This window comes from Oculina patagonica, chromosome 9, assembly GCF_052425735.1.
Source record: "Oculina patagonica isolate OP01 chromosome 9, crgOcupat, whole genome shotgun sequence".
In the NCBI taxonomy this organism is placed as follows: Eukaryota; Metazoa; Cnidaria; class Anthozoa; order Scleractinia; family Oculinidae; genus Oculina; species Oculina patagonica.
Window position 1 is genome coordinate 16,553,723 of NC_135766.1, and position 72,089 is coordinate 16,625,811.

At 38.9% G+C, this 72,089-nt stretch overlaps 2 protein-coding genes across 2 annotated transcripts; both read right to left on the reverse strand.

Moving 5' to 3' along the window:
* Window positions 1-14,392: 14,392 nt before the first annotated feature.
* On the reverse strand, window positions 14,393-32,517 carry LOC144664979 (uncharacterized). Its single transcript, XM_078526171.1, has 8 exons — window positions 32,507-32,517; window positions 31,587-31,655; window positions 24,738-24,937; window positions 23,736-23,861; window positions 20,787-21,362; window positions 19,808-20,548; window positions 18,555-18,929; window positions 14,393-14,459 (listed from the first exon to the last, which is right to left on the reverse strand). The coding sequence occupies exons 1-7, from the start codon at window positions 32,515-32,517 to the stop codon at window positions 18,559-18,561; spliced, it is 2,094 nt and encodes a 697-aa protein (XP_078382297.1). The 3' UTR covers window positions 14,393-14,459; window positions 18,555-18,558.
* An 8,822-nt stretch (window positions 32,518-41,339) lies between these two features.
* LOC144665139 (uncharacterized) lies at window positions 41,340-42,266 on the reverse strand. Its single transcript, XM_078526310.1, has one exon. The coding sequence runs from the start codon at window positions 42,193-42,195 to the stop codon at window positions 41,341-41,343; it is 855 nt and encodes a 284-aa protein (XP_078382436.1). The 5' UTR covers window positions 42,196-42,266; the 3' UTR covers window position 41,340.
* Window positions 42,267-72,089: the final 29,823 nt, after the last annotated feature.

Below are 72,089 nucleotides of genomic sequence, written 5' to 3' on the forward strand. Positions count from 1 at the left end.
AAATGTGAAAAATGGGTCCTTGTCAGGAAAAGCATTGTTGCCTTAGACGACATTTATTAACATGTTAAGATACAACTTTTTGAAAAGTTAAAAAATATATACGAAAGGGTTTCAGAGCCACCTTAAATGTTCAAAATTTTAAGGTGGCTCTGAAACCGCTTCGTAGAATTTTTTTAACATTGCAAAAAGTTGTATCTTATCATGCTGATCAATGTTCAATAATAAAAATGGGGGTCACCGAGCTCGTTTTTGAGTTAAAAAGGACTTAAAGCCAAAATAAAGGTTGTTTTTAACAGGTTATACTGTTGCTATAGTAACCAGTGACGTCATGAAAATAACCGCAACATATTCACCAATCATTGGGCATTTACTTCAAACCATTATTGTAGCATCTACCGATAAAGATTTGTAGTACTGTCACGTCAAAATATAAGAGCTGGAAAGTGCTGGAAACCGTTACAAGAAACCTTAAAGTGCATGTTATTTTGTTTTGAACTGACACAAAAATTCATTTTTAGCTAAAGTATAGATAACTTCTAAATTATTTATCTCTTGCAAGGTCAGCTTGATGGCCAGAGTGTGGATTAGTTTTTCTTTACTGTGTTCAAACCGTTACCATGTTTTGATCTCTTTTTGGTAACTTTTCGTTTTGCCCTGTAGCCCGAATGTTCAGCGGAAACCGCCTTAATAAACATTTCTAACATGACTACCTGTTGCTAAAACTTGAAATTAATGGAATTACATTCAATTTAAGCACCTGCCTCGTTAAAAGGGCCTACCCATTCCATTATGAAATCTTTACATGCTTTACTAAAAAAGAAAAAGAAAATGCAATGACAACTGCGAAAATACGAGATAACGAGAGCTGCTACAATACTGAAATATTTAAAACTACCGTGACTCTTTATGGCAGGTCTCAGCCAACGGCAGCCGACACCGCCACTTGAAATGAAGATTGCAATAACACGTATCCATGGAAACAGAGCTTGGGATTGAGACCGAAAGGCAAAAAACACAATGGTGTTCCTTATATGGTATCTTTAGTATAAAAATAGTCTGAGTTATTTTAAGTCAGTATATCTTAGCAATGCACTCAATTTCATCATTAGTCATTTGTATGACAAGAAGGGTAGTGTGGAAATATTCAATTCACTTCAATCCGTGTGAGCCATAGCTAGTTTTAGATATGAATATTTATTGAGGATAAGTAGGGAATTTTGAAAAGCAAAATACAGAAACGTTTGCTTTAATTTTTTTGCAAAAGGTTAGACAAGAAACACGATAAGCTAGTGTAGCTAGATTTATCATATCTATGTTTCCTTAAAATACAATATCACTCTGAAGTGCTGTACCCGATGTCTGGAGGCATTTGCCAAATTGTACTATTGCATCTATACATATTTTTATTGATTTTTTTTTCGATAACCTTCTCGGTTCATAATGTCAATAAACATCATATATCTTCACAAGGCCACAAAATTCTGTATCCAGGCCCCTCCGTACCCGGATAACCTTATTGCTTGGCTGCAGTAATGCCAGTCTGCCTGTGCCTTATCCAGTACAATTTTGAATTGGTGCTCTTTCCTTTGCAGACGTTTTATCGGGCGTTCGTTGTACAAACACGCTAGGTGAGTGCAGGCGCAAGGAAAAGAGATCCATTGGCCTGCACTTCACCCATTCATTCACTTCGCGGATCTTCTCCGCACTGAAAACCCCTTTGAACTCGAAGAGGCATTGGTAATTATACTGGTATGCCAAGCAGCATTAATTAACATCTTCCTAGTTTCTCTACAATCTCACTTCTTTAAACTACTTTACTCAAGTAAGAGCTATTATTATGACCACACGCAGACCTCCCTCATCGTAGAGCAACACGTTTAAGAGCTTTCCTTGGAAAAAAAATTGTTTAATTTTCTTTGTAGATCCCTCAGCAGGGATCCCGTCATCCCGTCATTGTAGCTTCGCTTAGAAGGCCTGTCTTCTAAAATGTTTCGAGCATGCTCAGAATAGAATGTTCGAGCACCAACGTGTGTTCTATAAGCCAACCTGCCCCTACTGCCGTGGGAAATTATTGCTGTCGAAGTATGATGAAGACAGACCTCATGAGCGAGAGTATTTATTAAAATAATGTTGCCTTTCAATATATAAGGTATGAGCCGCAACCACATTATGAGGCCCTCATTGATAGGCTCGAGCAACCGCCTCCACCAGAACGTCCGTTATTATGGACCGTTCTCGCAGAGTTTAGGAGCACGGACTCGATAATGCGTAATGTAAATACAGTACCATTTTACATTTTTTCATATTTTGTTAAGTAGTCCACCACCGAGCGGTATCTTAAGGGAATTAGAGGTGTCCTTCCTTTACTTGTAAAAGGCAGCACACACCTTTTGCTGGTAAAATACAAAAGCGGTTATTTATGTTTTTGGTGGGAACACGTCCACAGCTACGCAAGCTGATAAACAGTTATGATTGTTTGATGATATGCTCCTCCATCTTCAATTTACTTTAATTTCTGCTGTTACTCAAGTACGCAACAAGAGTTGCTTATTATAAATAAAAATATTGAAGTAGGTTAAGCTTGAATTAATTAGCAACACGCCCCTTCTTCTTCAAGTTAAGTTGTAGGGTTGTTGTTTGAGAAATATGAACGGTAGTCTTTATTCTCAGTCTTTGCTGTTTATTCTTGTTATATATGCTTGATTTTACAATGATTATATATTGCTTACGCTGTTTTGTTTTGACCAGACTTCGAATGAGAAAAAAACATTTCAAATGTTCCAAGGATTTTTGCTAATGTTTTGAACGCGCAGTCGTACTTCAGCTTAACGAAACTGCGCAAGTCTTTACGTAAGCATAAATTTCTCACATTTGACAGTTTGACTTTTGATTGACAGTTTTTAAACCGTCAATCAAAAGTTAAAAAATCTATTTGTGCGTGGACATTATCTCAAGCAGAGTTCAGAATTGTTGAGGCAGTTTGAGTTTGTAAAGTTAACAACAGCGAGAAATCCAGTAATTAAAGAAGTCGTTACAAGAACAGAGGCTATTTCATTGAGTATTAATGCTGATAAAAAGTGGGAAAAGAGCTATCCCCCTCCAAGGTTCCCCTTTTTACAAACGTTCATGTGCTGTCTGTAGTTTAGTCCGCGGTACCTCCCATCAACATTGTAAAGTGTTTCACCCTATTTGTTTGTGGTTCCATCATTATCCCTATTAGTGTCTCCAAGTTAACTTTGTCACTTTATCATACACGTCTGTTCATTGAGACAGACTGATTTTTTGAGACTTTCTTACTGTGAATAAACACTTTTAGAACAGTAATTTTACCTCACTTCTGTACATGCCTATTACCATATCGCGGTGGAGGAAGTTATGGGAAGAGTCCGCGACTACTGTAACAGCAATGGCTTACAGAGGGTAGAAGATGGGGCGACAAAAGCTTCCTCCACGAGAACGCCGGCAAAATGACAATTATCGAGGCAAAAAACGGGAATTTAAGCGAAGAGTGCGCAAAGCATGATGCCCGCCCCGAGGCATGAAAACATGATAAAGTTTGAGGTATTAAAATTAAATTTTGCGGTGCGCTAAGTGAGAAAAAAGATACGTAAAATAGAGATACATTGTTAGCGATTTATGGAGGTTTTTTGCTAATTTGTTCAAACTGGCGTTTTGTTTGAATTCGAATAAAGTTTGAATCCTAGCCGTTTTCGCGTGCTCCATCAAGCAGTGTCATGGGGGTGAAGTTAATATTTTGCTGCTGGCTTGATTCAAACTCAATTAATGTTCATGAAAGTCGGTGTGGTAATGTAAAATGAGATAATAATATGAAGACTAAGCCAATCCTAAATACGGAGCTCCACATTTACATTTTTTGCTGGTTCCTAATATTTTGTGAAAAAAGTACTATCGTTGCCGCCATTGAAGTGATTAAAGGCAACTACTCAAGAACGACCCATTGCAGAAATTGTGCTTCATTACCCTAGACAGAAAAGAATTTGAACTGGAGCCCGCGATACATTACGCGCTGTCAATTTCACAGTAAACCTTATTCAAGCATGATTTAATGACATATCTCACGGTTACTGTGACAAAACCTTACACTTTCTACGCATAAAGCATTCCCCAAATCTATTTCTGATAAAATATAACCCTTCATTTGGGAATTTTCCCCCCAAAACGCGTTTTTTAACCGTTAGAGTGAATTTTTGGTGCTATGATGTTGAATTTACCTAAACTTTGCTAGAAAAGCACTTTTTCACACTGCAGCAACATTTTGATAAATATTCCATGTAAAAATGTACAATATTTCACTTTGGTGCATGCGCATAAGCCAAAATTTGGACTCTTTTTTGCTGAACCGTTCCAATTTTTTTTCTTGCTCCTTTTCCATCGTTTTTTCCTCGGGTTTCTTATTCTCGTTACTTTCTCCTCTTCATATCCTTTCTTCTGGTCTAAAATCCTGAAAAGGGGACCTTGATCAATTACAGGTGTATTGGCCTGTTAAAGCATCGATTTTGCACCAAAAACGAATCGTGTTTTCTTTGATTAGCTCTGTCAGAATGCAACCGATGTTCAAAATGAACAGTCTTGTAGAAAGGTCATTTCTAGTCCTATCAGCTGCTTATCTCAAAAATCTGCTGGCGTGATGTCTTGGATTTCAAATTTTTTCCAAAACGCCAGACAACCACCCAAAATTACTGCAAAGTACTCCAAATCGATAAAATTGTGCTTGAAAACCGTAAAAGGGTAAAAATAATTGCATTTAAGTTAATTTTTAATACTAGAAACACGAAAATTACAAATTTGGGAACACATGCCTATCAAAATGCCGTTGCCATGGTGATGTCAAGTTCCTGACACAACATCCTATGCTATCAAATTATTTCCAGGTAAATTTTAGATAAACTCACAAAGTTTAGCAGGGTTTGGTTAAGTCTTGAAAAAGTTATTAGCGTTCAAAGTCAGCGCGGGCCTCAAAAGCCCACCCCCCTGGTCTGAATAGGGTTAAACCCTCGTATAACAAAGGGAATAGATCAAAGAGGTCTATGACCTACTCGTGAATGCGTTAGATATATTTGAATCGTTCCTTTGAACAGTATAGTATCGATGAAAAATATTAATTATAGTGATAAATAATATTAATCAACTTTATTTAAAGAGGGTGAACATATACCGGGTCGCTTAGGTATAAGAATGACTTTTTTCATCACTTTTATTGCTTAGTACACCGATGGCTCAGTGGTACTGCTCTGCGTTCTAAAGCGTGTTATCCGGGATCGACTCTCATACCCTTTGGCTAAAATTCTTTTTTTCTTCTTATTTTTTTTCACGGATTTTATATACATATCTGTCTTGTATAGCGTTTCGTTACTCTTTTACTGATTATCCTTTAATAAATCGTGCCGTGATATAACCTTCCCAGTCTTTTAATAACACATACGTAAAGTCACTGGTCATCGTTTCCGAATGTTCGCGATTATTATATAAGAAATATATGTTATTTGCCGGCTGGGAGGTCCGTATAGTGAAAAACTGTGACCGAGGTCTTGAAAATGCTGCCCGAGGCCGCAGGCCGAGGGCAGCATTTTCAAGGCCGAGGTCACAGTTTTTCACTATACGGACCGACCCTAAGCCGGTAAATAACTTATTTATTTTTTTCCTACTTTAATGTGTTTGATTAAAAAACACCTAAAAAACCTACAAAGACTTTCTTGCCAAATGTGTTTGTATATATACGCGCGAATCCAATGTTGAGTCGATCGCCATAAATGAGCTACGGCAAGAGTAAATAATGATCTGTTTGCTATAAGAGCTTACTGCCAAACAAAATAAATTCACTAAAATGAACAGTACTCAAGGAAAATTTCATCTGGAAAAAAAAGAAAAAAAGCATCTGAATTAATAGAAAAGCACAATGTAGAACAGAGCAATCAGCGAGTTGCGAAACACTTTTAACTCCATTTCGGCTTGTGAGTTCTTTAGTTAATTAAACTTACTTTTCGGACTGGAAAGCACTTAGCTATTTACATTTGTATTTAACGAGTCAAAAACCTCTGTGTTGATTCCCACAGTATTCTGTTTTGACAAAAAGTTTGCGAAAATGAAACTGAATGAAGCTGAAATGTGTAGTTTGGTCGCCTGCACAGTGACGGCACAATATTGCGAGAATTAATTTGACTGTTTTTTAATAAAGCATCTCACTTTCTTGAATGGCGATAAGCAGTATTCGGTCTTGGAGAAAAGTAGCAGAGAAGCAAGGTGTTTGAAAGGATAAATCGAGTCTGTAAACCGGCGACTTGCAGTTAACCGCAATGGCGTGAAAATCAGTGCGAATGCACAAACAACGATCGGCAAACCACGGCCATAAAACTATAACTTCATTTTGTCACTAAAGAGAATAAATACTCGCCTTTTGGAGAACTTCAAGGCCTTTAATTCCACTGCTAATTTTCCCTTTCAAATTTACAACGGTTGGTGAGCAACTACATCGATTTAAATCATTTTGGAGAGCAAAACTGTCATGGATTCGTTCGTCTCGCCGCGAAATGAAACTCACGAAAGCGTTACCGTGGCCCGTGGGCAGAGATAGGAGAATCTTGCCCGCGCTTATAACCAATCAGATTGCAGGATTCGTTACCGTGCCCTCTTGGAAAAAAAGGCAATATTTCATCGTTTGGGAAACGATTGTTTCTCATTTACAGGGGTGAAGTATTTTCTACACTTATTTCTTTGAAATGATACCTTTGTAAAGCTGTATTTTTATCCACAGCCGAGAGAAACGAAATTTAGAAAGCGCCCCCGTGAGCATGGCTAATTTGCATAATGTTAACAACGATGGAAGGAAGGACGCAGGACGGATGGCTCAACTTCCCCACTATATTCGTTCATTATGCATTCACGAGTAAAAACGGTCCATTTCATTTTTTTTTTATCTTTTGCTGAAATTCAGCCAATCAAATCATGTGTCCCAATAGCCATTTGTTTCTCGTGCACAGGCCCCAATGTTTACGAGGGACAAGAGGCTCTGGGCCGAGACGATCTTGCTAAATCCTGCAAACTATTTTTCTGTTTGTGTGCACATTTGCGTTTTGAATGGGATTTATAGATCGGTTCGTGCAATTGCACTCAAACCTGGCTCAAGTTGGCGAATTTAAGCACTTTAAAGGAATTTGTTTGCGTTGTTAACTTTTCACCCCTTTACTACAGTACAAGTCTAGAACTAAACGAGGTTAGTTCTAGAGTTTAGTCTAGAACTGAACGAGGTAGCATTTCCACCGACACCACCATCAACCCTACCCACTCCTCATTTAAAATTCTTTTTCCCTACACATAGGTTACATAATAGCCCTCATATCCTGGAAACCGTATTATCGTGTAAATTCAGATTCAACAAAAGGCAAAATAGTCAATGTTAACCTGGGAGCTCCGGTTTTAGGCTTGGTTGTTAAAATCTAATTAATAGCTCGATGGCTTTACCGATCCTTCTAACACCTCCACCCAAGTTCAAAGCAATACTTTACATCGTATCGCAAGTTTGCTTTCAGAAGTGTTGAAAAGCTGCATTTAATAGTCTTGTTCATGTCCGTGAACTTGTATTATAAACACGTTGTAAACGCCATGACACTACAAAGGTCTTCTTGGCCGCCTAACGAAAAATAAATTTCTTCACTTAAAAGGTTTTAGCACTATGTACTTCATGATCCTCAATTTTAGAACGAGTTTTAAATTGATTGTTATTTCTCCGTATCCATCTCCTCGAACTCGTTCAGATCTCGTTCCTCTTGCAAATTCACGTGACGTCATCTCAGGCGTGGATATAGCGGTTACCTTGGATACCTCGGATTATAAAGAATGAAAAATCGACTGTGCATTCTTGTGATCTTACTCCCGAATTTTTTTGATTTTTCCTGTTATTGTAGAGAAGAGGCTGCTGCCTCTCTAAGGCTCGCCAGCAGTAACCAGTGAATGAATTGTTAGTAATCGGGTCCCTGTGTTATGCGCAAAGGATTCTAAGACCACCAGGGTGCAAACATTGCAAATCGCAAAACGAAAATGTATAGGGAAAAGTTGTTTCGACGTCCAAAAAAAAGATTTTTGAGGGACATCAACGCTTTGTCGCCATTATCTTTCATCAGAAATAGATTTGGGTAATGTTGACGTGTGGAAAGTGTAAGTTTCTATTTTAGGTGGCCCGAAAATATTTATTTACGTGATGTTCGCATTTTTGAATCGCGCTTTTTCGCAGGAAAAATTTCACCGATTTCTTCGAATTTTTGCGTCCTGAATGAAAACATGTTTGAATTAATTTTACGGAAAATGGCATTCGATTTTAAGTCGGAATAAAAACATTTGAGATTTGAACATATTTTTAAAATCTAGTTTTACCCAAAAATGTACATAAATTTAAAACACGATGACAGATTTCTTCTAAACTTTAGCAAATAAGCCTGAGAGGTCTCAAGTTTTGTATTAGGAAGTTTCATGTCAATCCTGACCATGCAATTCGCAGCACAAAATACTGGTAAAATTTTATTTAAAAATGCTTCGCTAATGCGATTCAAAAAGGCAACCATCACGTAAATAAATAGGTTCGGGTCACCTTAAATAAACGTGGAAAATGTGATAAATTCTACTTATAAACTCCATTGCTTGAGTAAAGTTTGTTGTGAAATTGACATCGCGTAATTGATTGCGGGCTAAAGTTCTATTTCTTTATGCCTATGGTAATGACAGGATTTTGGCAGTGGAATTCCTGCGATTGGAGTTGAAGTGTTTTTTTTTTTGGTTATTGATCTTTCGTTAGCAGTTGTTAACTTTAATGGCGGTATCAATAGTATTTTCACAAACTATTTTGAACCAGCAAAAATGTAAATGTGGAGCTCCGCTTTTAGGTTTGGATTTATCTATACATTATTTTCCCAGTTTACATTACCATACCGACTTTCATAAACATTGATATCGAATCGAGCCTGAAGCAAAACATAAACGACACCTCTCTGGTCACACAACTTGATGAAGCACGCAAAGGCGGCTAACATTCAAACTTTGTTTGAAAAAATGCCAGTCTCAACAAATTAGCAAAAAGTTGCATGAATCGTTAACAACATTTCTCTATTTAAGATATCTTTATCCTCACTTAGCGCGTCGGAAAAAAATCATTTAAAATCGTCAAACTCCACCACACGTTGATGCCTCGGGGCTGGCATGATGCTTTCGCTCTTTCCGCTTAAATTCCCAGTTTTTGCCTCGATATTTTTTTTTTCGTGGAAGAAGTTTTTATGGAATGAATATATGAAACTGATATATTTGTACTGCGGATATACATTTTAAGCAAATGAAAGATCATGAAGCAAATGAAGAAGTTTTTGTCGCCCCATCCTCCATCCGCTGCAAACCATTGCTGCTACTGTATCGCAGACTCCTCCCATAACTTAGTTCTCCGCGATGTGGTAATAGGCATGCACAGCAGTGAGATAAAATTACTATTCTGAAGCGTTTATTTGCAGTAACAAAGATTGAAAATCAGTCTTTATCAATGAACAGACGTGTGTGATAAAGTGACAAAGTTAACTTGGAGACACTAATAAGGATAATGATGGAACCGCAAACAAATAGGGTGAAACACTTTACAATGTTTATGGGAGGTGCCGTGGACTAAACTACAGAAATCACTACACGTTTGTAAAAAAGGGAACTTGGGAGTGGGACGCTTTGTTGCCACTGTTTATCAGCATTAATACTCAATGAAATAGTCACTGTTCTTGTACCGACTTCTTTAATCACTGAATTTCTCGCTATTGTTAACTTTACAAACTCACACTGTTTCAACAATTCTAAACTCTGCTTGAGATCATGTTCACGCTCTTTACGTAGTGACTAAACTTTAACCGTCAATAAACTGTTAAACTCTCAAATCTGAGAAATTTATGCTTACGTTAAGACTTGCGCAGTTTTCGTTAAGCTGAAGTACGACTGCGCGTTCAATACCTTCGCACAAAAGCCTTCGAGTTGTTTAAACCGTCGAAATTGTTTTTCTCTATAAGGCCCCGCCCACACTAATCGGGATATAATTGAAAACGTATCTTTTTCCCTCCGGATAGGCCAACCGTCCACACGGAAGCGGCGTTTTCGGTCACCGAAAACGGAGCTTTACGAAAATGGTGACGTCAAATAGTTATGTGATCTCTGAAAAAAAAAACAATAGCCTAAGGGCCTGTTTACAAGCAGGTAGGGTAACCCTAGGTGCTAGGGTTACCCTAGCAAGAGGGTTAGAAGATAGCCCGGGTTTACAAGCAAAATTCGCAGGTAGGGTAACCCTACTTACCCGGGTCAACTTACGCCGGTTACGCTTCAGTTAACCTTGTAAATTTTTGTGGTAAGAAGCTGTTATTCGAAAATAATTCCGTTCCAGTGCAAAAATACGACAAATTGTGAATGAACACGATGTTTCTTGGTCACAATTCGCTGTTTTTGTCGGTATTGTTAAACATATTTAGCTTCTTGGAGCCAAAATAAAGTTGTCCCGGGTAGGCGAGTTATCCCTAGCAGAGCGTTTACAAGGCGCTACGGTTACCCTAGCACCTAGGGTAACCCTAGCACCTAGGGTAACCCTAGCTGAGTGCTAGGGTTACCCTAGTTTTTTTTTAATTGCAACACAACGACATTCTTACAAAAGAAACTTACATTACTTACAAACACTAACGGCACATGCTACATTACAACTGCTTCTGCTAAACAACAATAAATATCATATATAGCTGCTCTATTTACATTCTTGCTCTAAGGGTGCTAGGGTAACCCTAGCGCCTTGTAAACACGTCGATGAAAAAAAAAGAAGAAATGTGGGAGCGCTAGGGTAACCCTCCTGCTAGGGTAACCCTAGGTGCTAGGGTTATCCGCCTGCTTGTAAACAGGCCCTTAGTGAGCTTTGCAATAGCTCTGCTCGTGCGTTGCAACGTTGCGTTTGATGTAGTCTATCGTTTTCAAAATTTATCCGGATTATTATGGACGGAAAACATTTTATCCGTTTTCGAGACGAAAACTCCATTTTCAAATTTATCCGGATCAATGTGGACAGGGCCTAAAATTCCACTATCGCCAGCACGATATCTGGTCAAAGCAAACCAGCGTGAACAATATAACAATTGCAAACGTCATCTTGCCATTTTAAAATCAAGCATACATAACAAGAATGTACAGCAAAGACTGAAAATAAAGATCACCGTTTACATTGCTCAAACAACAACTCTTCAACTTAACTTGAAGAAGAAGTGGCGTGTTGCTTATATAATTAATTCTAGCTCAACCTTCTTTCATATTTTAATACTTAAGTTGTTTTCCAGATTTGAACATATTGTCAACAGTTACTGTACAAAACGAATAACACCGAGCACTTGAGTATTTAATCCTTTTACTATAAAATGTACAATAAGCTTAAAAGTCCTTGTCACGTATAGATCGTGGGAACATGAAGGTCAAGGCTTCGAGGAAAATTGCTGATCACTGATATCAACTGGTATTGCTTGAAAAGGACAGCCAAATTCAAGTAACTTAAAGAACTTAAAGGTAGACAGTAAGTAATTCCAGGAAGGAAACCTAGTTTGACCAATTTTAGGTAAGGAAGGTTAAGACCCAATTAACCTTTAGTACACAAACAAGTTTTGCCGAAACAATTATTGATTATACCCGATGATAAGTTGCCTAGAAACAATTCCGCTGGTGGCAAATATTGTGAAATGTCTTTGTTGTACAGCAAAGTTGTACCAGTAGATATTCAGTTGCAGTTGACAGAAAACCTTGACTCGCAGATAAACGACCGTACATTAGCAACAAAAGAGAACACACAAAAAGCATAAATTGTACAAGAATTAATTATTTAACAATCAACTAAGGGTGCGTTTCTTTAGGGAAATGCAAATCCGGATTCTTGTATCGAAAAACGGATTTTGCGTTCCTTTACCTATATCCGAAAATGGATTAATCTCGTATCAATGATCTGAAGAATCCACACTCCGAGTGGATACATCAGATCATATCTAAATCCGTTTTTATAGTATTCATGATCCATGCGTTTCTTTGGGAAAGGATTCGAAAAAAGTACATTGGCCCAGCGGTCTTTGCTGTGAACATACAGGTTTGCTCTTTGTAGACACTGTCATACGGTAAGTTTTCAGTCGCTGTTAATTTATCAAAATACAAAAGTTATTCGCGATAAAAGGAAACGGTAGCTTGATCAGTATGAAGTGTCATTTTAAACTGGATGCAGATTTTCTAGAACAGAAGCATACAAGATTTTGTATGCTGAAATGATTTTAGCTAGGATACATTCGACGGAAAATAATTTATACTAATACTTTATGTTCTGTTCGAAATGTGTTTACGGGGTTGTCATGGCAATAAATCCATTTTCAGATTCTTCGTTTCTTTGGGAGCAAAGTATCCGTGTGATCTGAGATCAATGGTCCAATTTTGGATTTTCCCAAAGAAACGCACCCTAAGTGTTTGATTATAAAAACAACTCCATGAAATAAGATTTGTTATGCAAGATTGAAGATTATAGTTTGGAAATATCGAATTCATTGTTTAACCTTCATACACGGTTAGAGTAAGAAACTTCCGTTGCGTACTTGAGTAACAACAAAAATTATAATGAAAAATGAAGATGGAGGAGCATATCATCAAACAATCATAAATGTTTCTCAGCTTGCGTAGCTGTGGACGTGTTCCCACCAAGAACATAATTAACCGCTTTTGTACTTTACCAGCAAAAGGTGTGTGCTGCCTTGTACAAGACAAGGAAGGACACATCTTATTCCGTTAAGATACCGCTCGGTGGTGGACTACTTAAGGAAACATAAAAAATGTGAAAGTCTACTGTATTTACATTACGCATTATCGTGTCCGTGCTCCTAAACTCTACGAGCAACGGTCCATATTGAAAAAAAAAATGAAAACAAATCTGCAGTCTAAAACCTACAATTATACGTACTTTTAACCCTATTCAGACCGGGCTTTTTTCGACCTTCTCAGACCGGGGGGGCTTCGGAAGCCCCCCCTATGTAACTTCCAGAATATTGAAGCAATCACCATGAAACTTATAGGATGTATTGTACGTCCGAAACTCTTTCTTTTGGTATACGTCACGTGGGATGGTGACGTCACATCACGTGACAATTACATCATGATGTCAAAACAGCCGCCATCTTGGATCCGCCATCTTGGATTTCAAAATTCTTCCAAAATGCCAGAAAACCACCCAAAATCACTGCAAAGTACTCAAAATGAATAAAAATATGCTTTAAAACCGTAAATATGAAAAAATAATTCCATTTAAGTTGATTTTTGTTAACAGAAACACGCAAAATTACAAATTTGAGAAAACATGCCTGTCAAAATGTCGTTGCCATGGTGATGTCAAGTTCCTGACACATCATCCAACCCTTCCAAATTGTTGCCAGATAAATTTTAGGAAAACTCAGAAAGTTTGGCAGCGTTTGGTTAAATCTTAAAAAAGTTATAAAAGTTCAAAGTCAGCGCGGGCCTCAAAAGCCCCCCCCCCCCCCCCGGTCTGAATAGGGTTAAGCCAAAAATGAAGAAAAAATAAACTTTTAAATGGGCAACGAGCGCTGGTTGACTTACAAATATAATCACCTGTGCATTTCTTCTCCGCAAATGCTCAAACGCGAGCTCAAAAGAGGTTTTTAGTGCGGGGAGAATCCGCTGAATAGGGAGTGGGTGTAGTGCAGGCCAATGGATCTCTATTCGTTGCGCCTGCACTCACCAATCGGGTTTCCACAACGAACGCCCGATAGAGCCTCTGCGGAGGAAAGACTGTGCAGGATTGTACTGGATAAGGCACAGGCAGACTGGGGTTACTGCAGCCAAGCAATAAGGGTATCAAGGGACGGAGTGGCCTGGATATAGAATGTTGCGGCCTTGTGAAGATATATGATAGTGATTGAGATTATGATCCGGGAAGATTATCATATCACAAAAGCGATATGATATTTTAAGGAAAGATAAATATGAATAAATCTGGCTACACTAGCTTATCGTGTTCCTTTTCTAGCCTTTTACCAAAAAAATGAAGGGGAAGTTTCTGAATTTTGCTTTTCAGAATTCTCTACCTATCTTCTTTTAATACTCATCTAAAACTAGATTTACTAGATTTAGCTCAAAAGGAATTGAAGTGAATAACTTTTTACCCTCTACCCTTCGTGCCATACATAATGGCTACAATCGACTAATGATGAGACTAGTTGTTAATATAAACTGACTAAAAAAACTTGTTCTACTTTTATACTAAAGAAACCATATTACAAAAAGCCATTGTACATGTGTTTTTTTGTCTTCTGGTCTTTCTACGATGAAATTAATCCCATGCTCTGTTACCATGGATATGTGTTATTGCAATCTTCATTTTGAAGAGGCGGTGTCGGGCTGCCGTTGGCTGAGACCTGCCATAAAGAGTAACGGTAGTTTTTAAATATTTCAGTATTGTAGCAGCTCTCGTTAGCTCTTATTTTGATGAGGCATGTAAATATTTCATAATGGAATGGAGAGCCCTTTCTAACGAAGCAGGTGCTTAAATTGCACGTTTAATTTCAAGTTTAAGCCACAGATAGTCATATTAAAAATGTTTATTAAGACGGTTTCCGCTTAATATTCGGGCAAATAGAGATCATCAAATGGTAACGGTTTGAATACAGTAAGGAAAAACTAATCAAAACTTTCGCCCTCAAGCTGACCTTGCAAGAGAAAAATGAATTTGAAGTTATTTATACTTTAGCTAAAATGGGATTTTGGTGTCAGTTCAAAACAAAATAACATGCGATTTAAGAGGAGATTTGTAGAAGAATCCGACAACGTCCGGTAATGCTATGAAAAATTCTTCGCTTATCCTTTGCATGAAGGTAGTCCTTATTAAAACTAAAAACGTTATGTTGTTTTTTTCTTCAAATAGTTTTATTTTTCTGAGAAAAACGAAATTTTTTGATTTGACATCTAGACTCGTCTAGACTCGATTGAGAGGGTACAAATTGGGTTGAAAATTGACCATTTTCAATCGATTCGTATGTCAAAACCATCACGCGCAGAAAGAAATAAATACAACCGGTCTATTGCATGACTCTTCCTTGTCCAAATAAGCATAGTTTCAAGAGTTTTGGTTTAATCTAATTATTTTACGGTCAACAAAACCAGACTATTCTCACGCGAAATGAAAGTCGGTCGGTCAAAAGAATCGTCATTTTCACTATGTGCCTTATCTCAGAATTCCTTGAGATAAATATATTTCAACTGTAGAAGGATGATACTTTTAAAATATTTAAAGTTTTGTCTGGGTAAATGATTAAGCACTTGTCAAAAAATTATTCAAAATCGTACAAAAACGACACAAATCACGCAAGCTTTCGAATGCGTGACCAAAAGTATTACCACCGTATTTGTTCTTTAAATCAATTTAGTCGCAACACTAGCAATACCAAGGCATAAATCATAATAAATATGTTCACCTTTGCTTGATTATGATATCCTGTCCCATGCAATACGTTTTTTCCTGTCATTTCTTCAATGGCTGCCCGTTCAGTTCGCATGCCGCTTGTCGAATCCGTCTGCGACTGGTGAATTTGAAGCAACCACCGATACGAGTTTAACCAAATAGGTATCGTCATGATTAACAAGCCCTTTTTGTGTTACTTGATTAAGCCATATTTCAGGTTATAGCCGGCAAAGCGTTTTCGATAAGCCACTTTGCAGTGCCTGTTTGCCCCGTTATTATTCCAAGTGAAGTATAAATTTGCATACTTTCGAGACAAGCGTGACAGTTTTTTATACTTAGGGGGTGGGGTGAGGAAGGGTCTTAAATTTTTAGATGAATCAAATGTTTGAAAACGTTTGGGGATGAATTGTCACAAACTAATACCGTATTTTACATGGGGATGTAAAAGAATTTCACAACGTCAAACCTGACCCCACGGGAACAAGGATACCAGTTTTCTGGAATATGACATTTGATATTTCTCTTCCTACATCTCTATCTCCTTTAGAAGTCTTCCCTTTACTGTGATAAGCAATCTCGTGAGGAACTTTGCTTGTACTGGAACTTTTTCGCCATCCAATTCCAAGCTCGGATCGATGAAAGGGACAGATAGTAAAATCGCGTCGATTATACGAGCAAGGACTGCCAACTATCGTTTTAAAAGAACAAGAAACTTCTATGAGCCCGTATGAGACATCAAGTGCAGCGAGAACATGTGGAGTTTCCAACAGTTCACCAGACAACTGAAGGAAAAAGCACTTTACGGGGACTGTGTTGTGCCGGTTGCTCCACAAATGGTTCGTGAGAAAAAAGAAATCATTCAAACATCTATAATCGAGTTTAGTAAATTAAATTAGTCTCGTCTCCTAAAAGTAAACAACGTGAATTCTCGCACACACAAGGTCAATTATTTTACTTTGTTGTTTTGGAGAATAACGAAGTACATAACTGAATTATATGGTTTTTATGGAAGGAGCAACCAGCAATTAGTAGATTATAGACTACCACCAAACCGGAAACGTGAAGCAAACGACTTTTAGAAAGACTTTTTCCTGACAGCGGCTTTTTGTCAATACTTTTACGGTTTTTCTCTCTTTGATTTTGAGCGTAAGCAGAACTTATAAGTAAAGTAAATCACGTAGCAAATACGAGTTTGTGACAATTCATCCCCAAACGTTTTCAAACCATTGATTCATCTAAAAATTTAAGACCCTTCCTCACCCCACCCCGGCCCCTAAGTATAAAAAACTGTCACGCTTGTCTCGAAAGTATGCAAATTTATACTTCACTTGGAATAATAACGGAGCCAACAGGCACTGCAAAGTGGCTTATCGAAAACACTTTGCCGGCTATAACCTGAAATATGGTTTAATCAAGTAACACAAAAAGGGCTTGTTAATCATGACGATACATATTTGGTTAAACTCGTATCGGTGGTTGCTTCAAATTCACCAGTCGCAGACGGATTCGACAAGCGGCATGCGAACTGAACGGGCAGCCATTGAAGAAATGACAGGAAAAAACGTATTGCATGGGACAGGATATCATAATCAAGCAAAGGTGAACATATTTATTATGATTTATGCCTTGGTATTGCTAGTGTTGCGACTAAATTGATTTAAAGAACAAATACGGTGGTAATACTTTTGGTCACGCATTCGAAAGCTTGCGTGATTTGTGTCGTTTTTGTACGATTTTGAATAATTTTTTGACAAGTGCTTAATCATTTACCCAGACAAAACTTTAAATATTTTAAAAGTATCATCCTTCTACAGTTGAAATATATTTATCTCAAGGAATTCTGAGATAAGGCACATAGTGAAAATGACGATTCTTTTGACCGACCGACTTTCATTTCGCGTGAGAATAGTCTGGTTTTGTTTACCGTAAAATAATTAGATTTAACCAAAACTCTTGAAACTATGCTTATTTGGACAAGGAAGAGTCATGCAATAGACCGGTTGTATTTATTTCTTTCTGCGCGTGATGGTTTTGACATACGAATCGATTGAAAATGGTCAATTTTCAACCCAATTTGTACCCTCTCAATCGAGTCTAGACGAGTCTAGATGTCAAATCGAAAATTTCGTTTTTCTCAGAAAAATAAAACTATTTGAAGAAAAAAACAACATAACGTTTTTAGTTTTAATAAGGACTACCTTCATGCAGAAGATGAGCGAAATCCCTGTATTTTAAGAATTGCCGCAAAAAACAATTTTTGTTCGATTCTTCTACAAACTTGCTCTTAAGCTATTTTAAGAGGCTAGGTTTGACATAAGCTTCATCGAGAATGCATTACAATTTAATCGTGGGGTCACTTAGAGGAGGAATTACAGTAAAAAGTTTCAAACAGAATACAAAATGATACCTTGCTATGCAGTAGAATTTTAGAAATTAGTTTTTGAAATTAATGTTCGAGGTTTTAGCCGAGTTCGTCCTAATTAATTAATGTTCCATACTTCGGGAAGGCTTTCACAATTTTGGGCCGTGCTGGCATTTTAATCTCGTTTCCTATGTTAAAAACAAAACATAGAGCTTAGATGGTTTGAGTTCCATACCACTGCGAAATTGTAAAGCTTAGAGGTATTTGGTTTCTTTATTTTCTTGAAGAAAAGTTGAAGAATTTGTGCCCAGCATGTATGAAATTCACATTTGTCCTCGAATCACGTTTTAGTCTACTGCTTTTTACACACTGTATACGCTTTCGCTAGATTTGTTTTAATTTTCGGAAAATGGCAATTCAATAATTGCACTTTAATAGTTGCTAAATATTGCTAAGAAAAACATTGCTAAAAGTAATAGCCGTTAATAATAATCCTTTCATACAGTACAAACGAATTTTGCTCAGAGAACTGTATAAACATCTATATGAACTTACATTATAGTTTTAAAACATTTATTAGATAATTAATATTGTTAATTCTACGTTTTCTAGTGGTTGGCATCATCATCATCATCATCATCATCATTTCAAATCAGTGGGAATTAGTTCATCTGTATACCAGCTACTTACAACCTTAACGCTTATTGACGTCAGAGACTGTCAAAAGCGAAAAAACCTCTGTTTGCGATCCTTGATTGCACTTGTTGCTGTTCTTGGCGACTTGACGAACATCATCCTTCACTTCCATTGTGCCATCATCGCCTTGTTCGCCTTCTTCAAGGGTGACATCAATAGCCCCGCTGTCTTGCACAGCGGCTTGAAGTGTGACCATCTCGAACTCTCCGCTTTGTAACTGCGTTTTAAGGACGTTCGTTTCTGTCAAACCACGAACATCTCCCTGCAAACTATTTATAGGGAGAAACAAAGCCAGACAGCAAGTAAAAGACCAGTGCGGATTTTTGCGCCACTCCTGGAGGTAACCCTTTAAGTGCAAAACATACTGGACTGAAAGAAAACAAAACATACATAAACAAAGCCAGACAGAATAAAATAGAATAAAATGAAAAAAAACCCGGGAGGTTGTGCATTGTGCTTGTGTTGAACGAAACTGCTACCATTTCCCTTCTTAACCTTTCTTTTGGGCTACTCTAAGATCGGTTTTAACCTGTTGCTTTAATGCACTGTAAATCGCTTTTAATGTTATCATTTCTTCTTAAATTTCCACTCACAATTCATGCAAAACGTTGGTATCTCGAAGAGATCTTTGATAAAAGGATAGGTGCACTTGCCCACGAAGTCATCAAGGATTTACATATTTTTCTTGGTGTTTTTTATTTACGTGTAAATTTATTCGCAAACCATGTACCAAACTATGGCAAATATGTATGCATTCAAGCGAGCACTAGTAGGGTAAATTGTTCACGTGCTTTCTATCGTTAATTTGAAGTTCTTGTATTTTTAACCTCTGAGAATTATGCAAATCAGTTATTCGCCTCAGGCTCAGTGAATATTGGCGAACACTTCCATCGACTTCGTCTTCGGCAATATCCGCATAGATTCAATCCGCCTTCGGCGAATAATAATTGTTAAATATATTCCAAGCTGGCCAATCAAACCGTTTTTGTCATAGTCCATTCGTGTATATCTTATGCATTTATGGCAATGACTTCCGCAGAAAAGTACGTTTTGCAATTATTCCAAGGTTTTCGAATTGGAAAAGATAGAGCGCAAAACTATATAGCGATAACTTGTAACGTATAGTCACTTTTCCAGGAACCCTTATGAGGCATGGCAATGAATACGGCCTGCCCGCTTTCCCACCAATTATAGTTCATTAGCACAATTTCACCAAACTCGTATGAACCATAACTGTAGAATCTTACCTACAAGTAGGCCTATCACCAAAGAATTTGCTGCGAACACCAACATTTTGAATACAAGGGCGTCTGTATCTGTCTCATTCCAGGATGTAATATTCTCTGCGGGAATCCTACTGACCACACCAATAACCAGGTTGACAACGGTAACGGCAAGGGATGTCGTCATCAATCTATTCTCGGTCTCATCTTGCAAAGGTTTGACCCAAGCGAAAACTATCCCATACATCCCGGCGATGACCAATGCTAAGCCAATGTAGGACCTGCTCTCTTGTCCTACAAGAGTAAGACCAGATGTCAGGATTACTTTACGAGTCATTTCAACCAGTTCCCAATACCACGAACGGGTTTTGTAGTTTTCGAAGAGAAAACGCAATCCAGAGGTCATTCCTTTGTTAGACGCGAGATTCTGGGATTTCTGTGCTTCTTTCCTGGTTAGCCGTGTTTTCCAAAGGGCAATGAATGAGGCAGCAGGAAGGGCAAAAACATAAGCGGTAGAAATGTATGCCACGACGAGGAAGTGATGATACTTTTGTCCTTGACATGGTACGCTGTAATCTGCTTTCAAGTACTTGGAACAAAGTTCTTCCTCATCGTCTCGGCAAAGTTTCCTGCAAGCAGGTGGCAGGACAATGGCTGTCTTGGAACACGTGCTGAGGTACGTTACGTACAAGACGAAAAACAAGTTCTTTGACACAATATCCTTGAATCTCAAGATTCTTTCTGTCTTTTTTTTCTTCCTCAAGGCTGCAATTTCTTAAAATGATCATTCTGGTCACTCCATAAGCGATGCAGGAAAAGAAAATGGCAGCAGCATTCATTGTCATCGTTACAAACAAGCTTCCAAAGGCATCCAAGTGTAATCCAGGAAAAAGGCACTGGACAGGAGTTATCTGCATTAAATTCAACTGGAGAAATCCAGAATACTTGGCGATAGTTTGAAGGGAGCCTGGCCACTTAATGTAGGAAAACACCTCCAGCAAACCATACGTGACTTGATAAAAGCCAATCACGATCTTAATCTTTGAAAAAAACGTATCCATCAGAAAGCTTTCTTCGTTTTTCTTAGCTCTCCTTCGGCTTGTCCACACCGAAACAGCAATAATAATCAACACAATGGCCAGAATAATCGACAGCTGAGTCACAATCCACCTCTTTAAAGGGCATCTTGTGCAAATATTGAACTGCTTATAATATCCTGAGCTGCAAATACTGCAGAGTGGACCCTGGTAGCCAGTCTCACACGGGGAATCTAGACCACCCTTACACGACTCTTCTTCTGGGCACTTATAAGGCTTTGGTATCGGATAAGGATATTCTACATGAAAAACATCAAAAGCTGGTGAAGATGCTAAAAGATTATTAATGAAGACGTTGTAGCGATCTTTGTGTGTGTTATTTCGCCATTCCCACCAATAACCAGACTTCAATGTAGCATAATCATTTTGGCATTTCAGTCCACCTTGGCCGCATTTGAAACATCCTTTGAACATGTGTGTTCGATATTGTCCCTTCAAACACTTACATGCACGAGTTCCCGCAAAGAAGTCAGTTTCAGTCCCTGTTGAAGATTAAAAAAAACATTAAATACGATTTTTGGAGGACACCGCGTCTGAAGTTGTAAATAATGATTAATTCTACATGAAGTTATAAAGACATAACAACTGAAAGAAAGTTGGGTTCGATTCAAAATATTTCTGTGGCATGTTTGAGCCAAAAAAATATTGCATCATCAAGGTCACGAAAAGCAAAATACAGGTATATTTGATGTGGTGTAAAACAATTGATTCACATGATCTAGAGGCGAATTTTTACAACAGCTAGCTTATACACATTTGTATTTTTTAACAAGTAGCAGGCGTTCCTCAGCTCATTTTTTAGAAGTTAAAAGCATGTTATGACCACTATATTTCGGTAATTTCTTGACATTCTCTGTCTTTGTTATTCTTTGAACGCACGATTTTGGAGTTAAAATATTAAAAATATCTTTGTTTACTGCTTTAAATTTCGCTGAAATCTCAGCCTCGTCAGGCATGTTCCGCCATCTTGGATTCTAAACGTTTTATGACCACTATATTACAATATGGAATAAAGGCTGGAAATGACCTTGATGTGGAGATAACGTTTCAAACGTGGGACCTACATAGACAGTTGATAGCTATAGGCTATAAAGTGAGAAAGTGTTACTCTTTACAGGCCAAAACATGCAAACCCCCTACGCATTTTCCATTTTTAAAAAGTTATGACCGTTTGTATCATTTAAGGTGGCCCGCGGGTATTTATGAGGCTGACAGTTCCCTTTTTTAAGCGCGTTTTAAAACGGGAAAACGTGAAGCGATTGCTTAGATTTTTGAGAATCTGAAAAAATAATGCTTAAATTATATAAAATGATAAATTTTATGGCGATCAAACGCGATTTGTTAAAGTTATGAGCGATTTTTTGGAAGCCTTCGTTTTTAATAAAATGCGATTATTTTGAAAATGCCACGGTGAATTTTTCTGTAATTACCCCGAAACGCTGCCAAACAGTTGAAGTTTACTCACAACAACTTACAGGAAAATCCACTCCGTAGATTTCCTGAACGAGCGACATCTTTATTTTGCTTTTAAAAACTGTTGTGTTATGCGTCTGACTTGACCGTCGCATAAATTTGATACTTATACTAACCCAGTACCAGCCAGTTTTGAGTCTGATGTCACCTTAATCTTGTGTGTAAAAGTTAAAAAGATCGTGTATATACATCAAATGTTAGCAGTCAATAAAGATGGATGGTTTTCAGTCGAATTTTTGAAAATATCAAACAAATGACGTTATTTAGAATTGCGGAAAATTTGTCGATTTGTTTTTCATTTTTTTAAAGCTGCAGCTAGAACAGGATATTGCAAAGATTTGTGCCGAGTTTCAGCGTGTTCCTATCATACGGTTTGAAGAATTTCGGTCGGAAAGTAAGGTACATTTACTTTCCAAGATTTGGTCGCTTTGTAAACCCCGCATTTCGAATAAAATTATACTGTTGTTTTCGAAGAGAGGCGTTGCTTTCAAATTCTGCACGATCTTCTGCCACTTGGAAATAACACAGCCTGAAATAGTTACTACTAAAATGACAAATACCGTTCCTGCACATGTATTTCCTGACGGTAAAAAAAATTATGATACATTAGAATTACTTTGAAACATGTGATTGGTCGAGAGCATTCAGTCAATATACAGTAGCATGTGAACTTGACATGATAACCCAATATCTGCAGCAGATATTGGGTTATCATGTCGAGTTCAAAGTCCGCCTAGTTTCCAAGCCCCTCGTCCGTGTAGTGCTGTCAAACTTTTGAAAATATGGCTGAGCGATTCGCCTTCGTTTCCGAAGAGGAATTGAAAGTTTTGATCGAGAATAAAGATTCTAAAAACACCAAGAGAACAACAAAAACAAGTGTAAAAATTCTGAATGATTATTTAAGGGAGAAGAACCTGGAGGAACCATAAGAGAAAACCACTTTGGCCAATGTTCTGACGAAGTTTTACGATGTGATGACAAATTGTTTGAAAACGTATAATAAAACAATTATTGAATTCGGTTTTCGCATGATATTGTGAATTATCAAAACCGAGGTCTGTGTTATCTGCCGAAGCCGAAGGCTGAGGCAGATAACACAGACCTCGGTTTTGATAATTCACGATATCATGCTCACCCTCATCCAATAATTGCCTTTTGGCAGAACCCAACATAATCCGTGATTAATAATACGTACAGTGATTGATAATCAAGTTTCTTAAAATAACACTTTCTCTACTAGTTTCAATTTAAACCAACACTTTTTATCGCCTTTTGAATTCGCCATCTTGGTGGATTGATTAGTTTCTCGTAATTTGTTAAGATTGTTTATTCCCAAATAGAGCTTCAAACCATTCGTAAGGCCCAATAAGCGTACTATTTACCTAGAGGACACGATTTGCAATCCTGTATTTGTTTTCCTGGCGTTTTCTCATAGACAACAAAAGAACCGTTTGGACATCTCTTGCAGATTTTTCCCACGAAACCAACGGTGTCTGAGTAAAAGCCTCCTGAAAATAGCAGAATAAAGAATTTACGTTATAGAAGAAGTATGTGTAGACTGGTTGATTGTAATTTTTTTTGATCGTATAGACTTTATGATAATAAAATAAGGTCGGTCTCATTCATTCTTTGATTTTACTAAACTATATCCTGTGGTACCTGCATTTTCCTAAGTTAGCCAAAACAGGTTTTAACATAAATTTAGGCCCTTTAGGTTCTTAATTAACAGAACGAGCCCGAGTTTTCTATGAGCGAATAGTCAACCATCTAACGAGGCGCAGCCGAGTTGACTATCGCTCTTAGAAAACGAGGGCAAGTAGTCTAATTGTTTTAGTAGATACTTTTAAAGAACTGCAGTCCAAAAACCTACAATTTTACGTACTTATAAGCCAAAAACGAAAAACAGTGCGAGAACCAATCAGATTCGCGGATTTTCAATAGAACACGGCTGAGTTTCTAGACTATGAGAAATTATGCTTATTGATATGGACAAGAGTAGCCGCGAAAAATCTTCACAGTGCAAATGACAGCTAAGCTCTTTTCCAGACGATTTTATAGAATGACTTTGGCATGGCTATTAGTTTTTTATATTGTTACTCGTAATGTGAGCGTCCCTGCGTCAATAGTCTTACCACGCCAGTGTTTAATTCCGTGAAACAGGACAAGCCTTGCTTATTGTTGTATCAAATGTCGCAAATGCATTGTAATCTAAATAGGTAATCGTTAAAAAGGTTAAGGGGTAGAATTTAAAAATATATTTCGGAAGTCTATAAAGTCATCGCCAACAAACCATGATTGAAACGAAATGCACTCCCGTCAATGCCTTTTATTTTTCCTGTTTTTGACGTTTCACAATCAAACGGAACGAAAGAGATAAAACATACCCGGAGGGCATGTTTGACATCCCGTCTTTCCTGAAGTTGAAGGATCCGTAAATGTTCCCAAGGGACATGGTATATATGTGTATGGACTGCCAGATCTTCTTCGGAATCCCGAAGCCAAGAGAACGGAAATAAAGACGCGTTCATAAGGACCGAAGTCTTTAATAATGTAGGTTCCTCCTGAATCTGAACTATCTGCATTCCTAAAAGAAAGCAGTTCTTTTAGTTTACAAAAGGAGTAAAAGTAACGAATCCCTTTTTTTTTCAATTTTAGGAAAAATTGAAGGTTTCCTAAAAAAAAGTATTGATAACAGACTTTAATACACATGCAAAAAGGGGTGTACGACACGATTACCTTAAAGTAGCCTTCACTTTAGGGATTTCTTTTATCATGCTAGTCAAGGATATCCTTATACAATCTACGCAATATTTTTTTGCGCGCGCGATTGCTATAAATATGTCACGTGATGTAGCCAAAACCGAAAAATATATTTGGGTTATTGACCAAGTTTGTTCGGTCAAGATGGCAGGATATTGTCCAAGTTCTTTTTTGCGTGGTTATGGACCGAGACGAAGTCGAGGTCCATAATCACTCATAAAAAGAACGAGGCCAATACCCTGCCTTCTTGACCGAACAAACTTGGCCAATAAAGGATTTATTATATGACTTTTTTCGAGTACTGAAAAGGAAGCCAGTTGCATGCACATTCAATGGACATTTAACGAGTGACTGTCAAATTCTTGAATGAGTCGAGACGAAGTAACACGATGCGAGTGTTTGGGACTAACAAATTCACGGGAGAAGCTTGAACTTTCCTACATCATTGATTTAAATGTTCGACCCGACCTTATTCGACGTGAGCGTTGGAGGCTTCGGTGAAAAGATGTTTTAAAAGCTTACAGTGCCTGGTTTACCGTGCCGTCCTCTTTCTTCCATCACGATTTACACAAACGACAAGTTTGCCGAATTCTTTATTCTTCAGGTATGTCACTGACATTTCTTGCCTTTTCGCCGAACAAAACCGATATCATGGCTTCAAGTCGCTTTGCGTTTTAATTTTTGTATTAGCTGGTTTTGTGGCAAATAAAATTCAGGAAACTCGTTAACATTTGTTGTTTAATTAGTTTGTTCTCGTTCGCTTCAAGACCTATTAATAGAAACATTTAAAGAAATATTTCTTTGTTATCGGACTCCCTTTCGCTAGAAACAGACAGAAAATATTTGTTTTGTTTCGGAAAATGGTTTCATAGCTCAAGTTTATGACGGAAAAGCTTTTTGTAGTAGCGTCGACGGAACTGAAAAATTTTGTTCGCTTGCGGAAACACAGTGGGCGATCCCGAGCGGTCAAGATGGCTTCATCTTGGCCGCTCGGGTAGCCAATCAGAGCACGGGATTCGATTCATCTTGACCGCTCACGAAGCTAGTCATATAATAAAAGATATTATTAAACATTTTTCGCGCGCGAAACACGTCGCGAAACGCAGCCAAAACTGGGGAATATTTAGCAAATAAACCCCTTCTTTTATTTAAAGTGCTACTGTGATCAAATTTTCACCTCTTGATATTTTAGTCGTTTTATGAAGATTTTAACCCTATATTCAGACCGGGGGGGGGGGGGCCTTTTTAGGCGCGCGCTGACTTTGAACTTTTATAACTTTTTTAAGATTTAACCAAACGCTGCCAAACTTTCAGAGTTTTCCTAAAATTTATCTGGCAACAATTTAGTAGGATTGGATGATGTGTCAGGAACTTGTCATCACCATGGCAACGGAATTTTGACAAGCATGTTTCCCAAATTTGTAATTTTGCGTGTTTCTGTTAATAAATATCAACTTAAATGAGATTATTTTTACATTTTTGCGGGTTTAAAGCACATTTTAATTCATTTTGAGTACTTTGCAGTGATTTTCGGTGGTTTCTGGCATTTTGGAAAAATTTTGAAATCCAAGATGGCGAAACCAAGATGGCGGCTGTTTTTACATCATGATGTAATTGTCACGTGATGTGACGTCACCATCCCACGTGACGTATACCAAAAGAAAGAGTTTCAGACGTACAATACATCCTATAAGTTTCATGGTGATTGCTTAAATATTCTGAAAGTTACATAGGGGGGGGGGGAAGCTCCCCCCGGTCTGAGAAGGTCCAAAAATGTCCGGTCTGAATAGGGTTAACGAAAGATTCAAAATGGCGTTTTCCGTTTTCAAATATCTATTTTAGTTCCGGAGATATTCAAGCTTTAAAAAAATCGCAAAATATGCAAATTAGGAGACTGATGACGTCATCTACTCAACTCAATTTTATGTTAAGTACAAAAATTGAATTATCTCAGTCATTTTTTTTTTTGCAGAGACCAATGAAACTTGGCAGACTAATAGTTCTACAGAAAACACACTTTCAGTTGGAATAGAATTACGTTACCATGGTAATCCACTCTTTTCCAGTCCCCTGCAATTTATTTTTAATTTTTTTTTTTTTTTTTTAGTTCGGAAAAATGTAACCCAGCCAAGACGACTGCCAAATTCTTTCATATGCTTGCCAAATCACCCATGTAAAGCATCATTGGCAAATATCAAAAAAGAATGCTAGAATCTGCCAGAAAAGCTTTTAGCATCCAGGGGATGTGGAACCTAGTATGTCACCATGGTAACCAAATTGTTAATTTCAAATTGTGAAACACAACTCCCAGAAGGTTACTGCAAAAAATCAGAGACTTGTGATAAGAATTGGCTTAGATATATCACTTTCTTCATATTTGATGATAATTTGGTTGAGCTTTTAAAATGATTTTTCTATTGCGCTGTTCAAAAAACCGGTAAGAAAACGTGTCAACAGTCTTGGAGGAAAATCTAATCATTTCACTTGTCCTTGGGTGGACTGAAAAAGAAATAACAGCCATGGAACACAGAATTTGCAAAGTTTGGAGCAGAAGGATTCACATTGAAAGTGGATTGCTGATGATGAACTTGACTTTGTACTTGAATAGCGGCGTAAGAAGTGGCTGAAAACGATGGAGTAGTTTGAAGAGAAAAAGCTGGATGGACAGGTTGGACTAAGTTCTGCTGTGTTATAAATCGGCTGACGATCACGGATGATTCAAACTGTTGCTCGATGGTTGGTCGTGCATTGTAAGCCTCGATGGATTTGTCACTGGCGTGGCCCGTTACGCTCTTCACTCGGCAATTTTCTAAACCGGCATCTTTAATTACGAATGCAGTGGGGAGTGTAGACTTGTGCAAAACCAGCTTTCTTGCACATGTCTGTAAGCAGATTTTCCAGCTTGTGTTTTCCTATCGGCACGTTACAAAACCAGATCTAATGAGACGCACAAAAAAAGCTCGCATTGTGGTTCTTTTGCTTTTGCCACAGGGCATCGCATTTTGGCTCCCTTTTCGCCAAATACTTTTTGAGGCAAGTCACAGGACAACGGGGATTACCTGGCCACGCCATCATCACAGACTGAGTCTCGTCTTCGTTGTCGTTGATACCACCAGGATGATTTTTCGTTGCTCTCTCGCTCAGGACGAAGTACTTTAGCCCACCAGTTGTTGTATTCAGTTGTTAGTCACCCGGTTTCATCGCGCGTTGATTCTCACGGCCTCTCTTGCCAAAGTAAAGAACTGTATAAAACCATGCTGCATTAATTAGACTCTCTGGACTATCCAGGCCGAGTTGGTTGGCGGCGTAAAGAGCTCAAAGGTCCTCGTTGGAAATTGGGCGCTTGTGCTTTGTGGATGAAATCAACCCCTGTCGCGGGAGATCTTTCAGAGAGAGAGCTTCTATTGCCGGTTTGAATGCCGTATCTTGAATACTAGAATATAAAAAGGCTTTCTTTGAGGGGAACCAGAAAGAAATCTGTCGAGCCCAGAACGAATTGCTTTCATGGTGTTGCGAGTGTCCGGTTTTCTTTCAACATTTCAGGCATCCACGTAAAAACGTTTCAACATGGCCGATAATTCTGCAGGTTCCATTCGGTCGAGAGTGGTTGGAATTTCTCTATCTTCTTACTATGCTAAAAGTTGGACGAGAAAGATTTTTTTTAGTAAGTACACTTTGTTGTAATTCAGTCCTGTTGCTTACACTACGACAATTTAGAATAACTCAATTTAAGTTCGCGTTGACTCGTTTATTTTTTCTTACCTTCAAATACGTTAACAGAATGTTTTGTTGATATTTTTGTATTTTCCGGAACAGCATTTGTAACTAGTTCTTTAATTTCACCGTCACTGGATTCTCCAAAACGTGTACTTTGTTTTTCTTCCATAGGAAATTAAAGAATGAAAACCCTTTGAACCTCTTTCTTTGTTCTCTCGTCACTGAAAAATCGGACGACAAATATCAAATCGGACGGGGCGTATTGCCTGATACCCGTCCTCCGTTTTGTACCACGTGAAGCGTTTTGTCCAATGAGCACGCACGGAAATTAATCAGCTGGTTTTAACAGATAACATCCTCCAAGTGATGTTTCCGAGTGTTTGAATTTTGCGATTTACGTTCGCATGTTAAGTTTACAGTCCAAGTAGACTGTAGAATTGAATAGGCCTGAACATTTTCAGCAGACTAGCATCATTCTTGAACACCGACAGAATAACTTTAAGGTTAAAACCTTCGAGAAAAGGTCTCCCAAAATAACGGCCTTGCGCAAAAATATTTGAAGGACGGTTTAAGTATATGTCAATTAAAAGTATTAATATTCCTGTCGCCGCTCACAAAGCAGTAGAATAGACAGTTGCAGTTTAGGCACGCTGCCATAGTTCTCAAAGGGAATGCAACTCTTAGTCTGTATGCTGATAAAAAAGTAAAAATGTTTCCCGTTTAAATTCTCATTGGTTCGTATGACTATAAGTTCAGCAATTTGTTTAATTCATACCCCCACCGTGGTACAAGGAGGGGATGTGGATGGACCCACCCCTCCTTAAGGTTTCATTGTATTAATGCACAAAAAAATAATTTTGCTTTGAGTAGAAAGCCCTCAGCTCACACTACAAGATGACATAATTTTTGTCGATTGTAACGTCATTAGATCCACCACCTTGGTTTTTACATTTTTTTTTTAGAAAGTAAAAAAGAACGAAAGTGACACGAATTCAAGCTAGGATGCTTATGGAGTGTGTACATATCGTATAATTTTGTTTTAAAAATCAGGAAAAATATAGAAAAATGTCAAAAATGACGATTTTTGACCAGACCTACTTGTACTTAAGACGTTGTCATGGCAACGTCAAAAATCATGGACACAGCTGACAAATAAAAATTCTGCAAAGGGATAACAGCTACTGAAAGATTCAGCATCAAAGAGTAAACCCCCTTTTCAAAATTACGAAGAAACATTAAGCGATTGAGGGGTACGACTGAGTGTAAAGACTTAACTGACTTTGATGGACATTAGGTGCCTGGAATTGTTTGGAAGTTGCAGGGGAGGGGAGAGCAGACTGGCATGTGCCTTTTTCCTCGCAGCGGCGCATGGATACGGTGCCAATCAACCTTATGCTAAAGGTCGGGACACACTAGGCGACAAGTCGCTGCGACAGTTCTCTGCGACAAGTCGCACGGTGTGTATTACTTCAAAACAAGTCGCTGCGACTGGGCGCTTGTTCGTTGTACACACAGCGAATATTAAAGACTGGCAACGTGACTAGTTTTCCAGTATAATATGATGCGTACGTAAGCGGAACCCAATTCAGTGCAGATACTTCGCAATTAACTACGTCATTTCCTTGTGCGCAAGGTTTGTTCTTAAAATAGCCCACTCGCGAATCTTATAGTATGCACCCTAATGCTCGATGTAGACTTTTAGTAATAAGAACTTCTGTTTCTACTAAATTTTAAATACTGACAGGTAAATTTTGCAATTCTCGTATTTAATGGTTGTTGCAGTTCGATTCTTTATTATCCTGAAAAAAAGGGTTAACGAAATTTTATTAATAAGGAACGGGTTTCTCTTTACTTGTTAAGAATGCATCTCTTAACAACAAACCGAATGGACTGGTCAACGTGTTGTGCAATGCAGTACGGAAACTCACTTTTGTACCCTGTTTGTCTAAAATATACATGAAACGCCTTGATTGGTAATAAAAGCCTTGAAAAATGGTGCCATCCATCAATAAAATAAATTGGGTACATTACAGTTGAGCTCGCGGATCCGGGCCAGCGGCGAAAAATGACTGGAAATTTAGTATCTTCAGTTTTGTCTGTAGTAAATATCTATCAAAATAAATGGGTATATAGCACAAATATATTACGTATTAAAAAAATCATCACGTTGTCATCGATAAATGTCTGTGATTTATTAGAAGATAGATGCATACATGGCGTGACTGTTTAGTGGAGACTTCCGGAAAAAACCGAAGGTTTAAAAAATTTGTAATTATGTGAAACGTGACAAAAAAAATCATTCCATTCCAATCATAGGAAGTTTACCTTATGTAAACTTTTTCTCGAATATTGCACATGTCAAGTCATAACCTGTTAGTGTAACCTGAACAATTTTACTCAAGAAAGAATTCAATTTGTTTTTACGCGCGAACACAAATGAAATTAAGAATATCGTTGCCTTTTGAGCTGGTCATTATCCTCATCATCATCATCTTTATCATCATCATCATCATCATCTTTATCATCATCATCATCATCATCATCATCATCATCATCATCCTCATACTCCTTATCATCATTATCATCATCATTACCATCATCATCATCATCATCATCATCATTACCATCATCATCATCATCATCATCATCATCCTCATCATCATCATTATTATCATCATTGTTGTTATCAGTCGGGGTCCTCCATTGGGCAGCTATGAACTGCACTGTCTATCAATCTATTCGAAAAAGTAACATACATTTCAAGATTCTCACTAAGCCTTAATGCCTCCGGCTCAATTGTCTCTATGGGATTATTCGACAACATTCTAGAAAGATAGGAGAAAAACAGAAAATAACAATAATAAGAGAACAACAATAACAATAATAATAATAATAATAATAATAATAATAATAATCTTTATTGAGTACTTTTCATACAAACTTGAATCTCAGGTGTATCTGGCTAAAAAGAGAGAGAATATACAAAATTTGTCTTTCTACAAGTTTTGAACGCTCTTCAAGGCTACACTGTATTTAACGTGCTCGATAAAAATGCCTAAAACTGCACAAAATTGAGATGAAAATATATGTATCAAAGTATAAAAATTGGAATCATAGAAACTGCTCCTTAGTCGGTCTTTAAAATTCTAGGTAGGCAACATAGACAACTTTTAAGTTGTATAATTAAAATTATTTTTATTATCTTTTACTTATACTAGTTCCCATTGTTTTTATAATGTACTATTTTAATTATTGCCATGCGCTTTTTACATGAGCCTCTGGCTCGGATAGAGAGGGCAACTTAATCCCGCTCCATGAGATTAATAAATTGATTGATTAATGTATTGATTGATTGATTGATTGATTGATCGATTGATCGATCGATCGATCGATCAATTGATTGATTGATTGATTAATTGATTGATTGGGTTCTCCCCAGTATATTGCTGGAGCTTTTTGTTGTTGTCTTGTTCTTCGATTACGATTTTGTGTTTGTACACAAATTTCAGAAGTTCAATGTCAAAATTATATGCGAAATCTGGATTCTCAACGTCCTCGGTCTTGTCTGGGTCAGAAGCTGCTCCCTTGCTTTTCTCAGTCTCAGCTCTGAATTTAATCGTCGCTATCATCAGAAACATCGAAGATAATGTGATGAATTTCTCCGAGACTTGTGTACCTGGCTGCCATCTTTAAATTTCAGTGTTATAAAATTCGAAAGTCGGTTTGAAATAGTCGGAAAAAGCACGATAAAATGTCGCAGAATCGCTTCAAATCGCCGCCATATTGAAGCACGTTGCTTATGGATTAATTTGAGGGGACCTGGGAACTAATAGGACCTTATTGGGACCTTCTTGGGGCAAACCGTACACCATATTTGGAAGCGCGCTCATATGCGCACTTCGGCGTGAAATAACCAATTACCGTATGTTCTCGATTAAACGCCGGGTCTCCGAAATGGAGTTAAAAATAGGCCCATCAAATATATATTTGAGGTATAATATTTTGTAGGTATTTTAGTGGAATACATGTTTGTCAAAAACAATTAATAAAAATACTTGCTTAATGAACACGGCCGGGCTCGAATTAACTGCAAAAGTCAAATAAACGCCGGGCTAGCCATGCCAAGTTTGAAATAAGCGCTTGGGGCGTTAAATCGAGAAAATACGGTACCAAAATATAAAAAAGTAATTATCTAGTTCTAAATCTCTCAAATAAATGCGCAAATAAGTAAGATAGTAAAACAATGTCGCAAAAAATCGACAATACGTCTACTATGAACTAATAAGTATGATTAAAATAACATAAGGTATTTACATCCACTAATTCTTTCTTGAATTCTGTTGTACTGTGGCAAATTCTTCATGCAGAACAACGATATTTTATTTTGTTTACATTCCGAAGTACCATACCATGCGTTTGAGTCGGTTGTAGCACATTCTTTAATGGCACGTAAAACCGTAATAAAATAATAGCAAAATCAATTATTGGAACAAACTTAATTCATATAACATACTTCCATTATGGTTGTCCTGTCTGTTTGGTCTTTATTCACGTTATAAAAGGCCCGATGTGGAATATTCTTCAAATCGTTACCGGATAGAAATCTAAAAGTTGTAAACGAGACAATTAAAACAGGCAAAAACGTTACCGTTGGACGGCTGTATGTGCCAACCTATAGATTTCGGATCTTACACGTAATATGGACTTTAATTAGTCTTTTTCCTAATCAAGAAGCTTATTAGGCAATCCTGCTCGGGACCTTACTGGAAAAAGAGCTGCTCTCAACGCTTGACCCGGACGTATGGCAAAAATTAGGGCCGATATTCTCCCAGAATCGCCCCTTACGCCAACCTCGTTTCCAGGGTCTACCTTGCTTTTAAGATGGCGGCTGGACACAGAGAAAAACCTTGGTTGATATAACGCCCACGCTGACTGGTCTTTAGATAAAGCCATTCTTACATTAGTGGTGATTGGCCGAAATATCCTTCCTTGCAAAGTTATAAGGGGGAGGGGCTATATCTCATGTCTAGGGTCTTCTCATGACGAGACCGCCATTTTGAAATCTCGTAGCCGAGAAGACCCTAGAGACGGGGTTGCCCTTAAGCTTATTTGATGGTTTTACTACTGCGCGTACTAAAACGTACTAAGAAACTCTTAAAGGCGCTATGACAGGATTTGCGTAAGAGAACTGGGAACGAACAAGGTTGAAAAACGTCGGGCCGCATTTTTTCAAGTCCTTCACCATTGCTGTCGAGTTTTAGTCAATCCATTTCATCGTTCGGTATTGCGACCTCCAAAACATTGTCCAAAAGGTCGTAGTTTTTTCGCAAAGCAAGTTCATTTATATGCCCTGATATTTGTGGGATTAGTTGTTAGACTTTGGACTAAACGAGCATTTTATATTACAACTGCGTCGGACTGGCCGCGCCCGTAAAAAAGATTTGCGTCAAAAACGCTAAAAAAAGCAAGGTTTAGCAAGAAAACTTCCTCTAAACCGGGGGGGGGGTACTAAAAAGTTTTTTACGGGGAGGCTCCACCCCGAGCTTTTACTCCTTACCCTTAAATAAACCATCTTGCTAGAAATTGTACCCCTTTCTTATACCTTGTACCCTTTCATATACCCTTTCATGGTATAAATTGAAAACATGACGTTTTCTTGTCATTTTTAAGTAGCGATTAATAAATTGAAATAATACAGCCATAAATTGCATCTGTTCGAAATATTTTAATTATAGGCCCTTTGAAAAATCTTAATGACAGATTTCCATTCCCTTTTGTATACCAAAACTTGTGAAATCCCTACCCTTTTATATACCTGAAGCCTGATAAAGGTCCCCTTTCGGGCGGAGCCTCCCCGTATAGGCCATTATAGGGAGTACCCCCCCACCCCCCCCCTTCGGGCTCTTGTTGGAATAGCACGGACGTTACTTGCTTTCGTTATTTCGTAGGATGAATAACACAGAGGTCTAATCGAAGAATTTCTGTCCTATTTGCCGTCACAATGATTCGCGACGATCTAACACTTTATTGAATGTTACATTGTGACGGTCAAAGCATTGGGCCGTGTTATGCGGGCCAATGATTGTTGTTTGCCAACATATTATAGCTATATTATAGCTCAATCTATAGCAATTTTCTTTTCAGTTGGTCGTTTTTACCGGTTTAGCGGTCTTTTATAGAGCGTTACGGAATAAAACATTCATTCATTATGCTGTTTCTTTATTGTTTTGATTTTTATTATCATGTCCCGCGGAGCGTGTACGTCACTGTTGCGTGTTCTGTTTAAATAAGTTACAGTGAAGAATAATAGAGTTTTGACAGACATAATTGGAAGTTAAATAAACCTTGGAGGATTTGAAAAAAAGACGGCCCGCCTATTTCCATTTGTTGATTTCTAGTGCGCATGCGCGAGTCGTGACCTAGCCACTTAAAAGAGAAAAAACTGCGCACGTGAATATAATGTGCCTCAAAAACAGGGGAGGGAGACAAGCGAAAATAAGGACTACCGACAAAGCTAGGACTTTTCGTGGCGGAGAGAATGACTTTTCATGGCGGCCGACTGATCATTGTGGTGTGGATTTCACATCGCATAACAATCCGATTACTTTAGCCATTGTCGAAAGGCATCGAGAACTTACCACGTTAATACAATCGATTGAAAAAGAGATGCGACTTTTCAGCCAAAATCAATAAAGATAATACCCTATAACATTTTGCGACCTCATGTCCGTGAGCCGACAAGACCTGCAGTTTCTGCTTTTGTAAGCACGTTTCCTTTCGTTCCGCGGCAGAGGTCACTACGGCCAATACCGTGAAAATATTCGTTCTTCAAGGACGCTGTTAGCAAAACACTCGCCTTCGGTTTCGAGAATAACTTTATCAGGAAAAAGCTGTTGGCAGAGTCGCAAAAGAGTCATTGAAGTTGTGCGTCTAAAATTGATATTCACAAGTTAAGATAACACAAATTAAAATAATAACATCGAATCCAATCAAGACTTAAGTTTGAGCATATATTGAGCATCTAGAATATGACATTAGCTTGTAGCTAGGACGTCATACTTAATGTACAGCAATCGCCTCATAATACGTACAGAAGAAAAGAAGAAAATGTCACGTTTGAAATTGACTTTATCTTGTTATTCTGCAAGAGTCTTGTAATTAACGAAAAAGTATTTATGTCTCCTTTCCCAGATGCGATTAAATACCAATTTATGAATAAGCTATAGTCAATTATTTGGTCAACAGCGAGCTTTGTTTGCAAAGAGCACTAAAAGAAATGTAAACCAGTCAAGTGTTGGGATAAAATTTTGGCCACGCGAGGTGGCCGATTTATTGATTAAAACCTACATAGTCAAATAAAATTAATTACCAACGATTCTTTTGTTCTTAAAGCTCTAGCAAAGGTGAGGGCACGAGAAAAACGGCAGGCCCGAATTAAAATACCCAATACAACTAAATAAAACTATACGAGGTGAGGTGGAGGAAGGGTGGGGGAGGGTTAAACTCGCAGAGTGTTAGGTCTGGAGACAAAGAGGACTAACTCGAAGAACACGTCACGTCTTATAGCTTTCAATGGAAACGAGGCTATGTAGTTTTCCGTCTCAACTCGTGACTATTGCCCAATAAGCTTTTATTGTTAGTAAGGTCACAAGATAGTCTTGTGACTATTACTCAAATGAATCCTATTTTTCGTTGAAGACCAAATACACTCCATCCCCCTCTGGTTGAACCCTGCACCACCATTCCTCCCTAGCTTACCCTATTTGTTAAAATTTGATGGTTACATTTAACTATTAACAAAAGAAGTGGGTAGTAGTCATAAACATTTTTATTTGGCAGCAAATAAATTCATGTTAGCCTTCAGACGTAGTCGCAAATGCATACATCACCACGGTAAAAAGCTTTCATTTTGCATGGAGAAGAAAGCCCTTGAATTACTCTACAAGATTTTTTTTTTTTTTTGTAATTTGTTTATTTTTTTTCCAACAAGCAGGTTACAATACACACAATAACTTACTTACATTTCACGTTACATTACATTATACATTACTTATACTTATAACTTAACTCTGTGACTTATTTACAATACACTACTTGCAGTATATAGCTTAGAATAACCTACAGTACAGAACTTACAATTAACTTCTTACATTACACTAATAAATTTACATTTTTCTTAAAAAAAAAAATTATAAAACACAAAGACAGTGCCATGCCTACAGACAATATATATGTATAACGACATACAGTTCAGTAAGTTGCCTTTAATTGATTAGATAGCTGTTTCGAGACAAGAAGTGCCACGAGCTTGCCAGCTATTTTAAAATGAGAGGAGGTAGCCTAACAGATCCTTCCATTTGTCATAATGAAAGTTGATCTTGTTATTTTCTTTAGCAATTAAACGTTCAGAATCATAGACTGCTTTCAAAGTTTTTGTGAAACTGATTACGCTAGGAAGAGAGTTGTTATGTTTACATCTGAAAATATGTTGTTTTCCTAATAGAATTAGATGATTCTTTAGAAATGCATTTTCAACTGCGTCGGTGATCCCTAGGATCACTTCTCTTTCAATTAGCTCATAACCCCCCAATAGATGCTTAATTGATTGCCAAAAGTTTGCTACCAACGGACAATGGAAAAAGAAGTGGGACATGTTTTCCTCTGAGGATTGGCAGAAAGAGCAGAGAGGAGAGTTAGACTTGCCAATTTTGAAGAGGAAATCATTTAAAGGAAGTATTCTGTTAAGTATCTTGTACTGAAATTCACGCGTTTTGGTGTCTATTGCGGATCTAAAAGCATTGCTGTAGATTCTCTTCCAGTCAAGGGCGTGCTCTGCAGAAGCATATGAAACATCGAATTTCTTTTTTGCCGACGGACTAATCGAAATCTTTGACACCGAAATATTGTAGATTTTTTTAGAGGACAATTCACTTAATAAAAGGGCATCATTGCCCGAGTACAAAAACACATCGTCCCATTTATGGTTAGTTTTAATGAGCACCGATGGAGGGTCGTTGGTCATCACTTTCTTCCATTCAGGTGGAAGGCAATCATAAAGACCGTTCAAAAATAAGAGATCCAGGGCATTTAGATTTTGCAAGGTGGTGTGTGGCTTAATGTTTATCTCATTAAAAAGGTCTCCAACTTTATGTAGCCCCAAGGAGAAGAGTTTGCGGTTAAAAACTGATTTCTGTCCGATACAAATGAATTTGTTGTTCCATAAGATCTGGTTAACGATCTCATCCATTGAAGAGACAGGTGAGGCAGTAAATTTTGTCCAAGTTGCAAGACATTCTCTGTAGTAATCAGGGAGGTCCAATGGGAGCTTTGTGTACTCGAAGTTGCAGTGGAAAAGCAAACTGCCCCCGACTTTGTGAAGATAGTGGTCGAGAATAATTTTCCAGGAACAGGGTGAATCACCCAAATACTTTTTGATACATACTATCCTTTGCGTGTTAATGAGAGACTCAATGTGCGGCATATTTAACCCACCATTCTCGACACTGTTTATGAGAGCGAGCCGTTTAACTTTATCCTTGCCTTTCCACACAAAATTATACAGCACCTGATTGACCTCTTTAACAAAAGTTTTATTTGTTGAGACAAGAGAGAGGCGATAAAGAATTTTAGGAATGGCGAACGACTTGATTATTTGTATTTTCCCTAGCAAAGTGAGGCCTCTCCAGTTCCAGCTGTTAAGTGTCTTTCTAATTGATTCAATGATGGTATGAAAATTTAACTTATCTGAAAGCGTTTGATCATAAGTGAAATGTATCCCTAGAATTTTGACTACTTTTTTAATTTCATCTATTTTCAGTTCTTCTGCAGAGATATCAGAGATTCCAAGCTTCATAACCTCAGTTTTTTCTCTATTAACGTTCAGACCGGAGTATTGACCAAACAACTCTAGCTTGGCCAACAGGCAGTGAAAAGATGCGCTATCCTTAAGAAAGACCGTGAGATCATCAGCGAAGATGATAAGTTTAATTTCGTGGCCATCAACGTTCATTCCCCTAATGCATTCGTCATTTCTAATATGAATCGCGAGTGTTTCTAGGACTAGAATGAACAGATAGGGCGAGAGAGGATCACCCTGACGCACGCCGCGTGAAAGTTTAAAAGGTTGTGTAATAAATCCATTATTCATCACACAGCTGGAAATATTTGAGTAAAAAGCTGTAATCCAATTAATAAAAGATGGGCCGAAATTGAACTTCCTTAAGGCGTGTCTAAGAAAATTCCAGTTCACTGAATCAAAGGCTTTTTCGAAGTCAATTGCTACCAGTAATGAGCTCATATTATTTGATGATGTTAGCTTGATAATATCGTCGATGGATCGGACAGCGTCGAAAATAGTTCTTCCTTTAACATATGCGTTTTGATTATGATGTACGATTTCCGGCAGAACCTTTTCTAATCTTTTAGCTATAGCTTTCGTGCCAATCTTTACGTCGACATTGATTAAAGAGATTGGTCTCCAGTTCTTTACCTGTCGTCTATCTTTATCTTTCTTCTCAATTAAGACGATAAGCGCTTGCTTTTGGGAGGAAGATAATTCGCCGTGTTTGTACGCGTAGTTTAGACTATTAACTAGCAGGCTACCCAAGAGCTTCCAGAAACATTTATAGAATTCTACAGTTAGTCCGTCGTTCCCTGGTGTCTTGTTGCTTTGAAAACTCGATAGAGTATTAAAACACTCTGCAAGGGTTAGCTCTCCTTCGCATAACTCTCGCATTGCTGGTGAAAGCTTAGGTATATTCCCAGAATTTAAGAAAGGACAATTTTCAGAAATTAGCTCTTCGGAGTTCTTTTCTTTATAGAGATCTGAGTAAAATGAGTGTAATTCGTCCATTATGCAGTTCGGGTCAACAGTAATATTACCATTCTTGCGTTCAAGTTTTCTTATAGTGCTTTTTGTCTTCTTATTGTTTTGTAGATTAAGGAAATACTTATTATTTTTCTCACCTTTTTCGTACCAAGTTGCACGTGATCGTATTATTGCTCCTTTCGTAATGTACTCGTATTCTTTTTCGTATGCGCTTTTTAAAGTGTCAATTTCATTTTGTGTATCATCATTTGGAGAGTCAGCTAATTTTTCCTCAGCAATTTTCAGTTTATGTTCAATGCGCTTTATTTTTTCTCTCCGTTCTTTTGCTTTCGCTTTGCTATAAGTAATGGTCTCCTTACGGATATTGTATTTTAGCCAATCCCACTGAACTCTAGCATCATCAGAATAGTTAATCTCCTCAATCCAATCAGGAACAAGCTGCTCAATCAATTTAATGTATTGTTCATCATCGAGAAGACTATTATTAAATTTCCAAAAAGATGGACCGTGGTTTAAGTTCTTTACGCTATCAATATTCAAAATAATTGCGGAGTGGTCACTTTTGACGGAAGATAAGATGTCTACATTTTCTATGTCGTCCTGTAAAGAATTGCTGATTAACCAAAAGTCCAGTCGTCTTTGAATTAATGGATTTTTCTGTCTCCAAGTGAAGCGCTTTTTGTTCGGGTTGCGCACTCTCCATATATCGACCAGGTCATTTTGTAGCATAATATCATTGAGGTTCTTAATGCAATTCTTTATGGAAGGCCTTCCACCCGAACAGTCAAGATCTGGATCGAAAGTAGCATTAAAATCACCTCCAGTAATAACATAATGTTTAGATTGACATACTTTGTCTGCGAAGTGATTAGCAATTTCGTCTAAAAACTGACATTGTTCAGAGCCTTTTGTTGGGGCATAGATATTTGCTAGAAGAAACGGCGAGTCCTGAATTAAGGTATCTAGAATAACAAATCTTCCCGAATCATCGGTATGCGTTGAATTAACTTTAAAATCCAAATTTTCCCGCACTAAAACAAGGACGCCTTTACTGCGCGATGTACCGTGAGAGAAAAACAACTCTCCTCTCCATTGTTTCCGCCACTGATTTTCAATCTCTTTTGTACTGTACGTTTCCTGCAGAAAAAAGATATCTGCATTTTGCTTAAGCAACCAGTTGAAAATACATTTTCTTTTTTCGAAAGAACGGATCCCTCTTACATTTAAAGAAAGCAGTTTAAATTGGAAATTGTTTCCCTCCATCAGATAAAAAAGATATTACCGGCTTTAAGCAAGATCACTTCTAAAAATATGCAATATGGCAACTGGTAATGATATAAACTGAATGCAAGGCATAGACTCAAAACAAAAACAACAAAAACAACGCTCGATAAAATACACCAAGCTGAAAACAATAAGATAATGCAAAGAACACTACATGCGACAATTAATACTACCATATTGATAAGTAAAGAAAAAAACAAAAGCGCAACCAACACAAAAAAACAAAGAAAAAAACACTTCACAGCAGTAATTAAAATAAGCAACCAGCAAAGCTGTTGATTAGTTGCTAGCAACCGAATCTTGCAATCTAATTATCAATTTGCATAACGGTAGCTCCAGAATATTCAAATTTTTCAAAGTTCAACCGAAGGCCTACAGCTTTATAACTTAAAACTGAATTACTCTGAAACAGGGATTAAATGTCCATCTACGTACAGTTTGTCCGGCTCTGCTCTACTGAAATAAGCTCTTTTGCCTTCTTTTTTAGCCTTTTTCAAGGTTTCGATCTGCTTCTTTCTGATATCCACGACTCCTTTAGGGAGATCGGGAGATATTCCCATACCTGTGCCTTTAAGTTGTCTTGCCTGAGAAAAAACTTTCTCCCGGTCCCCATAGCGGAGAAAGCGAGCGATGATCTGGCGTGGGTTGTGCTGTGATGCGTCAAACCTGCCTACTCGATGTACCCGTTGAAATTCGATTTGTGGCGCGTCTTCGAGGTTGAGCTCGTTTATCATAAAGTTAACCAGCACTTCTCTGGTGTTTTCCTGCTCATCCAGTCGTTCAGGAATCCCATAAAAACGAAGGTTCTCCCTTCTTTGGTATGTTTCTAAATACCACTGTTGCTGGCGCAGAGTAATTACCTCGTTACTGGTTTTATCGGCTTTTGCTTTGATTTCTTCCACATCGGCATTTAGAGCAGTAACTCCAGCCTCCATCTCATTTACTGTTTTGGCGTTTTCCTTTACTGAACTTTCGAGTGTTGTCACCTTGTTCTGAAGCTGGAGAACTTTAGCGTCGATGCTGCAAACATGCTTGTTAATGCTGTCAACTTTTGTCTCCAAACTGACGAGTTTGTCGAGAACAAGCTGAAGTTTCGATAGGACGCCTTCGACGCCTTCGGCCATGTCGGACGGCGTGGGCATGTTATTAGCCTGACTGAGTTTGGTTCTCTTTTCCTCCGGGGTAGCGCCTTCCGAAGACTCAGAGCTGGTTTTTCTGTCTTTTCGTTTGAAGTATTGAGTAATTTCTTCCATAGAACGCCTTCAAAATTTAGATTTTAGACGGAGCTCGATTTAACCCGACTATGCTGAAGGCATGCCCGACCCAGTCTGTCCAAAGATGACAAGATGACATTTTTTATAAGTGGAATTGTGGCTTGCATTTAGTGAAATAAGTGAAATAGTATTCTTTACGGGAGTCGAATCTATGACCTTCCAGAAAAGTTACAAAAACAGTTTGGATGCAGGGGACAACGCAACAATGAATAAACCTACTTGGCTTGTCTGTTGCCTGATCCGCCTTGTTCAAGAAATGTGCGTACCAGACGTCACTCAAAAGGTGAGTTAACACGAGCAATTCTTATGTGACAACTTTCATTTGTTCGTGTAGATGAGAAAAAATGGTCAATTTTTATGTAAAAAACATATTTGCTGACAAGCTGGTGAGTTATAACTTTTATGTGACAAATAATAGTTGTCACATACGAACATTGCTCGTGCAGAAGACTCGTCACATAAAATGTGGCAAATATTGCGTCACCATATGTGGCCCCAATCTCCCAAACTCTCACTGAGCACTGTGCGCGTATATCTCTGTCCGTATCTCTGCTGTCCAAGGTTATTACTGGCGCACTAAACTTTAGACTGCTGGCAAATAGTCGTTGTGTCATCTACACGATCAAATGTATTTGTCACATAAAAATCGTCACATAAAATTATCCATGTAAACCCGGCTTTAGTGTTAATAAAACCAGATTGATTGCAAGTCTTGTACTACGGCTGACCCTGTTCGGACCATTGACGATTTATTATGCTAACGTCATCGTTCACTACTGGAAGCAATAGACTCCCAACAAGCTTTTAATTCGGGGAATTGCAAATTTGTTAGAAACGTCCTTTGAAAGTTAAATAGTTGACCATCTTTTATCGCTTGGATCACAAAACTTTACCTATTTGTTTCTCCTTGCAATTGTACCAGGAACTAACAGCACTCGAGTTTTGTTACTTAATGAGAACTCAGACTTGAAGTGATTACCTTTTCGTTACCTCAATGATAGATCACTAAAGTTTCGGATAGAGTGGGGGGAGGGGTAATTGAATAAAAGAGAAATACCCGCATGGCAAAAGTAAAAAAAAAGCCATGCAAAACAAGCAAATTGTGAAGCTTCTTAAGGTAAAGGTGAAAAGACAAATTAGCTTAAATATGTTTATGTATGGAGCTTGCCAGATTAAAAAACTACGCACAGGAAAATAATTACAAAATCAATCTTAATGGATAGGCAAAAATCAGTTTTAAACTGTTTGTCATTATTTAGATTGGCTTATTAAACGGTTCACAATTCTGCTCGTGCTACATCAGCAAGAGAAAACGTGCGAGCTACGCGAGCGACAGGCCTCGAGGCATTCCCAAAGCTACGGGAGTTCCGAAATGTAATCATTTGCAAAAAACACTTCATTTATTTGCCTTCTTTTGAACATACTTACAACATTCCAGACACGTTACAACAACTCTTTGGCAAGTATTGAAGTTCATTGTTAGAAAGGTCACTGCAGATAATAAGTAGTAGATAAAATATTAGCGGAGATCTGTATGGGCAGTTACAATGGCTCGCCCTTCGGCTCGCCATTGTAAACGCCCATTCAGATCGGACGCGAATATTTTATTCTACTTGTGAAATGAAAACAATAAATTGAATGCAAAGTATTGTTTTTGCGAATCAGTAGAGATCTGTATCAAAAGTTAATGAATACTAATTAGCTGAGCAGGAGTTTGTATCAAAAGTTCATTCTATTGATTTATTTGTATGGGGGTTTACAGTTGTGTACATGTGATGTGAATACTGTGCTGGGATTGGTTTGCACCCTCGTGAATTATTAATGAATTTTACAAGTGACATTAAGTAAAAAAAAAGGAACCTTTGTAGAGTGCATAAAAATAGTGATAGCACAAACGTGCAATGAACTTTTGGACCAGAAAGGTTTAAATGGTGTATGGTGATTCCTGCAAAACATATATTTTCAGACTCGCTTTAATAACGTCATCAGTCACGTGACTCCAAAAATGCTTTTTTGTTACGGTAAGAACAGCTAGTCATGAATAAAAATATAAAATAATTAGAACAATTGTAATGTAAGAGGGTATTTAGAAATGGCCATTAAGGGGGCTATACACATGGTGGTAAAAAGGAGGAGACTCGGTCGTAAAGCATATCTTAGTTTTGAAAAGAAACAAAGAATGTTTCCTAAAAAATGTTGTGGTAATTCATCGTGGTAGAGTACAATAATAAAGTATTATTTCGTTTGCCTCACGACGTAGTCACGTGTGATGGAAATCGCGACGTTTCAACTGCATACTGCTAGTCTTCATCAGGCGATAAGGTCGACTGGTTGTGCGTTAGCTTATAAAGCACACGGCTGCGCTGTGATTGGTTGGTTTTCAACAACTGTCATTGGTGCATTTAAATCCTCAGTGTTCTGCATGCTGGTGTACTTTTGCTCACTCGGCTGTCCGCAGTCGTAGAGTTCTCCTGTTGTTGTGTTTTTTGATCGTGGGCATCCATGCTTCAGGAATTTCAATTCCACTGTCCCTGTTGATATTATTAGGGTGAAGTCTTATGTGAATCGCCTCTTTGACCCGGCGTGTGAACCAGTATGAGTCACGATCAATAAACTTTACCTCATTCCAAAGCGGGTAGTGTCCGGTGTTGTTGGTGTGCTCTGCAACGGCGGAAGTCTGGGTGCGGGCGAGTCGGATGTTCCGGTCATGTTCTTTGATCCTATCTTGCATAGGTCTTCCAGTCTCGCCGATGTAAACTTTGCCACATTCACAGGAAATCCTGTAATGATGATATGGGTGCTTATATAGCGCATTTACAAAGCTCATGATCAATGCGCTTTACAATTCAAATCTATAGGATGAGACGGGACGTCAGCATATAAGGCGCCTATGGCAGCCGCTATCCGTCCATGTGTATGATCTCACCTCACCACCCAACCCATGGAATAGAACAGACCACAACACCGGGAACTTCATGCCCTACTCTTTTCAATGAGTTTGTGGGACACACAAATTGAGACAACTCGCTCGGCTCGCCTCGCTCCTTGTCTCGATTTGTGACCAAAACCCTCACCGTATATGTGTGTACTCTTGCGCAAAGTGCGTAGGTTTATTTTGTAAAGAAATATATCATGCTTGGTCAAGCAGGGAAACCACAACTAATAACTCTTTAGTGTGGGTGCCATTCCGAAAGGCGAAAATAGAACTGACAAACTTGTTTTTTTAGTGTGGGTGTCATTCCGAAAGGTGCTGGAAAAACGATTTGACAGAAAAAAAATTTTTCAGAACATTTGCTGCACCTTTCGGCATTTGCTGCACCTTTCGGCATTTTCAACACCTTTCGGAATGTATGACTCATCTGTTATAAAAAAAGAAAGGGAAAACCCATTTCTTTATGGCCGGAAGTTCAAGATTATTCTGTGAAAACATTTTCATTTTACCTCATCGGTTTGGCTTCCAACGTTTATTTTGCCTCGTTCAGACAAGCACCTGACTGTGGGTGTCACGCTGTGCCATAAATAATTCCTATTGAACAAATGCTTCCATTGGGTATATCAACCAAGATGACTGCTGCAAGTTATTCGCAAGAAGTTTTGCAAGCACTCTTGAGAGAAATACGCGAATTTCAAAGAAATCCACAATGGAACAATAACTTTTTATTGGTCCAATCCGATTTAAACGAATGGCTACGCGTGTGGAAAATGACCATACCAGATGGTGACCAGGCCAGCAAAGACCTTTTTGTCTTTCAAAAGAAAACAAAATCAAAGTTTGTTGATTTGGTAAAGAATGAAATAAGAGATTTGAAAAGCGCAAAAGTAAGTTTTGAAATAAAAATAATGTTCACAAAAGAAAATTTTGAGACTGGTGTAACACAAGAGATGGAGCATTATTTTAAAGAAAAACAACCGCACGTTTTTAACGAACACAATAAAAATCAGATAAAACAAGAGTTTGAAAGATTTATTGAAAGATCAAAGGGACAAATTGAGGCTTGGTCAGAGCGTGGCTCAGGGTGGGTTTTTGAAAGAATAACTGTTGCGTACGTAAATGTTGCACGCTATCAGCCATTGCGCGGAGGAACGTACTTACCTCTCCCAGCAAATTTGGCAAAAAAGAAAGCAGTTATTAACGTGCAAAACAGGGATAACGAATGTTTGAAGTGGGCTTTGAGAGCTGCTTTATTTCCACCAAGTGATGGGAAAAATCCACAAAGAACAAGCAAATACCCTGTTAACGACGGAGTCAACTATGAAGTAATTGTCTTTCCAACACCTGTAAAACAGATTGACAAGCTTGAGGCGCAAAACAGCAACCTTGCAATAAATGTGTTCGGCTGGGAAGACAATCTTGTGATTGTACACAGAATTAGCAGAAAAGAAAAAACCATTCCTCGTATTAACCTTATGTTAATTGAGTCAGGCGAAATTCAGCACTATTGTTTTGTAAAAAAAGTAAGCGCTTTACTCTTTGATCAGAGCAAACATCGTAATGCAAAACACTTTTGCATGATGTGCTTGACCGGTTTTACAAGAGCGGACTTGCTTGAGAAACACGAAAAATATTGCAATGGCATGAACGGCAGGCCGACAAGGATCGAAATGCCGGAAGAGGGGAAAAACACCCTTTCTTTCCAAAATCATCACAAACAGATGAGGGCGCCATACGTGATATATGCCGACTTTGAGGCTTTGGTCAGAAAGATTTCAGGCTGCGAGCGTGGGACAGAGAGCAAGCAAAAAAGCTACACCGAGAAGACAGAACAGCACGAGGCATGTGGTTTTGCTTACACAGTTGTAAGGAGTGATGGCAGAAACAAACGACCAGTGGTTTACAGAGGTGAAAATGCTGTTGAAGTGTTTTTGAACTGTCTTCAAGAGGAAGAGAAAACAATAAGAAACAGTTTGTCATTGCCAAAACCTCTTGTGATGACTTCAGTAGATTGGGAAAAATTTAAAAATGCAACTGATTGCCATATTTGCGAAAAAAGTTTGATAAAAGATTACTTTTTAGACTCTTTGCCTGTATGGAAAAGTGAAGAAGGCAGCGAATACACTTATGATGGGCAATGGCACAAAAAATGTTATTACAATGCAAAGAAAGAACTAGACAGTTCGATTCTCATTCAGAAAAGATTGATTCTGAAAAGATTGACAGAAGAGGAGCACAAAGAAGCTGCAGAAGAACAAGATGACTGCTTATGCTGCGGACAACCGTTGCTCAGGCAAAACTTCAGAGATGCAGTAAAGGACCATTGCCACATAACAGGCAAGTACCGCGGAGCCGCGCACAACGCGTGCAACCTGAAAATGCGAATAAAACCAAAAACGGACCAAATACCAGTTGTATTTCACAACCTGAGGGTCTATGATGCCCACCATTTAATGCAAGCGATGTCGAAGCTGTCGCAAGCGACACAGAAAGAGGTGAAATGTGGTGCCAACAACATGGAGGTAAAATGTGTCGCAAACAACATGGAGAAATACATTACATTTTCATTTGGTGGTCTGCGTTTTATTGACAGCTTAAACTTTCTTCAAGGAAGCCTTGATTCACTTGTAAGTGCGGCACCAAAGGAGTCATTAAATATAACAAAATCTCTTTCTTCACAAAATTTTGAACTTCTTTTCAAAAAGGGGATCTATCCGTACGAGTACATGGACTCATGGGATAGATTTAGCGAAACAAGTTTGCCTGAAAAAGAAAAGTTTTACAGCAAACTTAACGACGATCATATAACAGACGAAGAGTACGATCACGCAAAGATGGTATGGGAAGCTTTTGGTTGCAAAACGCTGGGCGACTACCACGACCTGTACGTTCAAACAGACGTCGCTTTGTTGGCAGACGTTTTAGAAAACTTTCGAAAAATCTGCCTTGAGCAGTACGGGTTGGATCCTGCGAATTATTTTACTTCGCCTGGCCTTTCTTGGGATGCACTCTTGAAAAAGACAGGAGTTGAGCTGGAGCTGCTTACAGAGGTTGACATGCACCTTTTTTATCGAAAGAGGACTGCGTGGAGGGATTTCGATGGTTAGCAAGAGATACGCAAAGGCTAACAATCCATATGTTGAAGGCTTCGATCCGAGCAAGCCAAAAAAATACATTATGTACCTCGATGCAAACAACCTTTACGGGTGGGCAATGAGCAAGCCGCTACCAAAAAGTGGTTTTAGATGGAAAAGAGTTATGCCGACTGAAAAAGAAATCATGAGGAAAAAGGAGTTTGCAAAAACTGGCTGGATATTGGAGGTAAACCTCGAATACCCTGCAGAACTTCACGAAGAGCATAATAGCTACCCATTAGCACCTGAGAAAAAGAAAATAAATAAGGACTTGTTTTCACCCTACCAAAAGGAATTGATAAAAAACCTTGATCTGGACCCACCAGACAGCGAAAAGCTTGTTTTAACTCTTGAAGACAAAACTAATTATGTTGTGCATTATCGAAACTTGCAGTTTTATTTGAAACAAGGAATGAAACTCAAAAAAGTGCACAGGGTTTTGGAGTTCGAACAGGAATGTTGGATGGAGCCGTACATAAAGATGAACACAGAATTCAGGAAAAAAGCGAAAAACGACTTTGAAAAAAACTTTTACAAGCTAATGAATAACTCAGTTTTCGGAAAAACAATGGAAAACCTGCGTAACCGTGTTGACATAAAAATAGCGCGAAGCGACGAAACGAACAAAATAAGAAAACTGGTTGCCAGTCCATTGTACTCAAGACACGTTCTGTTTTCAAACGATCTGGTCGGAATAGACATGCGGAAAAGCAGACTTTTTCTCAATAAACCTGTCTACACAGGTATGACTATCCTTGACGTAAGCAAGATTTTGATGTATGACTTTTTTTACAACGAAATGAAAATGGAGTACGGGAAGCGCTGCGAGCTTTTGTATACAGACACTGACAGCCTTCTTCTGGAGATTGAAACAGAGGATATTTACGAAGATATTTATCAAAACAAAACTCTATACGACACAAGCGACTACCCAAAAGAGCATTCACTTCATTCATACGAAAACAAAAAGGTCTTGGGAAAAATGAAAGACGAATGCGCAGGAAGAAGAGTGAAGATTGGGACACCAATTTCAGAGTGTGTTTGTCTCAGGCCCAAAATGTACTCGATCATTTACGGAACGCAAACTGCGGACCAAAAAAAAATAAAAAAAGCGAAGAGTGTAAAAAAAGCGAAGGGTGTAAAAAAGAGCGTTGTAAAGAAGCAAATTGTACATGAACAGTATAAGGAAACGCTTTTTGGAACAAAGCAGTTATGGCATGGAATGAACATACTTAGAAGCGAGGGTCATGAGATTTACGGAATGCATCTCAACAAGGTCTCGCTGTCGCCTTTTGACTCAAAGCGATGGATAGCGGATGATGGGATACATACAAATGCTTACGGGTATAAGTTTTGCGAAACAAAGCCTACATAAACATAACGTTTAGAGCTTTTCGGGCGGTAACTGTGTATTTGGAGGGATAACAAGCAATTCTTCACGCACGAAGCCGCGCTTTGGACCATCGTGCAAGTAATAAAGCACTGGCTGATCAGGTTTAGTAACAGACCTTTCGATGCTGTAGACTTTTAATGACCAAATCGGATCTGTTGCCCTTTTTACGCCGCCTTCTAGCTCGCCAGGTTGGTAGAGATAGCGCACATTAACGAGAGAGGGTTTTTTTTTTCTTTCTTGCCAACAGGCCTTGTATATTTTGAGGACGGTTTGGACGAAACAGCCTTTTCTTTGATTGCAGCAGCAGGTTTTTTTCCAGTAAGACTGGTAACTTCGTTGTTCAGAGCGGTAACAACTTCGGGAAGTCTTTTTACCCACGCTGTCGACCGCTGGCCAGATGGCAGGTTCATCTCGACACCGTACTGATAACCAAACAGGCGCCCTGCCAGTGTTTGATTAAAACGTTCAACAATAGCTTGATCTCTGTGAATGTTAACACGCCCGCGTCTAATATAGGTTTTGTGATTTTCCATTTCTTTGGTAACAGCTCCCATGAATTCGCGACCAGGGTCAACTTGAAGCATCTGTGGCCATTTTAGTGCACTTCGCCTGTAAATTGTCTGAAAACCTTTTGCAACCTCAGTTGAATCTTTGGAGGTCAAAGGCTCGGCCTCTTTGAAACGGCTGGCAACGTCAACAACAGTCAGAGCGTATTTGTAAACTTTTCGCCCTCTCGGCAGTTTGTCGTGTGGCAGAAAAAGAAGGTCCGCCTGGTGGACCGCGTTAGGTGAAGAAACATCAAATTTTGGGCGAGGAACGTATCGTGGTGCCGGAAGGTAGATCTGCCAAAGGGCCTGCTTAACTAGCCACTTTTTTGCAGCATCTTCGGAAACCTTGGCAGCCTCGGCTAATTTTTTTATCGCTGCAATTCCCTTCCAGTAGCCCTGGGGGCTATAGTAGACTTTCGAGATCTTTGCATCCATGCGTATACAAGAAAAAAAAGAAACGTTTAAAGAAACCGAAAGGCAGCGTACCCAAGTGCAAGCGCGCCAGCGCCAACGAACATCAGTTCACCTTGTTTCTGCTGCTCACTTGGCTGATAAAAATCAGAGAACTTGGGTTCTTTCGGAGGAATCATTTGTTTGTCAGGATGTGCCTGGTTGTGGAGTTTGAAAGCGTAGTCAGTGTTCGTGAAGTTCTGTTTGGCCTGTTCTTTTATTTCCGCGTTGGTTTGTATCCAGTCGAGGAGCTTGGTTCGGTCGCGAGAGTATTTCGCGTAAGCTGCCTGGTAAGCCTCAAGAGCTTTGTCGTGTCTTTCTTTTTCTTTCAAAGCGGCGTCATCTCCGCCACCCAAAGCTCGAGCAAGGTAGTTGCCGCCAATGAAAGCAGCAGCGTTCAAGATTGCACCGCCAGCCATAATCGCGATGCTTGCCATGGTTGAACTTTGTTAATATATTATGTACAATTTTTTAATTGCGAGTTCTTGCGGCTCGTGCTCAGCTTCACTAAGCATCTGGAAGAATTTTCTGGTCTTCGAGGTACTTTTTGAGTGCAATGCTGCCTGCCATGATGGCCGTGAACTTTGCATAGTTCATAAAACTGCTGCTTGGGTCTGATGTAAAGTTTTCTTTTACAACTTTTTTGGCAGCCCAGCCAATTCCGGCTGCGAGGCCAGTAAGAGTGGCGGCATCCATAAGTGTTTTAACGAGCTTGTTGTCGGACATGTTGTTTTGATATAAAATGAAAATAAATATTCAAATTAAAAAATAATTTTAATATCTGCGAGCCCTTGCTTAAGCGGCTTTAGAGCAACACTTTGTTGAAGCTTTGCCAGCTGCGAAACCCTCATCATACCTTTTTTTTCTTTCCTCCTCTTCTACTCTTTCGGCTTCTTCAGCTTCTCTCTCAGCTTCTCTCTCTTCTTCTTCTTCTCTATCTCTTTCACGAGTCAAAACAGAAAGCCCATAAAAGCTTACACCCCACCAAACAAAATAAGAACCAAATGCAATTAAAGCACACGCACCCTTTTCAAGAGGACCCATTTTATAATAAAAAAAAATAAATGTTTAAAATAAAATTAATTAATGTTTTCAAGAGCTTCTTCATTGGTAAAGAGCCAGTAACACAGAAATCACTTGCTTAAACTTTAGTACATCAAATTAACATCATGCCCCGCGGAATTAAAGGTTTTTTCCATTTCAGCAAACACCAAACTTTTTGCTTCTTCAATCTTCTCTTTTCTTTTTTCTTCATTTTCTATTTTTTCATGCTCTTTTTCAAGTGTTTTTAACTCCTCATACTGCCTGTTTAAACTTTGCACAGATTTTTCAGTAATAGCATTTAAAATTTTTAATTCTTCTGGTTTCAGCCGGTTTAAAAAGGCTTTTGTCCCTTCCACAGCAGCTGTTGCTCGTGCCTCATCTTCTTCGAAGCATTTTGCAAGCATAGAAAACGCAAAAAAGTTTCCAAAATCCATTGGGTCAGGCATAGTGTATGTCCTCGTGTCGGTCATCGTGTTTCGTATACTAAAAAAAATCGAATGTTTAAATGAAAATTATTTAATCCATCGGACGGATTCCTCTTTGTGTGCGAGGTATAATGACATTTTTGATTGTCGAAGCTGTTGCCCCCTCTCGTTGTGTGTCGCGCAAAGCGCGGGATCCCTCTGGGATCCCTTGTGAGTCATCAGTTATAAGAGTTGCTGGAGCTTTAAATGTTGGACTTCTTTTTTCGTTTATAAAGGCTTTTATGTCTTCGCGTTTCACATAAGTTGTAACGATTGCAACGCCGATACCAAGCAAAGATATCCATTGATTTGTGGTGAGACCGCTTGATTGCGGCTGAGCCTCGATCGGAGCTGGTGCACCGGGCGTGCCCAAAGGGCTCGGAGTTACACTTCGCTTAGCAGATGCAGATTTCTTTTCCTTTTCTTTTGCAATTATTGCAGCAGCCTCGACAGCAGCTTTTTTCTGTGCTTCACGAGCCTGTTTTGTTTTTTCAGCTGCAAGCTTGCCAGCAGCCACTCGCTTTGGATTTTTGGCAGGCTTTGTTGCTGGAGTTGTTGAAGTAACTTGGTTCTGTACTTCTTGGGCAATCGGAGTTTGTGATTGACTTTGTTGTTCGAGCTCGGCCATTTATAATAAAAAAATAATAATATTTAAATAGAAAATTGCTCAGCAAGATTTTTTGCTAAGCAATTGCTAAGCATTGTTCAGTAATTACTTAGCATTTTCTTAGCATTGCTCAGAAAAATCTTCAGTAGTGTTTGTGTCCGCATCTTTGGAAGCACCTTTGGTTTCGCACAGCGAAGTGTGCGACTTTGTAGGTACCCCTTGGGTCCCCGCGCCAGGCGCGGCTTCGTTTAAATCAATGTGCTTTGTTGTGATGAGCGCAGCATTGGCAAGGGCAATAAAGCGGCCGCATTTCAAAGCCAGACCGCCTGCCAAAGTGGACAGCTCTTTGCTGATGATGTAGTCGTTTTTGAGTTCCTTCTGATAATCATTGACGTCCTTGATATTTACGGCCATACCAACGGCTTTGGTTGCAAGAAAAATAAAGCTGTCAATCAAGCTGTCGGTTGTTTTGGATCCAACGTATGCCTCATATCTCTTTAAGTACTTTTCGACTTCTTTATCTGTCAAGCGCTTCACCTGCTCGTGTGTCAGTTGCACACCGATTGCTTCTTTGGCTTTTCCTGTTGAAACAAGGATTGCAAGCTGTTCACGCAAAGCAGGAATGTCAGGGCCTTGAATGGATGCCATAGCGCTTTCTGTACTTTCTGGTTCAGCTCCTAGCAGTTCCATTACGGAAGCTAATTCTTGTTCACTTGCAGCGCCCTTGACGCTCTCGGGAGGAGAAGTTGCGAAAGGGTCAGCCATTTATTACTATAAAAAATATGTTCAATAAAAAAATTCTGTGCCGTAAGAGTGGCGATGAGAAATGACAAGATGCGAAAACTTATTATTTTTCAGCCTTGAAATGAGTTCTTTGCGATCCTCATGGGCAAGTTCGCCAGCGTAATCCTCAAAGATTGCATTCGTTGTCTTGGCAGAGGGTGTGTAAAAGAAAACGATTGCCCCAACATTTTCTCGGAATGAGGCACTTATGCTTGTCATTTTTTGAGTCAGCACCCAAACGCTCAAACCTACGTGGCGAGCAGAGAAAGCAAGATTCACCAACTCCCCTGTTCTTCTCTTTACATCTTTCGATGCAGCACAGTCGTCGAGGATGATAAGCGTGTTCGTTCCCTCAAAAAGAAATCTTGAAAGCCTTAACCAAGATTCAACCTCGTGCTGCTCGCAAATTAAAACAAAAAATCGAAGATCTTCCTCAGCAAAGCGATAATAAGTCTTGTTGTGCGCGAAAGTCGGGCATATGAGCACGATGTAGTCAAACTTGCCTCGGAAAGGGCCACAAAGCTGATTGACCACGTACCTTGTTTTTCCTGAGTTCGTTGGTCCAAGAATGAGAGCGTTAAAGGGTATATTGGCAGGATCCATCTTCGTTCGTTTATATTATAAAAGCACAGATTCTAACTGCCTGCCAATTATATTCATTTGGGCGTCGCTGATTACGTAAATGTGGCAGTTCAAATTACCTGAGCCGCTTGCTTTCCTCTCTAGCTCAAGCTGGACACCGTCCTTTGTGTTCACAAGGCGCGTGCCGCTTCCGTGCATCGAGTGGTCAGCCATGGAACGCAGATCAATAAGAAGGCCAAACTTGTCTTCTGTGTAAAACTTTTGCAGAGTCATGTGCTGCGTTTTATTTTTTTCTTTCATGAAAAATCTTTTAACTTCTTCCCATATGTCCATTCCTTCGATGCCGTTGTTGTACAGCATGTTTGGCGAGCCGTTGACAGTTACGCTTACTTTTGTAAGGTCTGGGTTAATGTACTTTTCCGAGCTCCTTGCACCTTTGTTATATTGCTCTATAAAAAGTAGCAAGATACCTTTCATGGACCTCCTCTGCGGGTTGACCCTTAGATTCAGACGTGTGTCGGAGCCTTTTGCAAAAGTCGCCACTTTATCCCGCTGGATGTGGTCGTAAGCGAACTCTTTGCCGCCCGAATAAGCGCTGAACGCTTCATCTGCAATTTCCTTGCTTCTTATCATCTCGTACTCCAGCTGGATGTTTGTCAACTTGTATTTCAGTTTTGTTGTATCTGAGCCTCTGACCACATGTTCGGCTGCCGCGAGCTTCAGTTCGAACACAAGATCATTGAATAGAGCCTGAGGATAAAATGCCCCATGGTCAGTTAAAATCTGGTGATCCAGACGGATGCGGTATTTATTACCATATAGCTCATTCAGCTTTTTTTCTGCTTCGACTCCTGAAGTTTTCTTATCGCCAGCATTTGAGCGAATTTTGTTAAGGTCCTCGCTCTGAATGCCCTCTGGCACCCTGTCGTCGCGCTCCTCCTGCGAAAGGAAAAAATCCTCAAATATTTTGTAGATGTCATAGCCAACCGTGTCCTGCACGACAGTGCCTTCGTACTTTACAACAAACTTGTCGACCAGAGCTCGGCTGACGTTGTCAACCAGAAAGTTGTTGGGGCCTCCCTCAAGTCGATGTTGAAGCGCAGCGCCAGCGAGCCAGGCACAATGACCTCGTTTTCGTTCAGCTTGGGCACTGAAACATACAACGTTTCCTCTGGATTGGCTTCAGTGCGGTCAAAAGTGATTCGTTTTACAGCGCGCTCGGCTTTCAGTGCGCCGAGTATTTTCTCTGTGCGTCCCGGTCGAAGGTTTTCTTGAACAGCAGCCATCTCTCGATTGGTTTTATTGTTAAATTGAAAAGTTTAATTTGAAAATATATATAAATTAAGCGATGGCAGGTGTTGGTGATTTTGGATTCGAGGTCGACCCTGATTTGGACCAAGAACTTGACAAAAAAGACAATAATGATAATGATGATGAACAAGAGGTCGACACAACCCGACCATTTCAGCCCGGGGAGGCATCCACACCCTACCATGGGGGTGAACAACATGAAATGCAAACGATGCAGCACGAACAGAGCGGGCTGCCAGACACATCCTACGAAGAAACACCATTGTTACCTAATTATGTCGAAGACATAGAAGAAAGACTAAGAAATTTAAGAAGGAACACAAATACTTCATTATTGGACATAAGAGACGTTCCTACAAATATTACGAGTAACATTTTATCACCTGAAGATCAAGAAAAAGAAATACAAAATGTAAAAGATTTTATAAAGAAAGGGTACCAAAAAGTGGATTTTGGAAAACTAGGGCCAATTCGTTTTTCATCAAAAAAAAACCAATGGAAATTGTTGTGGCAGGTCCAAAGGGTGGTGAAACAAAGATAGTATTAGATGACGGAAGCGGTTTGCGTTCTGATTTCTTAAACAAAACTTTCGTTAAAAAAGCACTTGGTCCAAAAACCGGAACTCTGATTTCACAGGAAAAAGAAAAAATACAAAATGAACGCAAAAGATTAAGAGATGCCGAAAAACAACTTAAAGAAAGACAAAAAATTGAATTTGAAAAAGAAAAAGCCGCCCAAGAAGCGCAAGATCTGAGAATCAGAATCGAGCGAACAAATGCCAAGATGGATCAACTTGGGTCAAATGTTGAAAATGAATCAGAATTGCGCAGACTTAAGCAACTGAAAACAAATCTTGAAAAGGATTTTGAAAACGCAAAAACAGAAGTTGCTGCTCTTGAAAAACAAGCTAAGCAGCAAGAGAAAGATCAAACACGAGTCGACCAACTCAGGGCAAGCATTTCAGAAAAAAATACTGAAATAAGCACAATGCAAGAAAGGCTTACCGAAACAAAAACTTTTGATGAACTTCGTGAGCAAGAAGATGAGCTCAAGCGCCAAAACGAGGAAGACAAAAAAATTATTGAAGATGAAAATGCCTCACCATCAGAAAAACAAGCGGCTGAAGACAGAGTTGCAGAAAGAACCGAGGAGCTCGGGCGTTTGCAAACGCAGATTGCCGAAAGAGAAAGGGCGCTTCCACTTCGTGAGAGGATCAAAGAGATCTTCAAAAAATATGGCGTGACAGTTACAGCGATCTTTCTTGCTGCTGGTGTCACGATTGGTGCTGTAATTGGTGCCATTACAAACTCTTTGAAGGCCACCGGCAAAGCGTTGGGAAAAGGCCTAAGTGATGTTGGCTCAAAGGTTGCGTCAGCTCTGCCCGGTCTTATTGGCTCGATTGTTAGCTTTCTTTTCAAAACCGCTGGTCAAGCCATCGGTTTTCTTGCTGAACACACCTGGCTGCTTATCCTTGCTGTGGTTGCTTTTCTTGTTGAAAAATACATCAAAAAGAGACGTTAGCGCATAAGCGTGTAGAGCAAAGCTGCTGCTCCAACCGCGCCAACAGCGACAGTTGCTTTGTTTATTTCGTGTGAATCATTGGCTATGGCCTTCGTAGCTTTAGCGCTTTGCGCGTTGCTAGCTGGTGTTTCAGCAGCGCTTGCGGCAGGTGCCTGATTTTTTTTTGCTGTGGCGCTCTTGTGTATAGGATTTGAAGGGTGGCTGTTTGGTGGGTTGATTTTTGATGGTCCTCCGGCCATCAGTTTAAGAGCTGCTTTTTTTGTGGAGGTATTAACATCAAGATTAACCCCTAATTTCATTCCTCCTACAGCCTGCTTCAGCTGGTTGTTGTAACCAACAACGCTTTCTGTGTTTATCACCATTCGAGCGGGCATCAGCCAGGCACCCGGGCAGACGGCAAGGTTAAGCCGAACCTTGGCCTCATCGATGGCAAGTTGGTATCTTTGTACTGACTTTGCCAGATCAGGTTGCCTTATAGCGTCTTCAACCAACACGAGGAACTCACTTTGAGCCTCCTTTGCGCGGCCGCCTGTGCCAAGTATGCTACTTCGAACGTTCACCTGCGAACCGAGAATACAGTAAACAAAAGCCTCTATCGACTGGTTTACTCTCGACAAACCTGCCTGAGTCAGCCCTTCCGTGCCGTTTGGACAAAACCAGTCTGACTGTGCATATGCAGCGTCGTCTGGCTCGATGTATTGAATCAAGTTACCTTTGCTTGCAGTTCCGCCTTCGTCCGAAAATTTATCGTAATCGGGGTATTTTGCTCCAGAATTTTTCGGACCAATATTTGAGATCCAGATATAAACGTCACCCAGTCCGTGGTTCGCGCCTCTTGTGAAACGAAAATCGCTTGACGGATCGACACCGAACTCAGCGCATATTCTTTTGTACGAAGCCACGTCGTACTTGTTGTCGAACTCGCTAAACGTTGGGTCGCCAGGCAAGGCGCTTACGCTCTGAATTCCACCCATCTGAAACAATATTCGCCTTATTGTGAAATAAACGTGAAAAAGGTAAAAATTACGCACAACCGGAGGCAAGCTGAGAGCTGAGTGCTCTTCATCGAAAATCTCTCGACTGATCCCACTGCCTGTTGTCGCGCACCAGACAGCAAAGTTAAGTTGCTGAGGCCAGTAGGACATATTAGGGCCAGCAAGCCACCTTTTTGACTCTTTTCCTGATGTATGCTTCAGTTTTGTTTTTTGAAAAATCTCTCTTAATTTCGTTGTGAAATATTGATCTGGTGTTACGTAGATGTTGATTTTGCTGTTAAATATTTTTTTCAAACTCGGTGCGGCTTCGTGAAATCCAACCGCGGGAATTGGCAAAGATGAGCCTTTTGCGCCGCTTGGTGACAGCTGTTGTGGAAAACCGCCTGAAATTTGATTCACCCCCAGTGCTTTTTTCATCTCTGGGCTCCAATATTTGCTGTCAGAGCCAAAAACATTTATCAAATTGCCCTGCCCTGCCTTGAAATAAATGTCTGCCGTTGCTGTGTGGTTGTAAGCGAACTCAACCTGTGCAACAAATTTTGTTCGGTCAGCGTTTGGATATTTTGCAAGAAAAGGTTTCCATGCATTGTCTTTTGCCGCTTCAGAAATTTTAGTTGCTTCTGGGGTTTTCATCCAGTTCATAAAATCTCTTGTTTTCGCATCCATGGTCCTCTTTTATATTAAACATTTTTTATTTTTATTTAATATAAAAATGGTTGTGCTGACTGTCACCACAACAGAAAATCCTCACACTGTGAATTTCGATTATCCTATTCCAAAACCGAGCTATATCAGACTTCTGTCATCTCATATCCCTACTTGGTTCAATCTAAAAGAAGATGGAACAATCCTTGTAAAAGATGAAAAAGATACAAAAGAAAATACGGTAACTGTTCCCTTTGCGGCTGATTATTACACACTCGAAATGTTGGTGAGCTTATTTAAAAAGAAATTGGCTGAACATGATATTGAAACGACCACAGATGTTGGTACACCGCTTGTAATTAAAAATGAAAAGAATAAAAAAATAATTCTCAATAAAAGTATGTCTAATTTACTACTTGGAAACGATAATGTGGGGCATTTGGGAACTATAACTTATATAAGAAGATTAAATTCTCCCACAACTTATTTCATTCATTGCGATTTAGTTGACAGAGAACAGAATCTCTTTAATGGTAAACCATCTTCTGTTTTAGCTTGTTTCGACATCCGAGGAAAGGCTTACGAAAACATAAATTACAAAAGTGAACAGCCCAATGTCTTGCGTGACGTTATGGCTGATGCACAAGTGACATCTCTGACTCTTTCGATTAGAGATGAGAATGGAAATCCATTCGATTTTAACGGCTCAAATCTTACATATGAGCTAGAATTGAATTAAATTAAATACAAAAATAACTTTTATGTATACGACCATGTCATCTGCTAATGTTCTCCCGAGTGCCCCTGCTTATGGTGATCGCGAAGAAACACAACTTTATCCAAGCCTCCCAACAAATGCCGAGAATTTTCGGCTGACTGAAATAAGTAAAATTGAAAAAGAAATATCCGCTGAAGCTGAGCATTACAGGCTTGTGTTAAAAAAATATAAAAAAGTCCGTAAAGTTATTCACTATTCCGTGGTCTGTCTTGGCGCCGTGACGGCAGCTCTGTCTTCTGGAGCTGTTGCGACTTCACTTACTGGTGTTGGAATTGTTATCGGCGTGCCTGTTGCAGCAGTAGCAGGTATATCTGGCGCAGCTTCCACTGGCCTGTCAGTTATCAACAAAAAGCTTGAACGTAAAGTTAATAAGCACTCAAGAATCCTCGCTCTGGCTGTTGCAAAACATGACTCGATAAACAGCTCTGTCTCACAAGCTCTGAATGATAATCTTGTTTCTGACAAAGAGTTTCAACTGATCACACGAGAAATGCAGAAATATCGCCAACTTAAAGATACTTTACGCTCAAACTTTGCAAAAAAACAAACAAATTCACTCCAGCCAGACATCGGAAAAATTCGGGAAGAAATCAAGAGAGAAGAACGCAAAAGATTGGAAAAAAAAATTCTAGAAAGCGACACCGACATTTCGAAATAAAATTTCAGTCCAATAAAACATTTTTTCATTTTATAAAAGAATGATTGTCTGCGCTCATCTTGTCATTTACTTTGTGTTTGAATATTTCACGCCCGAGTGTCAAAAAAATATTCGATACATAACCCGCGATGTTGTTAATTGCCTGAACGAGGCAAAATAAACGTTGGAAGCCAAACCGATGAGGTAAAATGAAAATGTTTTCACAGAATAATCTTGAACTTCCGGCCATAAAGAATGGGTTTTCCCTTTCTTTTTTTATAACAGATGAGTCATACATTCCGAAAGGTGTTGAAAATGCCGAAAGGTGCAGCAAATGTTCTGAAAATTTTTTTTTCTGTCAAATCGTTTTTCCAGCACCTTTCGGAATGACACCCACACTAAAAAAACAAGTTTGTCAGTTCTATTTTCGCCTTTCGGAATGGCACCCACACTAAAGAGTTATTAGTTGTGGTTTCCCTGCTTGACCAAGCATGATATATTTCTTTACAAAATAAACCTACGCACTTTGCGCAAGAGTACACACATATACGGTGAGGGTTCTTCAACGTCCCCTGCTGATTATAACACTGAAGATGCAGGAGACGGGGCCTACGGTTTATCGTCCTTATCCGAGAAGACTAGAATGTCTAACCATTTGCATATGTAATTAAAAGGCAGCACATTCTCCTCAGTTATTTTAAAGACCCTGAGTGTTGGTTCGGTCTGGGAGTCGAACCCGAGACCTCCCGCACGACAGTCCGGCGCTCTACCACTGAGCTAACGCCATCTTGCTTAGTCGAATCAACAGCGTCTTTCGGCCGTAGTAGTTGTGATCGTAGTGTAGTTTCCGACTTGAAAACAGCGCGCACGCCTTGTTGTTGTAGCCTACAACAACAAGGCGTCCGACGTCCGTCTGAAAACCCAGACTTCCGCCTTTGCAGACCACACCAACAACACCGGACACTACCCGCTTTGGAATGAGGTAAAGTTTATTGATCGTGACTCTCACTGGTACGCACGCCGGGTCAAAGAGGCGATTCACATAAGACTTCACCCTAATAATATCAACAGGGACAGTGGAATTGAAATTCCTGAAGCATGGATGCCCACGATCAAAAACCACAACAACAGGAGAACTGAACGACTGCGGACCGCCGAGTGAGCAAAAGTACACCAACATGCAGAATACTGAGGATCGAAATGCACCAATCACAGGTGTTGAAGACCAACCAATCACAGCCCAGCCGTGTGCTTTTTAAGCTAACGCACAACCAGTCGACCTTATCGCCTGATGAAGACTAGCAGTATTCAGTCGAAACGTCGCGATCTCCATCACACGTGACTACGTCGTGAGACAAACGAAATAATACTTTATTAATGTATCCTAGTACATATTCTTATGAAAATAAACTTAATGTAAAATTTTCAAGTTTGTTTGTCAAGCACGTAATTAGAAAGCTTGGTATCTTTCAGATGGCGTTAAAACTCCATAACTCTAAAACTGTTTGAAAATAGCATAACTATTTTTCTTTGAGAAAATACGCAACTGATATAAGCTGTATCGCTACCAGAACTCCTCCCCCCCCCCCCTCCCCGCCCGTATAGTTCTCCCAAAGACACGCTGCACACTTCTATCTGTAAACTGAAAACTGTAAAAATCTTAATCTTTATCCTAACCACAACAAAAAGGGGGGTTTGCACCGCATTTAGCGGTTACTTCAATATAGTATGGATAATAGGTCCCTACTATTTTGTCCTCTCCCGCTCTCGTCTGAATCTTTTCTGGGTGTTTGCTTTGTAAATAAAAAAAATGAAGAAACCTACTTACAGAATTACCAATTCGGTATTAGTGGTGAAAATGTCTTGCGGCAAGTGCTCTAACCGGTTGTTCTCCAAGTACCTCAAATCAATTATGCGAGGAGCGTTAAAACATAAAACAAAAATATCAAACATCAATTCGGAGGTCCTCCTTCTCCCAGCTTTAGGCAACAATTGTCTTCCAATCTACCTAATCTCTTTGTCGGAAAAAACGCAGGTTTCCGCATATATTGGAAACAAGCAAATGAAGGCCCAAGAAGCTGTAGTAGGACTCCAACACCTAAGCTTGACAAAAAAGGAAACCACGATACCTATTTTGAAAGGGTCATTATTTGGTAGTCTTGTTTCTTTAAGCTTTGTCTCGTACGCACCGCCAACTGTTTAAGGTATTGAAACCACAATGACCACATAACCTTGTTGACCATGCTCTTATCCTTAAAGGAGAAGTTCACGCCAATACAAAGTATGTACAAAGATATGTTATTCACCACAATTTCAGCCTCCAAAGTGCGCTATAACCCTACGAAATCTTTCCCAAAACTCGACCACTGAACGCCGCCATCTTGGAGCAGGTAATGTATGCGTGACGTCAAAGAGCTCAGCCTGAATTTTAACGGGAAAATTGTAATACTCGAAACTCCTTCTTTCTTCGTACTGGCTTTTGTTTGTCAAAATGTCTGTTTGTGAATCTCCATTTTGCTCAAACAGAGCTCCAAGAAATACAAAAACACAAGGAGTTTTTACTATTAAAATATTCCCGCCAAACTTCAGACTGAGCTCTTTGACATGCTCTTTGACATGAGTGAGTTTTTTAATTTTAATAATGTTCCATACAATTTACGTGGGCTCAGCACAAGGCTAGAACTCCCTTTCTTCAATATGGAATGGTTGCACAGATCTTTTGCATTTATAACCTGCAAACTGTGGAATGCGTTGCCTCCGACAATCAGAGAATCAAAGGACATTAAATCTTTTAAGCGATCTCTGAAGGCCTATATGGCTTAGATTTAAATACCTGTAATTTGTGACATTTAAATTATTATATATTTTATTTTTTACTTGTAAATATTAAAATTGTTTTAAAAATATTAAATATTAAAATTATTAAAATTGTTTTTGAGAATTTTAAATATACTTTTTTATTTCTATTTTTATTAACTGTATATTTTTACACACGTACACTTTCTAACGAGAACTATAATATTTTGTACTCCTAAGTGTCCACGTGTATAAATAAAATTTGATTTGATTTGATTGATTTGATTTGATCACGCATACATTACCAGCTCCAAGATGGCGGCGTTCAGTTGTCGAGTTTTGGGAAAGATTACGTAGGGTTATAGCGCACTTTGGAGGCTGAAATTTTGGTGAATAAAATATCTTTGTGTAAACTTTCTACTGGCGCAAGGAAAATAAATGGCCATTCTGGAGTGAACTTCTCCTTTAAGATAGCCACTTGGTCTAGCTTTGATCAGCTTTCCGTAAACGTTGTTGCTAGGCAGCTTGGACACCTCTGTCAACAAGGTAATATCCAAACTTTTAGCTGTTTTACTTTTTTCTTAGGGTGGTTTTGGTTAATATGGTTGAGGTTTAACCCTATTCAGACCGGGGGGGGTGGGGGTTGGAGGCCCGCGCTGACTTTGAATGGTTATAACTTTTTCAAGATTCAACCAAACTCTGCCAAACTTTTTGAGTTTATCTAACATGTATCTGAAAATAATTTGGTTGGATATGATGTTGTTTCAGGAAGTTGACATCACCATGGTTACGGCATTTTGATAGGCATATTTTCCTGAATTTGTAATTTTCGTGTTTCTCTTTATGGACATTAACTTTAATGCAATTGATTGTTGCAATTTTACGGGTTTTAAGCACAATAGTATTGATTTTGCGTATTTTGCAGTAATTGTGGGTGGCTTTCTAGCATTTTTGAAAAATTTTGAAATCCAAGATGGCGGATCCAAGATGAAACGTAAAACTGCAAGGCTAAACGAACTGCGTAGAAAACTTAATGCGGCAGAGACATGATAGAGACCAATCCGAGAGTCAAAAATGCATAACTGTAGAAGCTGTTTCGGACTCTTTAGTTCTCGTCAGTACAGTATAATGCCACAGAGAACAGAATGTGCAGCCAACGCGAGTCAACTGTTACAATCCGTGCGCCCTCTGCTCGTGGTAATGACACCAGATAAGGTCTTCAAATTCGAAATGTCTGTTCACGTTACAGCACGTGACTGCAAACAATGAACAAAGAGCATTTGAAAATATCAAGAAAATGTCCAAGATGGCGGCTGTTTTGACCTCATGATGTAATTGTCACGTGATGTCACTTTATCATCCCACGTGACTTATACCAAAGGAAAGATGTTCGGACATTCTATATATCCTATAAGTTTCATTGTGATTGGTAAAATATTCTGGAACCCCCCCCCCCCCCCTCCCGAGGCGGTCAGAGAAGGTCCAAAAGAGCCCGATCTGAATAGGGTTAAGTGGAGTTGCAATAATTTGGTTGACCTCTGCTTAAAGAAAATCATCAAAAAGAGACAAAACTCTCTGGAAATTTTTAGGGTGTAAAGGGTATATATATGATAAAATATATGAAAAAATGTCGCGTTCTGTAAACGAAGTCTTCTTCATCGTTATATTTAGACAAATTTGTCGAGGTTAAAAAAGTTTATTCTTGTCCGAAATAAAGATCTTCTAGCGAACAAAAGGAGTGCAGACGACAGTCCTACTTACAGTAATGACAACAAGCTATTGTTAGTGAAGATATTCTTGGGTAAATCCTTCAACTGGTTGTTGCTCAACCACCTGCCAGTAAAATATTCGTGACCAGGATTAATAAGATGTAAAACGTAAACTTAAGCTGAGAACTGGGTGTGTTAGAGGGGGTTAATTGCATGCATAGAATTGAAGAGCTTAGTAGAAATTAAGAAAAGTGTGACAAAGCTGCGCTCAGGTCAGTAAAATGATTCATGTTATGTCGAATGGTAAAATCATCGCCTGCAGAAAGTTTCATATCATACTGTGCAAGGGAAGCACCTTGCATTTTTTTTTTGAAAGGGGAGATCTTTGCGCGAAACGATGTTGTGCAGTGCCAAATTGTGCCGTGTTCGTTGATTTGTCGTGCGAATAAATCGCAAACTATCGCCATAAAAGAGGACTAAACAAAGGACCAAAATCATCGTTTAATTTTCAACTATAATATCGTTGCCGAGGAAAGAAAAATAATAGGAAAGCCATTGGTAATACAGTGAGAAAAAATCAAGCGTTAAGGATGGTACTGTATCGTTTCTGTGCTCGAGCCTTGCTTTGGTGAATACTGAACAAAGGGTGCTTTGCAAATACGAAAAGACGATTTCTACTTACAATTCAGATAATTTGGTATTGGTGTCGAAAATTCCTTTGGGCAAGTATTTCAACTTATTATTGTGCAAAAATCTATTAAAAAATAATAACAGCAAACTTAACTACGTGTGGAACTAAAAGATAAGTTGAAGAAATACTTGAGCTTGTGGGGTTTTTTAAAAATTGTCAGGCTTATCTCCCAAAAAAATTTTCCTTTTTTAAGGTTGACATGAACCAGTCTGATTTGTTCATGTGTTCCTTCCTTCTTGCCTATACAAATAGATTGACAAAAAGGATGGGAGCTGAGCACACCACTCTAGGAAACGTCAAAATGACGTGACAGAATTATAGCTAAGGACAGAGGATTATGATAAAAAAATAACTGTCTCGTTTCGACAGAAACACCGTGGGGTGACAGTGTTGTTAGCAATACCTCGTAATGAGTATGATGACCACTTGGCAGTGAAATTAAAAATTAAATTAGTTTATATGAGTTCGCTGGTGACTATGCAGTCCAATTCGGGAAGATCAAGTTCTCTGACAGACTTGACATCTGAATTCAGTAGAGGTTGGAGCTGCGCTGGCATCTTGTTGTCTCTCTTTTATCGCCAATCGGAGTCTTTAACTGTGTTCCTTCCTCTCTTGCACATTGTGCACCACACCATTATGGATAGCACTTTGCTCCCAGTTCTTGGGATACCGCACTGCTTCAGGTTGTGTTTTGGGGTGACAGTACATATAATAATTGGACCACCTTAAGACATACCATGATAATCGATCCTAAATAAATCTTTGATCCCAGAAAGACATATCTGAAACTCATGAATCGCTTTTGTGTAATAATTTTCGTGATGTGTCTGATGTGCCTCAAGGCGACAATACAAAGCAAGAACACCAATTTCAATATTTCCATTTCATTTTCCAGAAGAACACCATTTAAAGTTTACAAAACGTCGATATAAAACCAACTTCACCTCGAAGGAACCCAAAAACAGAGAACTACTTGCAATTTTAAAGATGAGAGATGAAAAGTTCAGAGAAACGATAAGGTATCCTGACCTTGTGGAATATAATCAGTCATACAAGCAGGTATTAAATAGCCTGTTGCGAAGCTTGAAAGTATTTTCAAATACTACTATCGAAGTTGACCCCTCCAAAAGTATTTACCTTTAAATTAATTCTGACGTGTTTATCGGATTTAAAAATGTTGGCATGCAGTCATTGAAACCTTCCTAAGTGCCAACATCCCTAGTTTTTATTCTCAAAGTAACCACAAGCCTTAACCATCCTTTACCACATCGCCCTCTCCTCCCCCTTCCCCGACACCCGGTCTGAATTGAGCTAAAGATTATGGAATAATATGATAAATAAATAGAACAAATGTTAGATATCTTTCTGATTCAACATTTATTTTCTTTATAGGAAACTTAATCGTCAAATAAAAAGAACGTTGAGTTCACCGGTTGCGGCGTTGCTTTTAAACTCACTTATATCGGCTAGCTTGTATAGATTTAAAATTTTACACCTTGGGGCGGAAAGTGCCCGCTCTGACTTTGGACGCTTATTACTTTTTCAAGATTTAACCAAACGCTGCCATACTTTGCGAGTTTATCTAAAATTTATCTAGCAATAATTTCGTAGGATAGGTTGTTGTGTCTGGAACTTGACTTCACCATGGCAAAGGCATGTTTTCCCAAAATTGTAATTTTCGTGTCTCTATTAATAAAAAACATCTTTAATGCAATTATTTACACTATTGGGCGGTTTTTAATCACCGTTTTATTGATTTTGAGTACTTTGCAGTAATTTTGGGTGGTTTTTCTGACGTTTTGGAAAAATTCGGATATCCAAGATGGCGGATCCAAGATGGCGGCTTTTTTGACATTATGATGTAATTGTCGCATGATGTAACATCATCATCCCACGTGACGTATACCAAAAGATAGATTTTTGGACATACGATATATCCTCTATGTTTCATTATGATTGCTTAAATATTCTGGAAGTTAAGGAGGGTGGGCGGAATTCGCCCCCCCCCCCCCCGGTCTGAAAAGATCCAAAAAGCACGGTCTAAATAGGGTTAAGGGACTCGAAGTTCCAAAATCTACAAGGGACTACTTACATTTTAGTTAGCTCGGTATTGGTATAAAAGCTTCTTTTCGGTATGGCTTTAAGCAGATTGTCGTTCAGGCGCCTACAGACAAATAATCGCCACAAGCATTAATTAAATTTAATTAATCTTATGACTACAGTTGTCATAGGTCAACTAAAACAACCAATCAGAATGTTTTATTGCCAGTGCAGTATATTCTTAATATTGAAGAGACATTGTCCTGAATAGTCACCACTCCCGACCGAAATAACTGAAAACACGTGAACAACTAGCGGTAAATATCCAGATGAATGGTCGCCTTTAAAATTAAAGCATAAATAAATGTATATAGCAGCTGTGGCATTAGCTCCTCTACGATGGGAGGATTGTAAACCTTCTTCCAACAATAGTTTGCCGGTTCTCATCTTTCCACTATTAAAAAACTCAGAGACTCAAAGGACAGTGCAGAATGCAATGGAGTCGACAATTGAAAGTATGATGTTTTATGTTCGTGTTTTTGGTTTATTTTACTTTCAATTAGACGTTGAAACACCACTTGTATTCCTTCCCGGGTGTTCCTTACGCTAAACATTGCTACCGTAGCACGACATTTTTGTTCGTTTGTAACAAGATACTTTTGTTTTTTTACGTCTTTCTTTGAATAATAAGGCCAATTATTTTACTTTAATTTAATAAAGTTGAGGCCTTATGCGTCCAATGGCGCGATAAGGATCGATGATGATGATGAATTTAATAAAGTTACGGTTTAAACTGCTCGAAAGACGTTTCTCAAAAAGTAAAGAACAAATCTAATAAAAAAAATCCCTTTCGAAAGGTTTTTAAAACGCAGTACACAGGCGGCCCAAGTTCACAATAAGAGGAGTTTATAAAGTAATTCATATGTTAATTATATGCAAAAACGTGACTCTCGCCTTGCACCATAAACTCCTCTTATTGTGAGCTTGGGTCGCCTGTGCGCAGTACAGCTAGGATATTTGTTTCCTGGTCATTACGAGTTTCACGCCGCGATTGGATTAGGGGGCGACTGAACTTATTTGGGGGCGACATGACTTTAGTGTTTGGGGCGACGTAAGGGACTGGTCAATAAGTACCAGGGGGGTGGGCCGGAGCAATTGGAAAAGTGGTGGCTCGAAAATTTGTGACCCACCCCTTCCTCCAGGCTAAAAACTGACTGACCCACCCCTGATAGGAGGTTAAAAATTACATGACCCACCCCCTTTGCTAAAAAAAAAACAAGGAACCAATAATTTCTTTATTATCTGTTAGGGTTGGAGGTTTTGCATTTAAAATCAGTTTTTTAAGTGAAATGACCTACATATACCACCCTAATTTTCCCTTTCTTATAGTAGTCTTTTGTACGTTTTCCACATATTTGTGTGTAAAAGTCCATGGGAAAATTTAGACACAAACATATGCGAAAACTGAAACAGTATGTAATTAATATTAATTGATAAAAAACTATTGAAGAGTTCATATTTTTATACAGAAATTGATAACAGAAACTATAATCACTGTCCATCATTTATATTTGCAAAGTGTTTGAGTTTACTGGCATTAAAAGGCTTAAGGCCCAGCATGAATCTATGCAGGTTGAAGAGAGACAGGCCTAGGTAAACCAGATGTTATGATCCCAAGCCATCTAGGGGGGTCAGGGGGCATGCTCCCCCAGGAAATTTATATATTTGGGCCTTCTGAAACCGCTAGAAATTCATTAAAAAATTCTCACATGAAGAAATTTATCAATTTTATATACTGATGAATACAGCTTTTCTTGGAACTATAAAAGTTTAACGTTAGTGAATAAATAAGATGACCCACCCCCTACATGTAGATCAAAATTACATAACCCACCCCTTTTCGAGGGCTCAAAAACTGATGACCCACCCCCTTTCTGCTCCGGCCCCCCCCCCCCCCCCCCCCCCCCCCCGTACTTATTGACCAGTCCCTAACTTTAGTGTTTGGGGCGACATAACTTTAGTGTTCGGGGCGACATAACTTTAGTGTTTGGGGCGACATAACTTTAGTGTTTGGGGCGACGTAACTTTAGTGTTTGGGGCGACATAACTTTAGTGTTTGGGGCGACATGACTTTAGTGTTTGGGGCGACATGACTTTAGTGTTTGGGGCGACGTAACTTCAGTTTTGGGGCGACGTGACCTGGATTGCGGCGGCGTTACTTGGGGCGACCGTGGAATGGGGCGACATGATCTGCTTCCACTTTTGGTCATGTTATTGACTAGGGCAATCTTACGAGTATGTATATGTTATTTAACAAATCGACCACATTTTTCCATGGTCTACACTCTTATAGACCATAGAAATGACGTCAGAAAATGTTCAAAACTCAAGTGGAACCACGAGGCGTTAGCCGAGTGGTTTCACTGCGAAGTTTTGGACATTTTATGGCGTCATTTCTATGGTCTATAAGAGTGTAGACCGTGGAAAAATGTGGTCGATTGGTTTTATAACATAACAAACTCGAACAAGTAGTTATCAAAAGCGATGCCTGAGTGAGCGTAAAAAAAAATTGCCGGTGGGACGTAAAGATTCCGGTCCGACACGTAAAAACGACAATGATACAAAAGAAGATGAACAAGAATTCAAAGAATAACAATTTTAATTACCTTTTCCTCTCTCGTTGAGTGTGTGCCTATCGCTTGAAGCGAGCAAGATTATTTTTCTTTCTGAAGATCTTGTTAGCGCTCGTTCACTACACATCGACAGTCTCCTGCCGGTTCGCCAGCACTGTTTTTCTCAGTTAGACCAAGAATTCAAAAGCCTGGCCAATTATCTTTCGATAGATCACCTAACTAGAAGTCCAATCCTGAATTCCGAAATCAAATACCCTTATACGCACTTGATTCAAACAAAACACGATGAAATTCGCTTTCAATCATGGAGACCAAACTTACACATCTTTTAGCCCGCGCGTGTGCGTGGCGTGATCTGACGTCACTTTTATGGTCTATACTCTCATCGACCATAACTTTGGACAAATCAGCGCGCGAGAATTCTTTCGGTTATGGTATAAATACAATTTGACTCCAGACATTTAAAGAGCTGGTTAAACTTTTAGTTGGCGTAATTTTCAGCTCTTTGCTTGCAATATTCAAGGAGATATAAGCGTTCAAAAACTGCAAAACGTCTAAGCAGCAAAAGCGCTAATGAGCGCTTACAGTGTTTATAAAATTTCGAGTTTTGAAACCTGCGTCATAGAGAAAAGTATTTAATACATCGGGCTCAAATTTATAAACATAGTTAATTGCACCAGCACTAACGGACACTCGGTTGTTTTATCTGACTGAATAGAACTTAAGGTGCTCTGAAGTTTAGGAAGCGAAGAAAATTTTCACGTACAGGTACTTCAGATTGGTATTGTTACCGAAGGTATCGTTATATAATTTCTCCAACTTGTTGTACTGTAAATCCCTACAGAGACATAATTAACACCATTTGTTATTGCATGAGAAAAATAGAAAATATATCTGTACGCTAAGGATTTGTGCACACATGAAATTTAAGGAGCGATAACAGTCAGTGTGCAATTTAGTCGTTAACATTAGAATAGAATTATATTAGAATACTGATCATGAATAGGAAGTTTTGGAATTTATAGCGAGTGGAATTTTGGAAAGAAATTGTGGGGAAATTTTATTAGCACAAACGGTCCCTTTATAGCTTAGGATTCGAAACCACAAATAACCAACTCAACCACTGAACATATTTAATAGATTTCGCCAAGCCTAAAAGCGGAGCTCCCAATTTACTGACCATTAACAAAAAAAAATAGCACTATTATTTGGTCAGTGGTAAACTTCAAAAAAACATTCTACCTCGATGAGTTCTATATGTAAGCCCGCGATATGGTCATGTGAAACTGGTCAGCGGATACCTTGTTTTGACAGCTGTCAATTGACCATGACATGGATGTCCAATGTCAAAGATGTAAGCTGGCGTTAACCATAACCTTAAACCGATTTCTGGAGTATGGCCGCCATGTTAGGGCAACTTCGTCGCACGCGCCCGCGAGCCATGCCACTAGCCATGATGACAATGAAAAACCAAAAGCATGATCTGTTAATTTTCTATGGCTCTGCTCTGCGGACCTTCGGGACGCTGGGAGCTCCGCTATGACACGAAAGAAAGTTTGGAAGACAGAGCGAATGCTGTGGGCAAGTGTATTGACAGCGAGTGTTTTGTCATATTTTAAAATGCCAATTGCTGTTAACGTTGAGTGTAGTTTTGGAATTTTACATCACACCTAAGGGACGGACCATAAGAAAAGTGATGGAAGGGGTGGGGAATTTTCAACTTGCAGGAATTCTTTTTACGTTCATTGCTTGTGCAGAAATTTTTTGCGAGTAAAGCCCTCTGTTTGTATTATTTTGCTGTTTTTTTCGTTGTTGATCATTCATAGGTTTAATACTTAAGAGGGCGTCTTTCTTAGAAACACCCACTCAATTTCGCATAAAAAATAATTTTGCCTGAAACGCTGTCAACTGAAAGACTTCACCGAGGTAAGAACTAAAACAGATTTGGTTTGATTTGAAATGATATTCTGGCCGCGTTAGGAGCCATAAAATATTTTCCCTTGTCAGCCCCCGTCACAACGTCTTGAAAATTGAAAAATAGGCACTTTTCGTAACACTGTAAAATATTTATTTCGCATCATCTGGCCACAAATTTTATATCAACTTGCTTATAAACCTTTCTAAATTAACAAGACAGTCACAATTTGCCTCTCAATTCTCCTGAAAAGGCAAAATCGAGC

Excerpts from the sequence above, each read along its gene's own strand:
- LOC144665139 (XM_078526310.1), bottom strand. The coding sequence starts at position 42,195 with ATGGAAGAAATTACTCAATACTTCAAACGAAAAGACAGAAAAACCAGC.
- LOC144664979 (XM_078526171.1), bottom strand. Across the intron at positions 24,938-31,586 it reads CTTAGTGAGAATCTTGAAAT|GAATGCAGATAGTTCAGATT; the intron begins GTATGTTACTTT and ends GCTTTCTTTTAG. Across the intron at positions 18,930-19,807 it reads GGTGATAGGCCTACTTGTAG|TCCAGTATGTTTTGCACTTA; the intron begins GTAAGATTCTAC and ends GTTTTCTTTCAG.